General features: G+C 39.8%; 1 protein-coding gene across 1 annotated transcript; it reads right to left on the bottom strand.

Annotated features, from left to right (window-relative positions):
* Positions 1–1,273: 1,273 nt before the first annotated feature.
* Positions 1,274–25,518, bottom strand: LOC307002378 (uncharacterized protein; the record flags this gene model as incomplete). Its single annotated transcript, XM_079619959.1, has 4 exons — positions 25,160–25,518; positions 4,471–4,641; positions 1,470–1,505; positions 1,274–1,359 (listed from the first exon to the last, which is right to left on the bottom strand). The coding sequence occupies exons 1-4, from the start codon at positions 25,218–25,220 to the stop codon at positions 1,274–1,276; spliced, it is 354 nt and encodes a 117-aa protein (XP_079476085.1). The 5' UTR covers positions 25,221–25,518.
* Between the last annotated feature and the right edge of the window lie 36,499 nt (positions 25,519–62,017).

Here is a 62,017-nt window from a genome sequence, read left to right as displayed (position 1 = left end):
ATGAGATCACATTACAGTGGATAATTTAAATGTCACACAAGACTTGTTCGGCGCTGTTTGTTCACCTCTGCCTGTTCAGCTTTGCGTTCAGACACATGTTCAGTAAGTGTATCAGTAGTACAAATGTGATTGCATTTTCCCGGCAATGTGGTCAGAGCTGGAGTTTGACTCCCAACGCATGGACAATATGACTGTAACAATTTAATATGTATATCAACAACATGTGGAGCGAGCATGAGAGTTATTTCTATGTGGAATGCCGCGGTGAGTTTAACAACACTCGTAACACAAAGCACAGTTCATATCTGAAAAACGTGATATTTGAAAAACGTGATCAGGAACGTGATGACAATTAATTATTCTGATACAAATCGAAATTCTGATGAAAATTAGTGAATTAGTGAAAGTGAATTAGGACACTGAGTGTGCCGTAAAGTGGCCCATAGAAAAAGCCGGTAATGAGTCAAGTATATATATCGTGTATACGTGAACTGAACATATATATATATATATATATATATATATATATATATATATATATATATATATATATATATATATATATATGGTTGAGAGTTCATTAGTTGTACACAGCATTATGGGATTGAATGAGTGCATGCCCACTAGAATGTGATAATGTCCACTATGGTTTCAGACAACACTACAAATGGCTGTCCCCTCAAATAGTGCCCTATTTAAGGGTATAGGTGGCAATTTCTGACACAGCCAATAATGTAGACCGAAAATTCAAAGAATGGACAAATAAGTAACTATGCCTTTATTCTTTCTGTGTTAAACTGATGTGTGTCATTTGTTCAGAGATTGTAGTGCTTGTAAACAGAATAAGACATTTTAAATGTTCTTCCTCATTTTCCATATAGACCTGTATAGTTCTATAAAGTTATAATGCTGATTTGTTGATATTTTGACCTATAAATACTAACACTTACTATTATATCTATAAAAAAACACCTTTGTGTACTGTGCTAGACTAACTGGGACTAGTCACAGCACTTATGCACTTGCATATTTTTGCCCTATTGATGGTTTGATTGCTTCTATTGATTTTCCCGTTTGTAAGCCACTTTGGATAAAAGCTAAATGATTAAATGTAAATGTATTTCAAGAATGAACAAAACATTTGATTTGTTCATGACAGTTGTTAGTAGTCTCTAATGATAAGATTTTTGTGAGTTTGGTAGGGTTAGGGTTATATATTTGTTTAAATACATCTTTTGACTGTATAATGAGTGTGTTATATGTCTGTGTTTTATTAGTTGTTGTCTCCCCTCTTCCCACCTTCTTTCCACACCCATTTTTTTTTGTCTTTTTTCAAATCTGAGATGTGAACGAGCAGTGCTAAAACAGAGGGTTTCATGACACAGTAATAAACGTGCAAGAAAGGCTATTAGTCAACTTTTTGACATTACAAGATCAATTCTTATTAGTATGTTGTAAAATATCTTTACCTGACTGTGTGCAGTCAGCGGTTATACAGACTCCATCTACAAAGAAAGAAAAGCACAAGGGGTCAGAGGTCAGGAGAAAGTTAACACCATTAATCATTTATTTAATAATAAATAAAACATCTATTTAACAATCTTTTTCTGTGGTATGTTCAATTATATCTTCACAAAAAATTATCTCTGTACTTTTATATCTGTACATAGACATACGGTATTATTTATGAGAATCTCTCACTGAACCAAGATTAATCTAGGTTTCCACCCTCTGACCATATTCCATACAGCCCTGCCCTCCCATCCAGACCCCCGTGGCTGAGAGGAAAAGCGTGTGGAGATCATCTCTGTATTCAGCATTCTGTCTGCCTTTGTTGTTTAAACATTTATCCAGCACATTAATGGCAAATGATCAGGGTATGAGAGGCAGGCTGCAGTGAGTCTCTATAAGCTCCATCTGCTGCTCAGAGGCCTAATGAGGTGGGGACAGGGGCTTACATGGGTAGTCAGCCATATTATGGGGAAGCACCGGCATGTGCCAGCTTGATTCAATACTGCCCTTGGAAAATAACTACAGAACCAATGTGGATGTACTAATATGCATTAATTTGTGCTTAAATAATGCACAGATAATCATGAGTTAATATATGACTCATGAAGAACTAATCCATTCATTAATCATAACCATATTAGGAGTTTTTCTGATGAATAGATTTGTTAATTACCGATGAACCAGTGCATCCAGTGCCGTTTAAAGTTGTTTAAAAGTTTTAAACTAACATCTGTCATAATTAACATCTGTTTAAAGTTTGAGGATTCAAAGGTGGGATACTGAGCATGCGACCGGGCACTGCTATTTCATAACTCTGTGTCTACACCGGACAAAAGCGTAATCAGTGATTACACTGGATGCGGCGTGACGCTACGTGACCCAACAAATCCCAGACAGTAAACTGATGCCTTGTTCTATTGCTGACATACTCCAAGCACTTGTGCTACTTCTGATACTAAGGGCAAATGGTTTTGCAATGGTCTGTCACGTGCAGTGTAGACAGCTGCGGTGCAACATGAAAACGGTCATGTCTTGTTTAGACACCGTGTAACAGCAGTCAGTAGTGCACTAATATTTGTGTGCAGCTCAACTTACCCATCATTAAAACACATTCTCTGACTTTAAATTCTCTGTGCAACCGTCCCACAGACCTCAAACTTTAGTGCTGATGTCAAAACCCATAACCATGACATATTACTTAACAAAGAGTTAATAGTCATGGAAGTGGAAGTGAATCAATCAAAAAAACTTACTTTAGCTGGACAATAACTTTTCCCTAGAGCTGCTGTAAAACCAAACCAATCTCTGTTCCATTAATTTCCTATTATCACTGTAAAGCTGCTTTGAAACAATCTGTGTTGTTAAAAGTGCTATATAAATGAAGGTCATTTGACATGTGCCTTAACAAGTAAAGTCAAAACATAATATCTTTGTTAATCATTAGCTAATGATTAATTAAAGCAGACAACTGGAACTACATAGCTTTTACCCATTGTGGTAATTAACTCTTTCCCCCACCATTGATGGAAATTTCCGTCATTTGTAAGACAACAGAAATTTCTGGCTTTCTTTTTCACTGTTATATGGTAGGGTGTGCTATTATGCATCTTCCAAACGAGTACTGAATCTCCTGATCAAAACATAGGCGAAGAAGAAGCAGAAACAAGCGATAGCATATGTAAGCTTATGCATATTTAAAATAACACGATCATCAATATTAAACAGCATATAAATCAAAACTGCCTAATGTTACAGAATAAAATGTTGACCCACTACAAGCTATAGGACTGTTCAAATTGTTGCTTATTTTTTTAAATGTACCTACATTCAAGTGTTGATAAAAAAAGAATGCATTAAGCTAGAACAAAACGTTTTTTTACACACATTTAATTAGCTACTCATATATTACTTAATCGATTAATCAGACAGACTCTTTATTTGTTGCTGATGCAGTAATCATTAATGAATGGTTTAGTTATTCATCAGTCATTCATTAACTAATAAATATCTGTGTATTAGTTAAGCATGAAGTAATGCATATTAGTGCACACGTATTGTAAAGTGTTACCAAGTTTTCAATTAAACAATTGTCTGGTTAAAATAAAACTTTATTAGGGAAGCAGTTAGGCCATGGCAATGTATAGAATATTTACATTATAGAACTATTCACTAGGATTTTTTTAGCAAACTAGAACAAATGTGTGAAAATTCAAATTATTTTTAATGTACTTTTTTATTTGGTGAATACATTTCATTAAAAAAAAACTATCTAGGTTTGTATCTATCTAGGACACCTCCTTGTGTTAATATGTGTGAGAGCTATGATGAAAGTAGCAAAATAGAGTAGCCTGATTCATTCCGTTTGTTCGTTTCATTGAATCGTTTGTTCTAAACTGCTGCTTCAGTTAATCATTTTAAAACAATTTATTTGATTCCTTTGCACTTTAAGTCTCTGCATGATATGTTTTATGATTAATTATAACTCTGTATTGTTATACTGGTACATATAAATGTAATGTTTTCTTGGGAAAAAAAGTGGTGTTTGTATTTCAATTATTGCATTAAACATTTAAAATCGACTTTCTCTGAGTAAAATATATCCATGTTATTTTGTTTATATGTTATACTCATTTTAGAGCAAACATACATATATTTATATCACATATTATGTAAAGAGTTATATTTGAACATTTATATTTACAATATTGTCCAGCTTTTCCATCAAGAATAGACTATTGTACTGTATGAGTTAGACTTGTGCTTGTGTAAAATGACTCCAGCATATATGTCTCATAAAATATTCGTTCACTGAGCATTTTAATAGAAAAAAAATCAGTTTGGGTATTTTAGCTTTTGCAATAAGTTCTGGATCAACCTCTATGGAAAAATCAGCTCAAAAGCAGCTAGCGCTGCCAGTAATTTAGACACTCAACAACACAATGAATCTCATGCACTTACTTTTGCCACTCTGTGTGATGAAGAGGAGGATTAGGGCCACAATAATGACAAATAGTAAAGATACAATTGTCAGGAGACCTATCTCCAGTGACGTCCAGCTGGGCTTTTTTTTCTGAGTGTTGTTGTCAGCCATGGTCTGCTGTCCCTCTGGGGCAGCCTGTAGAAACTCACCTGAAAAGAGTAAGAGAGAGTTTAAGTTAAGATTCAGTGCTGAAATTCCATGTGCAGATAACTTCACAGTGAGTTTCTTTGCAGAGTTTTCTCTCTCTTAACACATGCCTTCTGTCATTCGTCACAGAACTTACCTGTTTTTTGTTTTTTTCAGATTTAAAAAATGCACAGTCTACACTTTGAGCTGTTATTTATTGCAACAGGGAATTAATCACTGATCCCGCTCTGCCAAACACACACTCACGATTCACAGATCACAAAGACTCTTGTCATACATACTTTGAAGCATTCAGCTGCACAAATACACACAGACACACACAGAGTTACAAGCCGAGGCAGAGACCTGATGTGTTCTGGCTGAGAGGACCGAGACCAGGGGACAAAGTCTTAAAATCTTCCTTTGAAGGAAGCTGACACTCTCTAACACACAATAACAAATACACAACACAGGGAAAATACGCACAAACCTAAACTCACATTCTTACTGAGGTACTTTACACACACAGACTCTTGTCTCTTTCAATTTCAGTTGTATTTACGGATAATAAAAGTAAAGTCTATTTAGCAACAGGGGGCTGGTTTACTTTGGGGAAAATGTCAGGGCTAATTTGGCTAATGAGTCACTTTTGGCTAAATTGTACTTACAAGGGGCAGTGGCTCTCATCTAAGTCACATCGCAGCATCTGCCTGGGTTAGATCCGGACGATTAATCTTGTTGACTTTTAGAGGAAAAAGTGTGACTGGTGTAACTATTTGAGACAGGGGCTGGTTTAATAATTGCACTGCAGTTAATTATACATACGCATGAATAATAAACAACTTGTAACAATGTAAGTTGTAGACAGACACACTTTAAATCACACACTTGATCAGTGCACATGCCATGCACCATCTGAAGAAACAGATCTTCTTTCATGTGTAAGCATTTGCATTTGCAGATAACCCTGTAATGGCTAGTTACCATTACTTGACAAGTTTGAATCTCTTCTTAAAATCCCTGCAGTTATGTGATTTCATGAGTATTTGCATGCTTCTTACATAAAATGTGGTTCTACTACACATACATTCACACACGTTTTCATGGACACTAAAACATACAATACTGATATATTGACAGCATCTAAAACATAATTATGTATGAATAACATTACAGATGAACAAATGTTTACAAATCCTTATTTAATCATCTATGAATATTTAATTAATGGAATTAATCGGAATTGATTCTATTGAATTTATGATCAATGAGATTATGTTTTCAATTCCATTTATTAAAAGCAATTGAAATTCAAACATTTTATTGTGTTCTTTGTGACTTCTGGTGCGAGCTCGTTTCAAAGGATTACATAATTAGAAAAAAAAAATGTAACTCTTAAAAGGAATAAGATCATTCAATTTCAGTAATTTCAGTAGCCGTCACTTAGGCTATGTTATAGTGATTTTGTTTTAAAGGGATAGTTCACTTTAAAATTAAAATTCTGTCATCATTTACTCACCCTCAAGTTGTGTTAAACCTGTATTAATTTATTTCTTCTGCTGAACACAAAGAAAGATATTTTGAAGAATGTCAGTAACCAAACAGTAGTCTGTACCCATTGACTTCCATAGTATTTTTTTTTCCTACTATGGAAGTCAATGGGTACAGACTACTGTTTGGTTACTGACATTCTCAGTAAAAAGTTCACCCAAAAAAATTAAATTCTGTCATTATTTACTTACCCTCAAGTTGTTCCAAACCTGTATGAATTTCTTCTGAACACGAAAGAAGATATTTTGAAGAATGTCAGTAATCAAACAGTGGATGGGCCCATAGACTTCCATAGTACTTTTTTTTTGTTTTGTTTTTACATACTATGGAAGTCAATGGGATTGGTCAACTGCTTTTTTTTTTTAAAAGAGTAAATGATTGCACACTTTTCATTTTTTAGGTGAACTATCCCTAAGGGATCTAAAATACATCTATAAAATGGTAAAATGTAACCACTGTATATATAAATATATACACTGATGATCACGTTGAGCATCTCCTAACAAGGTAACGTATTAAGGTCTGAGTAGATTAGATGGTAAGCAAACAATCAGTTCTCGTAATCAACGTGTTGGATGCATGAGAAATGGGCTGATATAAAGATCCTTTGACAAGGAACAAATTGTTATGGCAAGACAAATGGGTCAAAGTATCTTTGAAACCGCAAGGCTTGTGGGTTGCTCCCGGGTTAGCAGTGGTAAGAATTTACCAACAGTGGTCCGAGGAGGAACAAATCACAGACCGGTGACAGGGTATTGGGAACCCAAGACTCATCAATGCACGAGTGCAACAAAGGCTATCCCATCTGGTCCAGGCCAACAGAAGGTGTATTGGGGCACAAATCACTTAAAAAAAATGAATGGGAGGACTGTGTCACAACACACAGTGCATCACACATTAATTTTTAACCCTTTACTGCATCCGACCGGAACCCACAAAATCAAAAAGTTATATAGAAAGTGACATAACATTTGAAGTAAACAACATACAGAGACAAATTAACACATTTTCAGATACAATTCTGACCCCAGGAATTTAATGGAATGGTTATTTTTGACATTTGACAACATACTGACCTGACCTATTTTCTGGACAAAAATATCAAAAAATGGCCAAAGATGTGTAGAGGATCAACTACTTTTTCGTTTTCTCAAGCGCATAGGGTGATTTTTTTTTCCCACAACCTGTTATTTCTTTATCGATCAAGTGTCTATTTTAAGATTAAATTAGGTACTTAGTGTATATTAAAATGGTTTACATCGTTCGAATCACAAGAGTCTAAGCTTTCCAAATATATAAGACATGTTTAGCTTTTAATTTGTTCGTTTTTGTATATCGCGAAGATATTGCGCAATAATGCGTGACGTACCGATGACGACCCGTCGGACCGCATAGCATACAGTTAAAATACACAACAGCTGAGAAGTTACATGTATAGTAATTAGACAATTAAACTATAGGCATATATTCAACATCAAATTAAAATTAATGGGCTACAGAAGAGAGAACACTTAGATGATGTTAAAAGCTAAGGAGAATAGATGGGTTTTCAGTAGGGATTTAAAAACTGGTAGCGAATGAGCTGTTCTAATTTGTATTGGCAGGTTGTTCCATAATCTAGGTCCCACTACTGAAAAGGCTCTATCTCCTCTGCGCTTCAACCTTGTGCAAGGAACAGCAAGTATATTAAGATTACTGGATCTTAAGACGCGGGACGGGCTGTATAGGTGTATGAGTTCTGATAGATAACTTGGAGCAAGGTGGTGCAGGCTTTTGAACACGAATAGGAGAATTTTGTATTCAATCCTATACTGGACTAGCCTGGCACCGCCCTCCTACGTACTTCTGCTCGGTTTCATTTCTCTTCAGTACTTAGTCTGGTCTCGCTGTATATTCTTAGGTTTCCAGAAGTTGTTTTTTGTTCGGGCCAATCAACGAACAGAGGGAGTGGCTGAGAACGATGACGTTGATGTAGAGCGCCAGTTTGAGTCGTAGTTCAGTAATGGCTGCGGAGATAGATGCGAGCGAAGCCATTAGGTCCGTTGTTGCAACACTGCCGAATATCCAGAAGTTAAAACCGGAGCAAGAACAGTGTTTGCTGAGTTTTGTTCTTGGCCATGATGTTGTGGCCCTCCTCCCCACGGGGTTCGGGAAAAGTTTGATTTTACAGCTCACTCCGCTAGTGGTGAATGAGTTGGCTAAGGCGAAGGGTAGGGATGCTAAGCCTATAGTTGTTGTCGTGTCCCCTCTTGTTGCACTAATGGAGGACCAAGTGAAAGAGGCAGAAAAGTTAGGAGTTCGTGCTGCTCAGCTCGGCGTTCACGGTGACCGTGATATTTTGGACGGAAACTTTAGCCTGGTGTTCGGAAGCCCCGAGTACTGGCTGCTAAACAACAAATGGCTTTGATTTCCTTTTGTAGGAACATGGTTGTTCTGTCAGTTTTACATGTTGTAAATGTTTAAAAATTGTGTTTTAATAAACTATAAATGTCAAATAAAACTGTGCAAACTCCTTTTTATAAATAAGAAATAAGACGTAATAAGAAAAAGTGCCGTTTATTATACACCTGCACACAGAGTAAGATTATTGATTGCTAATTATAATCGATAAAGTAACATTATATACAGGGACACTTAGTGTATAGACATTGTTTAAATATTTACACTTTGTACATAAATAATTAAACATGTACATCAACATTCAAAGTTACAAAATATGCAAGGAAGTAGTTAAAGTGCTACAGCTCTCCAGTCTTTCAGCCGGGCACGCATCCATTGCCATAAGTCCTTAAAGTTGACCTTGGACAGAATGTTTCTGTTGAAGTTAGGGAATGAAGTGAAATGTCTTCCCGGTTGGTGTTTGAAAACTTCGTTCTTGTTTCCGGCCAGTTCCGTCGCATGCCATACGTCACGACCACACGCTAGCGATTGGTTGTGACAGATCCAGAGTGACTCAGGGCAGATCCAATAGTTTTGAACTTCAAAAGAGTACCCGCCTACCAGGAAGTTAACGTTTCTCTCTTGAGAGAGGCCAGACTAAGTACTGAAGAGAAATGAAATCGAGCGGAAGTACGTAGGAGGGCGGTGCCAGGCTAATACTGGACAGGTAGCCAATGTAAAGCTCGCAGGGTAGTGTGACATGATCAAATATACGTGTTTTCGTAAGAAGTTTGGCCGCAGCATTTTGAACAAGTTGAAGGCGTGTAAGCTGGGCTTTTGAAATGCCACAATTAAGGGCGTTACAGTAATCTAAGCGAGAAGTTATGAACGCATGAATGGCTGTCTCAAGGGAACTTTCAGGAATAAAATGTTTGATTTTGGCAAGAAGGCGGAGTTGATAAAAGCCAGACGCAACAACAGAGCACACCTGTTTCTCTAAAGTTAAGCGACTGTCAAGGAAAACTCCCAGATTTCGTACGCAGCTTGTATTAAAAACCGACAAGTTACCCAAAATGCTGCTGTCAAACTCAAATTTGTCAGATGGACCGAAAACTATAACCTCCGTATTGAGTCGTTTAATGTTAAGAAGTTATTTGCAAGCCAGAGCTTTACCTCATCAAGACAGTTCATTAGAGATTTAAGTGCAGAGGGGTCATTTCTTTTAATCGGCAAATAGATCTGTGTCGTCCGCGTAGAAATGAAAGGAGACACCGAAAGGAGTCTTCTTAAAATCGCGCCCAGAGGAAGCAAATATAAAGAAAAAAGTGTGGGGGATAAAATAGAGCCCTGAGGCAGACCAGTTTCAAGGAGGGCAGCAGAAGAGTTGTAATTGCCAATCTTGACTGCAACATATCTATCGGTTAGATAGGAATTAAACCATTTTAAGACTGAGCCTTTCAGTCCCAAATGTTCTAATCGGGATAAGAGCAGTGAATGATTGACAGTATCGAAGGCTGCAGTTAAGTCTAATAATACTAAAACCACAGGGTTTCCAGCATCTGTTGCAATTAAAATGTCGTTTAACACTCTCAGCAGAACAGATTCGGTGCTGTGAAAAGACTTAAAACCAGACTGGAAAGTTTCTACCGTTTTTGACATATTTAGGAATGACTGAAGTTGATACAACACAGTCTTTTCCAGAATCTTTGAAATAAAAGGAAGTACAGAGATAGGTCGATACTTATTTAGAACTGAAGTGTCTAAGGAAGGCTTCTTGAGTATCGGAGAGACAAAAGCCATTTTTAGGCATGAAGGAACCGAAGCGGTGGATAAACATTTGTTTATAAGAGATAACAGGCCAGGGCCAATAGACTCTGTTAGCATTATAAAGAAGCGAGAATGTATATCATCAGAAGGGCAAAAGGAGGGTTTGATTTTAGCAACGGTTTCCGTAAGTAATTGAAGAGTAATAGGGTTAAAAGTGCCCCATGATGTTTCCGGCATGCTCAGATCACCGTGATCACCATATGGAACTAATTTCTGAGGCCTTAATTTAGCAATTTTGTCAATGAAGAAACTCAAGAAGCTTTCACATAGTGCATTTGAGGGGTTTGGAAAAGTATTTACAGGTGGATTTAAGGCAGCATGTATAACGGAGAACAGAATCTTAGGTCTATGATGGTTGTTAGAAATCATGTTCGAGAAATAAGCAGCTTTTGCGGCTATTGCAGCTGACTGGTAGGCCAGTAGGCTATCCTTCAGTAATTTAAATGATGACTGAAGTCTGTCCTTTTTCCATTTCCGCTCCGCTTTTCTACATGCTTGTCTTAAAGTACGGGTCTCTGGGGTATGCCACGGATCTGTTCTAGTTCTTTGATTTTGTTTAAAAACTTTCAGAGGGGCAATTTTGTTTGGCACCTCCAACCATGCGTCCTTAAGTAGATCCAGATGTTGGTCAACATTAAGATCAGAAAAAGGAAGAATCCAGCGCAATTTGTGAACTCAGTTTGTTAAAAAGTATGTTAAAATTCACATGAAACTGAGGTGGAAAGTGCCGAGCAAGAATTTCTACCTTTGCCGGTGCATAAAGCAGATCAGGGAGAGAGATATTCAATGTGATAGGGTTATGGTCAGATATCAGTGTATCCGATATTACAATTTCAGAAACGGGGAAACCATGGGTAAGCACTAAGTCCAGGGTGTGGCCATGGATGTGGGTAGGAGAAGTTATCCACTGTTTTAAGTTGAAGGACTCAATAAGATATAAAAATTCCTTCGAAAGGTTATTTGAAGGACAACACACGTGAATATTAAAATCACCTACAATTAAAAAGCGATCAAAGTTAGTAGTAATGTCCCCCATTAGTTCTGTAAATTCAAGAATAAAATCCTTTACAAGCTGAGGAGGGCGGTACAAGACTGCTAGCAGAATAGGGCCATTCCACTCAAGCCTTAATAACTGCACTTCAAAACTGGAGAAGACCTTTGCAGAAATCATTTTACAGTGGGCGAGAAAGGATTGTTTTAAGACAGTCACCAAGCCACCCCGTCCATCTTGACGAGGTGAATTAAAAAAGGAGCAGTCATTTGGAACCAGTTCAGTAAAACTTAAATCTCCCACCTGTGTCCAAGATTCCGTGATAAACAAGAAGTCCAACTCATTCGAGGAGAAAAAATCGTTCAGTAAGAACGTCTTATTCACCAAAGACCGAGCATTAATCAAAGCCATTTTTGGTGAGGTGATGACGTTGAGTGTGCGAGCTCTGTTCAATGGGCGAAGATTCGAATGAATCACCCCTCCGTGACGCGCATGAAGAACGCGGATGTTGACAGAGTCGGATCAAACAATCAACAGCGGCCTTTTTTCCCGCAGGAATAGAGGTACGAATGTTCAGTAACGTTTGACGATCATACGTCAAAAGTGCATAGCAAGTTGGAAGAAAGTTTAGTAAAAGGATGAGTGACAGACGGCAAGCCAACCACAGCGGCGCCATCTTGTCCAGTAAGATGATATAAGATAATATGATATAAAGTGGCATAACTTTTGATGTAACCAACTTACAGAGACAAATGGAAACATTTGTCTATACAATTCTGACCCAGGGAAATTGTTATTTGTTATATTTTACAACATCTTGACCATCTATGGTCAAAAACAGCCAAAAAAGCTAATTTGACAACGTTTTTATTATACTGATAGTAGCCTGAATGGGGTTTATTTTAACCTTTTTACTGCACCTATCCTGAACCTGAAGAAATTGAAAATAGCTTTACATTTGAAGTAAACAAAACAAAGCAAATAAACAAAAAAATAAATAAAATAAAAACTACAGAAAAAATTACAAAAAGGTCTTTGCAGTTGGTTTGCCATCAGTTGGTACCTGCAGATCACCATCTCCCACTGCTCTCTCTCTTTTGGAACAATTTCAATAAGTATTTGAAACGTCTCAGGTTACGTATGTAACCCTGGTTCGAGACGTTGTGCAAAGATGCGGTGGGAGACACGCCCCTGCGTGATTGTGTCGTGAAGCATGTGTATAATCAGTCCAATGGAAAGACGAGACATCATAGGCGGGTGACGTCACCGACCAGGAAACTATAAAGCACACCTGAAAACAGACCACGCCAGCTTCTGATAGGCCGAAGCAAGTTGATCACAGGCATGCAGGGAGTATGGCAGGGCGACGCAGCATCTCGTTCCCTCTCAGGGAACCAGGGTTACATACTTAACCTGAGACGTTCCCTTTCAAGGGAACTCAAGCTGCATCGAGACGCGGTGGGAACACCATACATATGACGCCATAATAGCAAATGCCTGTTCTGTGTGAAGTCATTGCGCACACTAAGAAGCAAGCACACTAGACCCTGGAGTGGAGCCACGATCCAAATCATAAAATCGAACAAATATATGCGGTGAGGACCAGCCTGCCGCATCACAGATGTCATGGAGGGAAACCCTTGATAATAAAGCCTTGGAGGCAGCCATACTCCTAGTAGAATGGGCACGGACAGCCAAAGGTGAAGCCTGAACAGCCGCTTCATAAGCAAGTGAGATAGCCTCGACCACCCACTTGCTCATTATCTGCTTGGAAGCAGGGTAACCTTTTCTTGGTGACCCGAAAAAGACAAATAGTTTATCTGAATTATGCCACAGGGCAGCTCTGTGTGCATAAGCATCCAAAGCCCGAACAGACCACAGCAGATTAAGTTTTTCCTGATCTGGTGTAATAAAAGTTGGAGGACAGAAGGCATGCAGCAGGATTGGGCCCAACACATTTGTAGGGACCTTAGGAATATAACCCGGCCTAGGGTGAAGAAAGGCTTTCACCATACCCGGTGCAAATTCCAAGCACTGCAGAAGGCTTGAAAATCTCCAATTCTCTTGATAAAAGAAATAGCAATGAGAAATAATGTTTTTAGTGTAAGGAACTTCAATGGGCTAGAAGGGAGTCAAAGCCAGGCCCTCCAGTATGACGGCCAAATCCCAAGCCGGTGCTCTATTGTGCAGTAGAGGCCTCAGCCTCAGGGTGCCATGAAGAAAACAAGTAATGAGAGGATCTCTCCCCAATGATGCACCACCCAGAGGAGTGTTGTAAGCAGATATAGCTGACACATACACTTTCAAGGTGGAAGGAGATAACCCCGCAGAAAAACGTTCTTGCAGATAATCAAGTACTGTACCAACGGGGCAGATAACAGGATTCAGTTGGCGTTCTCCATTTTCCATTTCAAAGCATACATTCTTCTCATGGAGGGAGCTCTAGATTGGAGTATGGTCTCCACGACCTCAGACGAGAGACCTGATTCTACGAACTGGGCCCCCTCAGGGGAAAAGCCCACAACTACGGGCGAGGGTGATAAATCGTACCCCTGCTTGGGACAGCAGGTCCCTCCTGATTGGAATCTCCATCGGAGAGCGTCTAGAAGGGACACCAGGTCCGAAAACCAAACTCGGACCGGCCAGTACGGGGCTACTAGAAATAGACGGGCCCCTTCCCAGCTAACCCTCTCCAGAACTCCTGGAAGCAAAGATATCGGGGGGAAAACGTACAGGTGTAGCCTCGGCCACACCTGAACCATCGCATCCATCCCGAGAGGAGCTGGGTGCGTGAGGGAGAACCCAATGGGACAATGCATTGTATGGTTTATATAAGTCTGTGCGGACAAGCACATGGTGACCTCTCAGGTCTGGCAGGAAGTGCTTGAGAGCTTGAAACACCGCCATCATTTCTAGCCGATTTATATACCAAGAAAGTAGATCGCCCCCCAACCTGTGAGGGAAGCATCCGTCGATAGCGACAAGAAGCCCCCAGCTCAGGGCCTTGGGTGAGGAACCAAGGTTTGTTCCACATGACTAAGGCAAGTAGGCATCGACGTGTGACCTTGATCATGCGAAACGGATTTCCCCTCGGAGAAAACCACTTGGTCCTGAGCCACCACTGCAGGGGTCTCATGTACAGGAGGCCAAAAGTTATTACATTGGACGCAGCTGCCATGAGACCCAACAGTCTCTGAAACTGTTTCACAGAGTGCCTAGTTTTACCCCATTTACGGCCGAGAGAATCGAAGTAATATGTGTTGGTGACAATTGTGCCCACATCGTTGTCGAATCCCATACCACACCAAGAGAAGTGGTCCTCTGAGACGGTAAGAGCACACTCTTCTTGGCGTTGAGCCTCAACCCCAGCATCTTCATGTGAGACAGAATGACATCTCGATGCCGAACTGCCATCTGCTCGGACTGAGCTAAAATCAACCAATCGTCGATGTAATTCAACACGCGGATACCTGGGAGTCTAAGGGGAGCCAGAGCTGCATCCATACATTTTGTGAAAGTGCGGGGTGATAAACCTAGGCCGAACGGGAGAACCCGATAATGGTACGCTTCGCCCCCGAAAGCAAACCTCAAGAACTTCCTGTGATGAGGATGGATGGATACATGGAAGTAAGCGTCCTTCAAGTCTATCGTGACAAACCAGTCCTCGGGCTGAATCTGTGACACGATCTGTTTGAGTGTTAGCATCTTGAACTTGAGTTTCTGAACCCTGCGGTTTAGTTGGTGCAGATCTAGAGTAGGAAGCAACCCACCATCCTTTTTTTGGAACAATGAAGTACCGGCTGTAAAACCCTGACTCCCTGATGGGAGGAGGAACCCTTTCTATAGGCCACTTTTTTAGAAGAGTCTGCACTTCCTGCTCCATAACCAGAGCCTGCTCAGGGTCCACCACTGTAGGGAGGACCCCTTGAAATCTGGGTGGAAGAGAACTGAACCGAATTCTGTAATTATATGCAGGACCCAATGAGAAATATTTGGCAGTAGCTTCCACGCTGCCAGAAAATTTACTAAGGAAACCAGTCTCTCGAGACTGGCCTCTAGATTTGGTTGAACAGTCACTTTGGTGCCCTGAAGCAACGAACCGACAGGGAACAACCAAACTGACTGTTCTACGACCCTCCTCGGAGGATCGTTGAGATGTGCAGGCACCTTTATTTATATAGCGCTTTTTACAATACAGATTGTATCAAAGCAGCTTCACAGTGATTACATGAAAATAATACAAAAAACAATTTCATCATCGTCCACCTTTAAGGCAGATCTATAATATTGTTGAATATTAAATGTCCCCAACTAAGCAAGCGAGAAGGCAAGGCAACAGCAGCAAGGAACCAAAACTCCATCAGGTGACAGAATGGAGAAAAAAACCTTGGGAGAACCCAGGCTCAGTCGGGGGCCAGTTCTCCTCTGGCCAGTGAGTGAACAGTGTATGAAGTTCAGAATGAATCAGAGTATTTGTCCAGTTCCGGTTGGTTGTAGTCGGAGTGGAGAGGAGGAGAGACCGGTTGACACTTCAGGTCAGCGGCGTCGTCGTGTCCTGGCACTGGTCCTTCATCAGATCTGGATACGGCCTGATTCCGGTGGACAGCGGTAAACCTCGGGATAGACAGAGAGACTAATATTAGCGTAGACGCCATCCTTCTTATGATGTACCAAGTACATCAGGATTTACAGGAAGTGTTCCCGGTCCCGGCTGTTCTAAACTATGCAGCCTAATTATAGAAGTCTATAATGTGTTATGTGTATGCTAGGCCGAAGAGATGTGTTTTTAGTCTAGATTTGAACTGACTGAGTGTGTCTGCTTCCCGGACAATGGTAGGAAGACTGTTCCAAAGTTTTGGTGCTAAGTAGGAAAAGGATCTACCGCCAGCAGTCGATTTTGATATTCTAGGTATTATTAACTGGCCGGAATTTTGAGATCGCAGTAGACGTGAAGGACTATAATGCGTTAAGAGCTCGCTCAAGTACTGCGGAGCTAAACCATTTAGTGCTTTGTAAGTGATCAGCAATATTTTTAAATTTATACGATGTTTAATAGGCAGCCAATGCAGTGTTGACAGAACGGGGCTAATATGGTCATACTTCCTGGTTCTAGTAAGAACTCGAGCTGCTGCGTTTTGAACTAGCTGTAGTTTGTTTATTAAGCGTGCAGGGCAACCACCCAGTAGAGCATTACAATAATCTAGCCTTGAGGTCATAAACGTATGAACTAATTGTTCTGCATTATTCATTGAGAGCATATGACGTAATTTAGATATATTTTTTAGATGGAAGAAAGCGGTTTTACAGATACTAGACACAAAAGCAGCCATCAAGTGTTAGACAGTACTCTAGGTTATTACGTGTGGAAGTTTTTTGTCCAATAATTAGAATCTCTGTTTTTTCTGAATTTAGTAGTAGGAAATTACTAGTCATCCAATTTTTTATATCAGCTATGCATTCCGTTAATTTTGTGAATTGGTAGGTTTCGTTAGGTTTTGAAGAAATATACAGCTGAGTATCGTCGGCATTACAGTGAAAGCTAATTCCATGTTTCCTAATGATATCTCCTAATGGTAGCATATACAGAGTGAACAGCAGCGGTCCTAGTACTGAGCCTTGTGGTACGCCATACTGAAATTGTGATTGATAAGACATCTCTTCATTTACTGCTACAAACTGATAACGGTCAGATAAGTATGATTTAAACCATGCTAGTGCAATTCCACTAATGCCAACATAATGTTCGAGTCTATTTAAAAGGATGTTGTGGTCAATGGTGTCAAATGCAGCACTAAGATCAAGTAATACTAATAGAGAGATACAACCACGATCGGATGATAAGAGCAAATCATTTGTGACTCTAACGAGAGCTGTCTCGGTACTATGGTACGGTCTAAATCCGGACTGAAAATCCTCGCAGATATCATTTCTTTCAAGAAAGGAACACAGTTGTGAGGATACTGCTTTTTCTAATATCTTTGACAGAAATGGCAGATTAGAGATCGGCCTGTAATTGACTAGTTTTGTAGGATCAAGTTGCTGTTTTTTAACAAGCGGTTTAATCATAGCTAGCTTAAAGGTAAACAACCGAACTGGCAGCGTTGCAAGCCTCCCCAGAGAGTCACCCCCAGAGGGGTGTCTATACACTTGTAGACACCCTCAGAAGCCTGATAGCATCTGCGTCAGGACTACTTCTTTGTCGAAGCCTTCTTAGAGACGATGACAGTCCTTAGATCTTTCCTGGCTCTAACCGGCTTCGACTGCGATCGATTGTGGAGGAGCCCGAGTGGCGATGCTTTGTTTCTGGTGCACCCTGTGCTGCAAGGAACTCGTAGACGGCCGAGACTGCTCCCGTTTAATCCCAGCAGTCTCGGGGACATTAGATCGGCGAGGAAGAATCTTCTGGAGCACCGCTGATTGTTTCTTCGCCTCCTGAAAACTTTCGACGACAGTGCTTACAGCGTCGCCAAATAGACCCAAAAGGTCTATTTCTCCTTGTGTTTCCAACTCTGAAACTTTGTAAGCTCTTCAGTCTTGCCCTTGATCTTGGATTTTGCTTTTTCACAGAAAATGCACTGATTGGGAAACAAGAAAGAACACCTTCTTGGAGCTCCTTCAGATTGAATTGACAGAGATTTGACATGGTGCAGAGAGTCCTTTGTGTAGATATTGTGATACTGTGTAGATATGATAGCTTCTGGCTTCTGGTTTGGTCCAAAGGGTTAAAAATAAAGCATTTTGGACATTATTTTAGCTAGGTACCCAGTTTTTTGATAAAGAAATAACAGGTTGTGAAAAAAAGAAATCACCGTATGCGCTTGAGAAACCGAAAAAATTGTTGATCCTCTACACATCTTTGGGCATTTTTTGCAATTTTTTTCCAGAAATAGGGTCAGTATGTTGTCAAATGTCAAAAATAACCATTCCATTAAATTCCTGGGGTCAGAATTGTATGGCAAAATGTGTTAATTTGTCTCTGTATGTTGTTTACTTCAAATGTTAAGCCACTTTCTATATAATTTTTAGATTTTTCGGGTTCCGGTCGGGTGCAGCAAAGGGTTAAAAAAGAAGCCTTTGGGACATTATTTCAGCTTGGTACCTGGCAGATTCTGAAAATAGACACTTTAAGGATTTCAAAAAATCAGGAGGCATCTAGACTATGAACTATTGCATGGTTACTTTTTGGTAAACATATATTATAGGTGATAATGTATAAATCAATATTGCAAACATTAAATAAAGTTAGAGGTGATGTATTTTTTATTATTATTGTATTATACTAACTTTAGGTGTACAGAACATGACCGTGGCTGAAATGCCTAGTGTAGATGCTCTCAGACTGTAGTTACTTCCACATGTGCTAATAGGCCATTAACGAAACTGAGAGTGATGTACTCTGAGCTGGATAATTGAGAGGCTTAAATAGCCACAGACTTGCTCCAGGGCTTCCCACTAAATAGCAGTTGTTTTCATTTAGAGATATAGCATTTAGAGCTGATACAGAGAACATACCTTTTTTTAAATACTAGGTTCATAATTTTTTGGTTGCTTAAAGAAGGGTTTCCAACAAGGAGTTCTCAATAGCACTGCAGGGAGTTTGTGAGATTGTGACAGAGATAATTAGGCTTTTATTTGTACTCATAACATTAACTATCTAGGCCAAGGAAATGCGTAGTGGCTGCTTTGTCCGACGAAGCTTCTTTCTAAGGGTTTTGGCTGCTTTATTTTGTAGTAAACACCAGATGGTGCTGTATTCGACACTCTCGAAGCTTTTAATCTATTCCCGGAAAAATCAGGGGAAAGCCTCAGTGCTTCATAAGGCTTTATTTTACCCATCCCTAACGCAAAGGCTGATGATCTAAACGCAGTAGTTTTTTAAAGGTTAATCCAAAAATGTAATCCAAAACAGGCAAAAGGTCAAAACACAGGCAAACAATCCACCAGATACTAATGATGGCAATACTCATGGCAAACACTGCTTCATGAAGCTTCGAAACCTTTATGAATCTTTGGTTCTGAATCAATGGTTTGGAGAGTGTATCAGTGCCAGAGTCATGTGATTTCAGTAAACGAGGCTTTATTACGTCATAACTGTTTCGAAACGTTTCGAACACTTTGAATTTTCAATGGTTCATTGCTGGGGGGCGATGATCACTGTCAACCCATGAACCATGAGGAGTTACTGAGAACCAATGAACAAATGTCTGTGGGTTTTACCATTTTTACCTGATCTCAGATCCGTTTATACACTTGTAGACATTTTAATTAGACATTAGTATAATTAAAATGAATAATGGTAGTTGATAGACTCTTATGACTCTTATAGGCCTGTTTAGCTGAGCCATTCAAAGAACAAACAAAACAAACCCTGACAATTGATAACAAAACATATAGACAGTTGATAATCTTATTAGGTGATTAGATAATTGCATTTTACTTTCAATAAAAAAATATTTTTATAGATTTGTAAAAGGTGTTTTTATGCAAGTTTGGCCTGTGTTTTTGTTGAATTTACACTGTTCTGACCACTAGGGGTCACCGTGGAAACAGGTGACGAATTGTTTAGAAGCCTCGACACAATACAGCACATTTGCTTCAAGTTTTCCACAAAGCCTTAATCTGCCCACCACTACCAGATACCAGGGCAGGAACAGGGTAATCCAAGAGACAGGCAAGCAGGGCAAATCCAGAAAACAGGATCAAAACCATGGAACAGATAATCAAAGGACATATACAAGACTTAGCAATGAATAACTGAATAAACCGGGCTTATATATAGGTAGAGTTAACAAGGTTATTGATACACCGCTGACAGCCATAAGGGATGATGAGTCCGGGCAGAGAGTTCTGGGAAATGTAGTCCATGTTGGAATGACAATGAACAAGAGGAAAGTACCCTCTGGTGGATATCAAGGGCACTCCAGCTGGTGATTGTGACATGTGTAAAATATTTCACACTGCAGTTTTGGTCAGATATACCTTCCCTGAGGCCCAGACATCACTATTCTGACTTGTGAAAAATTTCACAGATAATTTTAATAATAATCATAATTCATTACATTTATATTTATCGGCACTCAAAGTGCTTTACATGGAAGGGGGGAATTTCCTCAACCACCACCACCAATGTGCAGCATCCACCTAGATGATGCAACGGCAGCCATATTGCGCCAGAACGCCCACTACACACCAGCTTATTGGTGGAGAGGAGACAAAGTGATGAAGACAATGAGTATATATGGGGATGATTAGAAGGCCATGATGGACAGAGGCCACTGGACAAATTTGGCCAGGATGCCGGGGTTACACCCCTACTCGGTTAAAAAGACATCCTGGGATTTTTTGTGACCACAGAGAGTCAGGACCTCGGTCTAACGTCTCATCCAAAAGACGGTGCTCTTTGACAGTATAGTGTTCCCATCACTTATCACCATACTGGGGCGTTAGGACCCATACAGACCACAGGGTGAGCGCCCCCTACTGGCCTCACTAACACCTCTTCCAGAAGCAACCTGGTTTTCCCAGAAGGTCTCCCATCCAGGTACTAACCAGGCTCAACCCTGCTTAGCTTCAGTGGGCAACCAGTCTTGGGCTACAGGGTGATATAGCTGGCGTTTTGGTCAGTTAATTCTTCACTGAGTCCTAACCATTCTAATTTGTGAAATCTTTCACATTGTAGTTTTCTCGAGTTAACCCTTCACTGGGTTTTTAACCATTCTGATTTGTGACATCTTTCGTCACCAGATTTCACAAATCATGAAAAATTACATGCAATATTATTTGCATATCTACGACAGCGTACTGCGGATTTATAGCCAAACAAAATCTGAATTGCGAGATATAAACTCGCAATTGCGAGTTTATATCTCGCAATTCAGATTTTGTTATATAAACTCAAGATATAAATATTTGTTCTGTGGTGGAAAAAAGCTTCCATATGAAAAACATGAACAAAAGATGACAAGCAGCTAATTTTATTTTCCATCTTTTTTATGTCTATTCTTCATCTGTTCTTGCAACTGCTGTGAAACTAATACCTGAAATGCGACATCTCATTATGTCAACATAATTATCTTATTTACTTCTTTATATTTTAAGGGAGATATTACCTTCCCTTTATTGATATTATAAGACTAACTTAAACGCATCTAGAGCTTATCTGGTGGGTAACATTTTTACAAATTTTAGATAACATAAGGGACATCTGCAGATGTACAAAGACATTTATCTCTCCCAGCCCTGGTCCCTGATATTAGCCTAAGTGGCTATGTGACAGCTTATCTATGTCCTCTGACTCCCCACTGAGGACATGATCAGAGCTCAAGGCAGAACTGTTTCTCGTTACTGCGACAGGTCTGGAGAAAATCAGAAAAAAGGGCGTCTTCGCCAGCTTTGACTTTCCAAATTCATCTAGGACACTCAGGCAGATAGTAAAGTTAGATTATTGTAAAAGGGGAGGAAGCGGGCAAGAGATAGTGACAGATACATCACTTGCCACACCAGGCATAATCCTGACACACATGGAGAGTCCCAGGACCCCCTTGATCGGATATCGTCTGACGTATGTGGATCGGCAGGGAACCAACCCGCCTTAGCGGGGGTTCTGCATCTCCCTGAAGGACTTAGAAACAGGAAGACCTTTCAGGCTAATCTCTTCCAGCACAGCCATGCTGATGTATTCACACACCAAACTTATAGCCTACTAAATTTAAGAAATCATATTTTTAATACAGGAAGTTACAGCAGCTAAACAGCCTGTGTAATTAAAGGAGATATTTGTCATATTTATGTTAAAATACCTTCTCATGTCCCAGATTAAAATGCAGACTACTCTACTAATTCAAAAACCAATGGGGTGAGTTATATAGTAAATATAAATATAGTATGAGTTTCCATCATCACTTCAGTGCTGCTTTTACTGTAAGAGCTTCTGTTTGATTCCTTTTTGGCACTGTTATGGTGAAACACAGCGCTGGCTATAATATCTGCCGTCTGCTTCGCTCCTGGCACAGCAATGTTGAATCCTCTAAGCATGTCTTTTAAGACAAAACACATCCTCATACCCTCCACATGGCTTCTGTAATCCGTATAACAGCCCTCAAAAACTGTTATGTTTGTACAGCTAAACTACACAGTTTACACTTCCATCTTAAATGTATCTGATCAGGCAGCTTAACTTCAATGCTGTTACACCAAAATAGCCCAAATGCTTATGCTAGGCTTTTAATACTTTATAGACACAATAATTTTATCCACATACCTTTTGTTATTGTTAAAAATAAAAACACACAGAAAGACCTTTTCTGTGGTTTTGCACTCTGGCTGAAGTTTGACAGGGATACAGTACATGATAAGACATCCGCGATTACATCTCTAACATCTACATCTACAACTCTTCCATATGCATCATTCTCCACTGCCATAGTCTCAATTTGTTTCCATGCTTGCTTGTGCTGCATTTTCAAACCTTTCATACATACTATTGTATAAGGGAAATTGTTGCACAAAACATCTTAAGGACTGGTACAAAATTGTTAGCTCATGGCATGATGTGTGCATGGCTGCATGCTATGAAATGCATTCCAGGAATGTGTCACATATTGCATTTGTATTAGAACTAACCCAAACCACCAACCGTAACCTCAGCAATAAACTCTTTGAAAGCAACATCAAAACATGCTCTGTTGAAACAAATTGCTAGTTATCTTGCTTGTTCACTAAGCAACATTAAACCTGAGTAAATGGAATTGGATTTTTAACAAAATTATTTTAAATTGATTCTTACATGTTTACATTGCTTCTTACATGTTTTCTTCTTCAAAGTGAAATGTTCAGTGAGGTGCTATAAGCACATTCAGTTTGATCAGAAACAGATGGACTTCTACTTCTAATTTAGCTTCCTTCTACAAGTGTTTGTGCTCTTTCATTGTGACTCTATTTGCAATGCTCTATTTACAATGTTGTAGCAGGTGAGCTACCCAGCAAGTTTGATATGTCAGAAAAGCCATACATATGGAGCTGGTGATGTGATGTAAACATCACAATGTATTCATTTACAAATTATGCACTATGGTAAAAGTGTTTTGAGGTCATACTGTGCAAGGAACCATGTGAAAACAAGACTTTATTAATAACAATAATCTGCCCATGTATTCATAATTTGTGTGAAAGGAATAAAAGTTGTTGGTGTTTAACTTTTTACTTTTTTTGTGGTGTGACTAATTTTATTTTATTTTTTTTATTTTTTTTTAGAATAAATTAATTGGTACCATGTGCAAGGGGGTATGCAAAGGGGGATCTAGATGATTTTAACAAGGCCACAGATATGGCCATCTGACCTAAACATAATTTAGGTTTAGGACGCACAGAGTTGGACTGAGTTTGTCAGGCCTCTTTTAACACTTTTGAACATCTCTAAAATACATTTTTAACTGAATAGAAGAACTATGATATATTGTTTTCTGTGGTTTTATAAACTATAAGGACAAAATGAGGACTGCAGGCTTCATTTTAAGTGGAACATGACAGAGAGCAATATAATTCAGGAACATGACAGTGATTCAGTGCTGGATCTTTGAACTCTGTAATGAGTCTGTTGCATTCAGTTCATTTCACATATTTCAAACAAATTAAATCTTGTGTTAAACAGCTATCAGATAAACATCTGATAGTGCTGATTCTTGATTCTTCTGTCATGGAGTTTTCCATTCTTTGATGTTTTGGAAAAACTGTTTATAAAAGTCTATAAAGATGGGTTGAGCATAATGTTCTGATCTGAGGAGAAACACTAATGATCACATGACTTATCAAGGTTCAGTGAGAACAGTCACCACTGCTCTATCTTAGTCATGTACTTTTCTCCATCTCTATGTCCTCACAAACAGTATGTTGCTTTACATTTTATAATTTATCGGGGACAACCTATGCATGATATCACATCCATGTTATATATGTATGTAAGTCGCTTTGGATAAATAAAAGCGTCTGCCAAATGCATAAATGTAAATGTAAATATGGTCTCCAGATATATATGCAAACATGACTGATGACTAATTTTTACAATTTACATTTACATTAATTAATGATAATTCATCAGTAGATAATCATTCGGGCCGAGTTGTAAAACCACCACTTTACTAAATGAAATGAGCTACAGGTGTATAAAACAAGGTATAAATATCATGACTGATGATCAAATGTAAATCTTTAACGATTCCAATATACTTCTAAAGACTTCACACAATGAGAAAATCTCTAACAAAAACAGTTTTTAGGGTCATTAGCCAGCTTAATTTTACTTTATGCTTCTATGGGGAATGTTTATACAGTATGTGTTGCACTATGGGGTAGTTTGTACTGTATCAACAGTACTCTTGGTGCTTCACATTTAATTTTGCGATGTGTTATACATTTCTGAAAAGTAAAAAAACAAACAAAAAAAAGCTGAGTAACAGATGTATAATATAGATGACAGGTATTAACAAAAATGTCACATGAATGAAATAAGTTAAATTGCCAAGGAACATGCTGCAGTTATAGTAATTATGCATTTAATTTTAGATTTACTATATTTTTTTCATATATCTGAGATGCTATTTAAAGGCAGTAAATTACTTAAAAGCATTCAATATGCTGTCGATACATTTAGAGCAGTGCGCAACTTAATATATTATAAGGACATGACAACAACTGTGAATAACAACTTTTATCATTTCCCAAACAGTGCATTAATGAAAAATCTAAGTCAGCACACCATGTTTCAAAGCCATGTGCAGCATGCTTAACAGACTCACCAGGTGTCTCTGGAAATTTGCGGTCGATTGTGTAAATGGGCATCACCAACCGATCAAACATCCATCAAATCCGTGAGAAAGATACCCTCCTTCCAGATCGATGACTTTCAAGAGTATTCTGGGTTTCTTGGATATCAATAACAAATCAATCAGCGCTGTCAATTCCCTTTGGCTACCTATTAACGTCGCGACAGCGGGGCGTCCTTGTGTCACACAGGTTTTATTTGGTGCGTATAAGAAAACACCTTGAAAATGTGTAGGATTCATTCAGCGAGACGAACGATGTGAGACATCAACGAAGTACTTAAGTTCTCCCGGTGTCTAATGTTGCCTCCCACGAAAGGCGGTGTTTAGGAGTGACTGAGGCTGGTAGCAATGCCAGCGCGGAGTCGAGTGCGCAACTGTGCGATGATCTTGAAACAGTGGAGGATCAGTGAGCGCGCAATGCGCTCCGCTCAGATGCTTGAATTTCATGGATAAACACTTTTTCTAGAATTGGTACAGTTAACCTTGGCTTGAGAGTTATACAAAGACTTTAAGGGTCATTCCACGAAACCGGTGCCTTTTCAACTTTAAAAATTGTAAAAACATAATTGTTTTTAAACTGATTTGTTTCAATGTCCATTAAATTAAGACAACTTAGCATTCCACCTCAAGCTATGCCATTTATTATTTTATGACTGTTTATTTATTTCATGTTTTGATATTTTCCTCAGTCCTGTTACTGACTAAAGTGTTACTATATATACTTATTATATCCAATTACAAATATGCACATATTTGCACATATATAAGTAGTATTTTGGTTCCTCTTTTCATTCAAATGGTGTCATATTTAAAACAATTCTGTTTTATATCATGATTGCCATTCAGATTACTGAAAATGTCCTATTTCAGGGACGACATCAAAATTTAAATTTAAATTAAGAAATATGTATACTTTGACAAGACATTTATTTTAAAAAGGGGCTTAACCGAAATGCAATATAGTGCAGGTTATGGTGAGATCTGTTTGACTTTCAAATGTAATTTTTCTTTTAAAATATCAAATTAATGACAGTAACAGGACTGAGCTTTCAATATCCGAGAGGGTCTTTGGTCAGCTATTGTGTGTCATTGCTGTTAATTGCATGCATTATGGACAAGAGTTATGAACTTATTTACTTCCATATACGTACTAGTTACCTATGGAACATTAGGCCATGGCAATCTGCTTATATATGGGAGGTCATCTAGAATTATATAGAAAAATACAATCATAGAGGAAAACATATATCTTTATTAAAACATATCATCTTTGGATAATAAAAAACAACTGGCAATACAACTACAAAAAAAAAATTATCCACAGGACATAACAAAGGTATAAGAACTTTTAAAAACTGATTGTTTCTGGTAAGTATGGCATTTTTGTAGTACATAAATCCTGAGAACAGTCATACAAACGTCATGTAATGTAAAGTTAAAAATCTCAGCAAAGGAAAGGAATTTCTTCAAAGGAAATTAGATGTAAAAACTTCCAACTTAATCATTCACTTAGTAGTATGTAACATGTAAAAACTCTTTGCTAAAAACAATTTGATGTATATTGTGACAGTTAAAGAAACAGCTGCCATTCAAAAAAAAAGAGCAAACAGTATGACTGAAAAACAACATGGAATAGAAAATGGAAGTGGTGACAGATCAAATTACTTCCGCCAAATGTTCTTACTTCTAAGGCAATTTCATTCAACAGAAAAACCTCTCTGATCTAAGATAATAACAGAGCTACTTCTCATTTTACTTTGTAAGCTCTAACCATACATCTCTTCTGTATCTCCACATGGTGGGCACTGACTGGCAAAGACGGAGTACATCATCTAATAGATACCAAAGTACATCATCTCGAATAGGCCAAGAGAATCTGTTCGGACCTCTGCTGTGCATGCATTTCACCTGGACGTAAGAATCATCTGTTGCCATCACAGTCCCGGGGTAAAGGTCATCTCCATATTTAACCACACACACCACTTTCCAATGACCTCAGAATTGGTCCAGTCAACTGTGTTGTCTTGTATTGGAGTTTGGTTGTCACGCAGGAAACTGAAGGCCTGAGATCCAGGGCATTGGCACTGAAGCCTCTTCATAGCTACGCATGTACAACTTACATCACGGCAGATAAGGGAACCTTTTTCTAAGGTCACAACTTGATGAAGGCGCATAGTTGAGGGAACTGTTGGAATGTTCTGAGGCATAGCCTGCACTGCCCGTTCTATATCGTCCTCATCCACATAGAACAGCTTGATGGTGGTGTGTGCTCTGATCAGCGCTGAGTACAGAGACCTTGCATCAGTGATGTCTTGGCCTTTGATGTCAAGGCCATCATCTTGTCTCTTCAGTGCACCTCCTACTCCATCAGGAGCCCCCCTCCCATGACTGGCCTCAAAATAGTTCCATGTGCCTTGTGTGAAGCCCCATTTGTAGAGGAAGAAGAGGAAAAAGTTACCGCGCTGCCGGTATTGTGAGCAGGGTCCATCACTCAGAAAATGTAGCACCTTCACAGTAGGATGCTTCTGCTTGACGTATGTCAGCACTGGCCTAAGATGCTTGAGGAAGTCACCGTACAGAAACAGGTGGGTGTGGCATTGTGGGTGTGGCATTGGGGCCATGTATAGCACACCTGTATGCAAGATGGCCTGTTGGTGTGACCCCCCAAATTGCGCGGCCTGGATCTCGGAGAACCACTTACATGCATAGTTCTCTGAAAAATCAATATGAATTATACATTCATTACCGGAGAGCCCTGCCTTCAGGGCTCTGACGAAGGCAAATTGCTTGCTGATGTTGAAGTTATGCCGTTTGAACTTTACAAGCTGGTCATTAAATTTTTCAACAAGGTCACCCAGAGTGCTCTTCATTACCTTTTTTTACAGTGATTTTGAATGCTACACTTTCACCTCCTTCAAACCTCTGTCACTCCTCCATTCCCCACTGAACGTAGGAGACCATGGTTTCTGGTGTGTAAGGGGCCTTCATTGGAAAGTTGGTGAGTTTGCATGTCTCACACTCACCATACATGCACTCTTTTCTTTGTGAGTCACACACGATTTATTTCACTAGCTCTTCGAGGTTGCAGTATGAGACAAGCTTGTGTTGGTGGAGCTTATTCACTATGAAGGTAAGATTCTCGTGTGTCTTACACAGACACGTCTCCCTATCTGCCAGACTTGGACTGACCACCCAAAAAGTTTGCAGGTGACAAAACAAAGAATATTAAATTATTCTCTCGGGGTATTCGGCCAAGAATTTCCTGTGAGCATTCCGCATCGTGTCAAGGAGGAATCGTTTTTGCTGATTCAATTTACTTTTTTCCAGTTGTCAATCGGCTCACATTATCACGTTCGAAACATTGCCTCACACAGGTCTTAATTGTCTCTCCAATTTGTGCGTTTCCTTTGCGTTGAAATGCCAGGGGTTCTTTGTTAGACATTCTTTGTTAGACACCTTTTTTTGGAGAAACCCAATGCTGCCTCTGCATACTTCCTCAGTCTGTACTTCCGGATAATTTTACCCCCGGCACATATTTTCGCAATCATCTGCCTTTCCTTTTCGCCAGTGGCATTTGGTAGCGTGCTCTGAGGTCATTGGTGAGGGCCGCATGAAAAAGGAGACGTTTCCTTACCACTATAGGTGAACTTCGCAGCTCGTGGTTTATCTTTGACCTTGGGGATATTTGTCGTTTCTTCAGCCATTGGCATCTTTTCTTAAATTCCTCCTTCTGTTTGCGTTCCTTTTTCAGCTCTTTTTCCAGCCGTAACAGCAGGGAAGTTTTTTACCGTTTCCTTCCCTCTCGACGTTGTCTGAAATGTAAACATAACAAAAAATTACTCCAATATTGCTTGTCAGTCTCTTTAGAAATTGTGCAGACTTTACATATCTTTTTACAATTCTAACCTGGTTCTTGGCAATCTACTTCTTGGTGATCAGACTCAGGACTCCCTGGAGGTGTGGAAAAGCTGTTGACTGCAACTGCAGTAGCTTTTTTTTGCTGCACTGGTCTTTACCTGTCTGCTCTCCATCTCCTTCACCTCAACACCTTTTCTACCTCATTGCATTCTTCTATGCTTTTTTCTTTCCTTGTTCTCGGTCTCTCTTATCCTTCTTTTTTTCCCATAGAACATACCGTTCCCTCCTCTCTGGATCCTGGTCTCTTTGAGCGCGATAGCGCCGTTGCTTCTCGGCTGCAGTTAATGACATGTTACTAACAACTGTAAAAGTGTATAGCAAATTAAAAGTGATTTCAAATATATGCAGCATTATAAGACAGCAAAGTAAGGAGCAATAAAAAACAGATGCATAAACAAACAATAGTAACTAAGCGTTTGCTCGATGCTCATATGCTGCTGACTCATGTGTCGCTGGTTTTAGCTCAATAACACACAAAATAACCTTTATAAATGTCCATGGCCCTGAGTTGTTGTCCTAATCCTTAAATTCCATTTGAATGTTTTCTATGTTTCTACTTGATGTTTTACACCATCTATGACTGCGATATGCAGCTGGGCTAGAATGTATATGCTCCCTATTGCTCTGGGATAGTAACAGGACTGATGGTAACAGGACTGATGATTTGATGCTAGTATGCTAATTCCTAGCTAATTCTAAGGCCGCGCGATCCAATTTGGTTCAGAAAAAAAACATTAACAATGAAAACAAATGTTTATTAATGCTGTAATATATGTGTCCCATAGCCTACAACAAGGCCTCTTAAACAAGGCTCTTGGACTATGAGGGCTCCCTGGAACTTACTGTTGGGCCCTATGTGAATACGAAGGCACCAAAACCTCTTATAGAACTATTGTCCCATCCTGTTTAAAATTATATTTATTAGAACCACTCTTTGAGCTTATTTTTGTCCGTGAAAGGTATTGGAAATATAACTATTTATTATTACAGTATAACTGCCTATTTCCCCTAAGTTGAAGTGAGACTAAATTTTTTAACATTGCCTAATTTTTTATTTGCCTCATTTGCATACTTTTTTGTTGCCTAATTATAAATGCTCCAACAAAATGGGCCTACAGAGAGCAATAAAGTATGTTTTAGCATAGTTATTATTTAACTGTAAAAAGTAAAACCGTACACCCTTCACTCTACAGTTGTTTGAATGACTGTAAAAGATGCAGCTTCAAATAAAAAAGGCAATTAAGCAGAGTGTATATTGGAAATTAACAGCTTTTCTTTTTTTACTGGTCAAACCTAATTTTAGTAGCCACAGCACTCGAAAACAACTGGTCCAATCAGATTGTACCTATTACCACTAGACTAGTGACGTCAAAATGATCCACAGGATTTTGTGAGACTATGAGGGGTGGACCTCTGTTCTTCTAGATCAAGGGGCAAGCAAAGTTTCTACATTTTAAAGTTGAATGCATAAATCTGAACTTTGAGAGCTCAAACCCATGCAGCAGGCAGCCTATGAATATAAATCATTAGAAAGGATTGTAAAAGAAAAAAAAAACTTGCATCACAATAAGTGTATTGTGATTCTCAAAACATCTGCTGCCCAAACAGAATTACATTAAGTTTAGTAACAATGTTAACATCAATTAATTTGGATAAATATCAGGTACTGTATAGCTACATGTAAATTTTTCTCAAGGAAAAATCTCTCTCTAATGCTGTAAACATACCAATCGGTATTATTAAAGGTTCAAATTAACAACTCAAATATAATGCGGTTTTTATAATAATAATGTTATAATATTTGTAATGATATGAGTAACATAATAATATGTAGTGCATATATTTTGCAAAAATACTCCTCTCTATAGGCCTAGTTAATTTTTCTAGCTATATGCTGTGGTCATTAATGGCTTTTCTGAGGTAAATGTTACGTTACGTGACATATTGTTCTCCAGTTGTTTTATTGACCAATTTCCGTGGTTGAAGCACTGATTGAGTGATTATATGATACATTTCAGCAAGTTGTAGGCTACTGTATCGTCCAACATAGTTCACGAGCCGCTTGAACTGAGGTGCTACAGCGATCTATCGCGTCATTTTAGGAGCGCCAAACTGTTATTTATTGTTTGAATTTCATAATAAAATTGGAAAGCTGAGACTTTGTTTCATATCAGAAGTAACCTGCCTTGTCTTGTCTATCGGTATCAGTGGCCTCTTTGCTTTCGGATTTTTCATTGCGTGAAAGAAAGATGTGTGAGATTTGGCAGCCCTGTCTTCACCAACATTGTGCATATATAAAAAAACGGAAAAAAAATTGCAGCACCTGCGAGATTTTATAATCACACTGAGAGATAGAGATTAGAGATAACTGGCCCCGGGGCCTTTACAAGTCATAATCCGTCCCTGCCTATGGACTAAACACGTGATTTTTGTGACCCGTTTTTCGTGGGTTTACGTTTTTGAGGTTTGCGCAGAGAACTTTTTTTGTCTTGCACCTTGGAAGAACTTTTTTTTTTTTCAAGTCTTGAACCATGGAATCAATTTCAGGGTTTGCATTCTTGAGCTACCTGGCACTGTTTTGTGCGGATGAGGTGGCCGGAGTGCGTTGAGTGTTTTCTGTTAGAACGGTGTCATGTTAGCGGCCCCCAAGTTAATAACTAATGATCTTTGCAACGGAAGTGAATAAATCAAAACTAACTTTAGCTGGACAATAACTTTGTTCTAGAGCTGCTATAAAGCCAAAACTATACAGTCATGGCCAAAATTGTTGGCACCCCTGACATTTTTCCAGAAAATGAAGTATTTCTCACAGAAAAGTATTGAAATTACACATGTTTTGCTATGCACATGTTTATTTCCTTTGTGTGTATTGGAATAACACAAAAAAAAAAACAGGAAAAAAGCAAATTTGACATAATTTCACACAAAACTCAAAAAATGGGCCGGACAAAATTATTGGCACCCTTAACTTAATATTTGGTTGCACACCCTTTGGAAAAAATAACTGAAATCAGTCGCTTCCTATAACCATCAATAAGCTTCTTACACCTCTCACCCGGAATTTTGGACCACTCTTCTTTTGCAAACTGCTCCAGGTCTCTCATATTGGATGGGTGCCTTTTCCCAACAGCAATTTTAAGATCTCTCCACAGGTGTTCAATGGGATTAAGATCTGGACTCATTGCTGGCCACTTCAGAACTCTCCAGCGCTTTGTTGCCATCCATTTCTGGGTGCTTTTTGAAGTATGTTTGGGGTCATTGTCCTGCTGGAAGCTCTATCTAAGTCTCATCTGTCCATAAGACGTTCTCCCAGAAGGAATTTGGCTTACTCATGTACATTTTGGCAAACTGTAGTCTTGCTTTTTTATGTCTCTGTGTCAGCAGTGGAGTCCTCCTGGGTCTCCTGCCATAGCGTTTCATTTCATTCAAATTTCGACGTATAGTTCGCGCTGACACTGATGCACCCTGAGCCTGCAGGACAGCTTGAATTTCTTTGGAACTTGTTTGGGGCTGCTTATCCACCATCCGGACTATCCTGCGTTGCAACCTTTCATCAATTTTTCTCTTCCGTCCACGTCCAGGGAGATTAGCTACAGTGCCATGGGTTGCAAACTTCTTGATCATGTTGCGCACTGTGGACAAAGGAACATCTAGATCTCTGGAGATGGACTTGTAACCTTGAGATTGTTGATATTTTTCCACAATTTTGGTTCTCAAGTCCTCAGACAGTTCTCTTTTCCTCTTTCTGTTCTCCATGCTTAGTGTGGCACACACAGACACACAATGCAAAGACTGAGTCAACTTCTCTCCTTTTTATCTGCTTTCAGGTGTGATTTTTAGATTGCCCACACCTGTTACTTGCCCCAGGTGAGTTTAAAGGAGCATCACATGCTTGAAACAAACTTATTTATCCACAATTTTTAAAGGGTGCCAATAATTTTGTCCGGCCCATTTTTTGAGTTTTGTGTGAAATTATGTCAAATTTGCTTTTTTCCTGTTTTTTTTTTGGTGTTATTCCAATACACACAAAGGAAATAAACATGTGCATAGCAAAACATGTGTAATTTCAATACTTTTCTGTGAGAAATACTTCATTTTCTGGAAAAATGTCAGGGGTGCCAACAATTTTGGCTATGACTGTATATTTTACTGTAATTTCCTATTATGACTGTAAAGCTGCTTTGAAACAATATATTGTTAAAAGCGCTATATAAATAAAGGTGACTTGACTATGTCTAAGCTATCAGAATTTTGGGTAACACTTTACAGTAAGGTTTCATTAGTTAATATTAGTTAACTACTTTAGTTAACATGAAATAAGAATGTGCAAAACCTACTTCTACAGGATTTGTTAATCTTAGTTAAATGTTAATTTCAACATTTACTAATACATTATTAAAATCAATTGTTGCATTTGTTAACATTAGTTAATGAACAATGACATAACATGAACTAACTATGAACAGCTGGATTTTTTATTAACTAACATTAATAAAGATGAAAAAGTACTGTAACTAATGTGATGTTCTATTGAACTATTAACTGTAATAAACCCTTGTATATTGCAAAATAATACGTCTACTAACTATACTAACTATTCAGTAGCCGCGCCATACACACATTTCACTTCCATAAACTCTTCCCTCCAAACACATAATCTGTTACGTCATACACTCAGACATAACTAATCATCATTATATTACATCTCCCCCCCTTTTACAAATCTATTGTTTGCTTTATAACAAATGCTTCATTGTTACTTCAAGTATACACGTAACTTTTAGGCATAACATTTCCTTCCATATGTAGAACATACACAGTCTCAAATTAACCAGTATTAACTTGGGTTTACTTTTTTATTTATTTTTATTTTTATATCAGAAGGAACTCAGTGTAGTGTGAACTGCATTTAACATCTCCTAACATTCCTCAAAGTAACCATACTATGCGTTTCTGTCCCTTATCTTTCTTTTCTCATTTATAGGTCCAGGACTTGTGGTGGTCTGCCAATCCTGCTAGACCTGGTTCGTATCAGTCCGTCAGGAGACTTTGGATTTGTTCCATATTGTTCTGGAATATATGGTGTTTTGACAGCACTCACTGTTGTTGGTAGTGTGGTCTCATGCTGTGGGGTGTTTACAGATATTGTTATTGGTGCTTCCCCCACTGGTACTTCCTGTAGGTGGCGTCTGTTTCAGCGTAACACACCCCTTACTCTGTCTCCAACAGATAAGATCGCGGTGTGACACTCCCCTTCATCATAGTTGCCTTTGTCAGCCAGGATTTTTGAGTGTCCACTTTGGTGAGGACCTGATTTCCTATAGGAGAGGTAGGGTTTTCACACCATGACGCTGGATGTAGTAGTAAGCTTGTTCCTTTTTCTTGGCTGCATCATTTCTCTCGATGACTTTTGTGTTTGGCCATTTAGGTAACAGATTACTGTCACGGGTGGGTTAACATCAATTACCATGTCTATGTTGTCCAAATTTTTTTGACCCATCAAGAGTTCTGCTGGACTGGCACCTGTACTACTGCATGGAGTGGATCTGTAACACATAAGCGCCAGAAAGGTTTTTTTTTGCTTTAGGATTATTTTGGCTATTTGTACGGCTCTTTCAGCATGCCCATTCCCTTGTGGGTGATGTGGGCTGGAGGTTATAATAATAATAATAATAATAATAATGATAATTTGTTACATTTATATAGCGCTTTTTCTGGGACCTCAAAGCGCTTCACATATGGGAGGGGGGAATATCCTCAACCTGTGTACTGGTAGTTGTGGGCATGTGTAGTACCCCTATAAAACGTAAGTAGTAGTCTGAAATGACTAGGTAGGTCTGTTTGTTGTGTTCGCACAGATAAATTCTGATCCTCTTCCATGGTCTTTCGGGAATTGCCGTGGAAATTAGTGGTTCTCTGGGCTGAGCTCTTCTCATTTCTTGGCAGGACTGGCACGACGAGACTTTGAGTTTAATTTGGGACAATATATCGGCCCACCACACCAACATTTGCTCATACCCTGGTGCCCGTCGTGTATACGATCTATGATCTCAGCCCTCAGTTTTCCAGGTATAATCCTTCTGTTGCCACTGGTGACAATTCAATCCAGAGTTCACAGTTAATTTATCACGGGGAAAAAGTCTCTGGTCATCGGGTGCATATCTGGTTTCAGCTTCGCTCAGTCGTCTGAAGCAATAAGCCATTGGTCTCCAGTCCTTGTCATGTTGCTGCATCAGTACGCCGCCAATTCCATAGCTGCTTGCGTCTGCTGACAGCATGGTTGGTTTTCATAAAATGCTAATGTAGGTGAGGACAAGAGGAGTCATTTTATCTCCTGCAAAGCTGCTTTTTGGGCTGGACCCCATGTCTATGTTGATATGACTTTCAGCAGATCGTAGAGCAACAGATCAACAAATCCTTGTCTTCAACATCTGGCCAGCTGATTGTAATCGTTCCATCACTGACTGTAGTCATTGGTCATGCTCCACTACATCCCTTCCATGGATGACAGCAGCCATATCACCCTGTAGCCCAAGACTGGTTGCCCACTGAAGCTAAGCAGGGCTGAGCCTGGTTAGTACCTGGATGGGAGACCTCCTGGGAAAAACCAGGTTGCTGCTTGTGTTAGTGAGGCCAGCAGGGGGCGCTCACCCTGTGGTCTGTGTGGGTCCTAACACCCCCAGTATACTGACGGGGAGTCGGGACACTATACTGTCAAAGAGCACCCTCCTTCGGATGAGACGTAAAACCGAGGTCCTGACTCTCTGTGGTCACAAAAAATCCCAAATTTGCCCAGTGGCCTCTGTCCACCATGGCTTCCTAATCATCCCCATATATATATATATATATATATATACTAATTGGCTTCATCACTTTGTCTCCTCTCCACCAATAAGCTGGTGTGTGGTGGGCTTTCTGGCGCAATATGGCTGCCGTCGCATCATCCAGGTGGCACAAAAAGCACAAAGCCTTTCTTTAAAGTGGATTTCGTTTTGTTTTAATTGTATCTTAATTTTAATCAATGTTTCATCAACCAATTGCCTGGATTTAATAAATAATAAGTAAAGCAAATATATCTATATCGCGCTCGTCGTCTCCTAATTAGCAGCTGAAGTACGTAAATGTTAAATCTGATAAAAAATAATAATAAAAAAAGCAATGGTAAGAGGGTGGCTGTTATGCGCATCGTGGAACGGCGGCGGGAATCGTCTTGTGCACTGATTGTGCGTAACTGCGCATGTCTAAAACGATCAAATCAGATGTAAAGCTTGTGACATGTAAACGCGCACATCAACCCGATTACTTTATTTGTCGTCCATGTAAACACCTTGTTCGGATCTTTAATCGGATTGATTTCATTCGGATTGAGCCATGTAAACGCAGCTAGTGTCTCCTCTCCACCAGTAAGCTGGTGTGTGGTGGGCGTTCTGGCGCAATATGGCTGCCGTCGCATCATCCAGGTAGATGCTACACATTGGTGGTGGTTGAGGAGATTCCCCCTTCTATGTAAAGCGCTTTGAGTGCAGAGAAAAGCGCTATATAAATGTAATTAATGATTAATATCATGACAATGTCATCCATGTAAACGTCCACTCCCTCCAGGCCTTCTAGAGTTTCCATCATTTTCCTTTGGAAAATTTCAGTAGCGCTGGAAATTCCAAAGGGAAGGCGTTTGAAATAGTACCTGGCGAAAGAAGTAATGAAGGTTGTCAGTCTTTGACTGTCTTTATCCCGATGTATTTGCCAGAACCCTGCAGCTGTATCCAGTGTGGAGAACACACTTGCGCCGTTCAGCTTTGCTGTGATCTTCTCTGCAGTAGGTAAAACAAACCTTTCTCTCTTGACAATTTTTATTTAACTTCCTGAGGTCGAAACATATATACGCACCTGTCCGGATTTTTTAGGAGCTGGCACTATCATTGCACACCACTCTGTGTGCTCTCACTGCTCTGTTACTTTCTCTATGATGCCCTCAGCTTAGCTTCAGTGGGCAACCAGTCTTGGGTTACAGGGTGATATGGCTGCTGTCATCCATGGAAGGGACGTGGTGGAGCATGACCAACGACTACAGTCGGTGATGGAACGATTACAATCGGCTGGCCTGAGGTTTCATGAGGGGTTCACCAATAGATTCAGTAAAAGTTCAAAGAACAGAATCAAGAATGGACATTGTATTTGTGGCGAGCAGGACGAGGTCGAGGGATGTGAGAGAGCGGAGCGAGACCGGTGGCGTGATTACTGATGAGCGACACCTGCGCGACGCACCGGTCTTGTATCTCTCACGGAGGAGTGGAAGCATAAAAGGAGGAGCGACGACAGTGGAGATCGAGACCGGTGTGTCGCGCAGGTGTCGCTCATCAGTAATCACGCCACCGGTCTCGCTCCGCTCTCTCACATCCCTCGACCTCGTCCTGCTCGCCACAAATACAATGTCCAGTCTTGATTCTGTTCTTTGAACTTTTACTGAATCTATTGCTGAACTCGTTATAATATTCAGTAGCAGTATACACACATTTCACTTACAAAAACTGTTCCCTCCATACACGTCATCTGTCACGTCATACACTCAGACATATTCTATTACATTAACAAATGAGACCTTATTGTAAAGTGAAAGTAATTTAGTTTATTTCAATATTGAAAATTGCAAGGTTTTATAATTGCAGCCATGTGACAAATTAAATATTACATTTGCAGTCAATGTAGAAATAACTTGATCAGGCTGAAAATATTACTGTAAAATAGCTAAATGGATCTTTCTTTGTATATTTTTGTGATGGCTTTACATGTTGGAAAGACATTTTCGCCCTTTTACAGACCTTGTTGGTTACATGGTATAACCATTTAACAGCAGATGGTATCAATACAGCACAAACCTGTGAGGTCAGTGAGATGCCACCGGTTTAACACGGTAGTGAAACTATAGGGCAATTTGACACCATTATACTCTCTATGCAGCAGACTATAGTCACACTGCGTTTTAAACATGTTTTAGGCCTATGTGAGATTATATAATTTTATAACATTATGAATATTATGCTTCAAATGTTTTATTTAAAGTGAATATTATTTTTAAATTATATTATATTATATTATTCAAATATATTAAAATGTGTTTCATACAATGGTATGTAGCCTATATGATTTGTTACAACAGAGATCACCTGAAACAGTTCTACAGTGCTAAATAGTTTTTATTTAAATTGTTTTCCAAGTCCTCTGTGTTTTATGTTTTTAGATTTCACTCTAAATCAATTAGTGCTACTCAAAATAAAAAATTGGAATTGCTGTGTTTCGCTATTTCATTTAAACAAAGGGACTTAACAAAACAATCTGTTCCACTGCAGCACAGTTCATATTACCATATTCAGGCACTCTGTTGTATTGTGTAATCAGGGGTTCATCGATAAAACAAACTTTTCTTCCACCGTCATGAGAGCCCAGTGCACTTAATATAATGACACACTCCAGGACAGGATGTCTTTGGTGACTCCAGAGGTTATTTGAGATCTGAAACATTGAAGTGGTGTAATGCATTTATTAGGAGTAATGAGGACCACTCTTGTGTGGTTTGTTATATGACTGTCCAAGGGGAGTATAAAAGAGAGCAGCTCGGTTGGAAGGTAGTAAGCCAATAATTTCCCTTCAGCTCTCATGAGATATATTTCATTTCCTGTAGAATATTTGTTTCTTTTTCTCTTTCACCACATCCACCATTCGCTTGAACTTTATCTACTCCTTGTTTTCTTTTATGATATCTATCCATCTGTTTTGTGCACAATGAAATGTTATCTCCTGGAGATTCTGTTACTCTGACAGTGAATTCTTTATTTAGGGAGTTCTGGGATCATGTCATTGGCAGGATCTTCCCCTTCATTCCTGTGCCTTTATTTAGATGGTAAGTTTGGTATTGCTGGCATTAGCAAATCATTTCTCAGCATTTTTCCATTCACCTGAAATCTCTTTTGCCATTTACTAAAATCCATGCCAATACCAAATAAATGCTGTACCCTTTACAACAATTAAATCTTTCAGCTGAAAACCACAATTACATGGGTTGGATCACAGACTTATACAGACATAACTGTGTTTCATAAAATAGTTACAGTTAGGACAACTATTATTAGAAAGAATTGTTTGTGTTAACTCTCTGGTATTGTTCATTTGGGAGTCACACTTGTTGTTCGCAGTCAAAAGTTTTGATTATTTTCAGTTAAATCAAGTAATATGTTTTTGTTTAATAATATTTTGTTCTTTTTTTTGTATCTTGAGATAATTTTATGTTACCAATTAATATTCATGCAATAATTACGGTAATTTTTCCTCATTTAAAATAATCAATAAAAAAATATTTCTAATGTTTTACAATTATTTTTCAATTAAAGATGTATTTCATGTTAAAATAGAAACAATGCCTTTTAATTTCTATTTTTGAAGGCAGATTAGTGTAATCTGGTGGGATTAAAAAAAGAAAAACATCTGCAATGCCATTGTGTAACCACTAGTTCCCTTTGCTGCATACTCATATGCATTGGGAAAACATCTTTGTTTGACCGGTTGTGAAGCATGTGCAAACACGCCAAGAACTTGGCTTAAATAACCTCTGAAGATGACGTAAACGGAATGTGCGCTCGTGAGAGGCTACAAATAGACATGAAATAGCGCACCGTTTAGGGATAGGGGCAGTGTAAGGGGATAGAATATACAATTTGTACAGTATAAAAACCATTACGCCTATGGAATGTCCTCACAAGTATAGCTAAACAAACTGTGTGTGTGTGAGTGTGTGTGTGTGTGTGTGTGTGTGTGTGTGTGTGTGTGTGTGTGTGTGTGTGTGTGTGTGTTACCTCCCTGTCTGTCCACTTTGTTAGGAGTTAGAGTTCCAGTTGTCAGTGTACAGAATTTTCTGAGAGTAAAAAGAGAAAAGTAAAGAGTAAAAGAGAATGTTGCAAACAATCAGGAGCTGTGTTAGCTGTGTTAACCATCAGGAGCTGTGGGTCCCATCCCTGATTACGATTTGAGTACGACAGGCCATCTTTTGGTAAGTCACATGGGCCACAGGCCATCTTTTGATGAGTCACATGGACCACCGGCCATCTTTTGATTTGACACGTGGACCACAGGCCGTCTCTGATTTGTCACAAGGACCACAGGCCATCTTTTGGTTCTGTCATATGGACCACTGTCCATTATATTGTTACGGTCACGTGGGCCACAGCCACCTTTGGATCTGTCACATGGGCTACAGGCCATCTTTTGTTCTGTCACGTGGGTCTCAGCCACTTTTGGATCTGTTGCATGGATCACAGCCATTTAATTTGCCACGTGGCCACTGGCCGTCTTTAAGTTCAGTCGATGGACCACGGCCATCATAATACATGCAAAGCCACTTTGGCCAAACACCACAACCAGTGTTTAAATAGAAATTTACCTGGACCGGTACTGGAGAGCTTGCTGAGCTTCGAGGATAGTTTTTAAATCTGGTCTTATGTAGGACTCAAATGCAGAGGACCATCTGCCCAGGATCTTGATGGCTGGAGTAGGAACGATCCTGAAGGAATGCAGCTTTTGAGGACAGCAACTAGATTAGTCCTGAACCAGCTTAAGAAAGAGGTGCTCCGTGATAAATAGGGGGGAGTGATTTGAGAATCTAGGCAGATTTTGAGGGAATTAATCATAGATGAGAAGGAACAGAATTTATTGCTAATTTTAGAAATTGTAATGTAATACCAGAAACTTGAGGGTCATTCTTAAATGCTTAAGAAAAAGAGTAAATAAATTAGGTAAGAACGTGAATCAGGAAAAGAAAACCACAGGCGAGATCGGAGTGTTTAGATTCTGAAATAAATTCCTGATTCATGAGCCATGAAGGCTGTTAAAACACAGCTACAATCTGAATATGAAATAGGAAGAGAAAAGACCATTGTGGACGGGAGGTAATTAAAGGAATGGTTGAATGGATTTCACTTTTCTGTAATGATGCTGTTTAAGCATAAACAACATCTGCAAAGCCACAACGTCCAAAGTTTCGTCTTAGAGATTGCTTTTAAGGACTACAACAAACGCTGAGAGGGACTGCGTGGCATTTCTCCCGGGTTAGTGGCATCACAAACCCTAAAGCTAGACGAATCTAGCCCCCGGAATGAGTCCCACAGAACATCGGGACAGAATGAGCTAATCAATGACCAGAAGATAACTAGGCATGAGCTACATAATTCATCAACCAACCATCCGGAATGGGGTCTACATGTTGGCACCTCTTGAGTCTCTCCATCCTTGTCTGACTCCAGCCCAAACACAAAGCCGAAAGTTTAGAAATTTTGTATGTGAGAGGTAATCGAAGCTGCGACGAGCTGATGAAACAGCCCACTGCCGGGAGCGCCAGACAAAAACTATGTGCTTTACTCCCCCTCGAATGACAATTCCAGCATACTATACGAAAATATCCGTGGGGCATTCCGAGCCAAACCCCTCACACACCCAGGGGACACCGGAGACCCACCACACATAGATTTTTGTAATTGTAGACAAGGAACAACCGGCCGTGATTAGGATGGTATTGGAGGAATCTGAAAAGAAAATCAGTTTATAGTTTAAAAATATAGTTTATATATTTTTCCACTTGGCCAACTCTTGAGGTCTCTTGATCTCGATTTTCATTTATATGCTGATGACACCCAGATATACATTCACTCAAAGCCTGATGTAAATGTCGCTGTTGCTCACCTTTCTAACTGTATTGCAGAAATCAAAAATTGGATGTCTGTTAATTATCTATGTCTAAATAGCGATAAAACTGAAGTGATGCTTATGGGTTCGTCTCACCAGTTACGTAGTGTGAAATCTGTAGCTATAAATGTGGACGGCTCTGATATACAGTTCCAATCTAAATTAAAAAACTTGGGAGTAATTTTTGATTCTAATTTAACATTTGACCTGCATGTACGTAATACTGTTAAAGTCTAATTTTTTCATCTTAGAAATATATCTAAATTACGGTCCATGCTGCCTTTCTCTGTAGCAGAAAAATGTATTAATACTCTGGTTTTTTCAAGGATTGATTATTGTAATGCCTTGTTGGCGGGAGCATCGAAATCTATTCTGCACAGACTTCAGTGGGTACAAAATTCTGCTGCACGTATTCTGACCAGGACCAGACAAAGAGATCACATAAAACCTGTCTTAGAGACATTGCATTGGCTGCCTGTTAAATTTCATGTTGATTTTAAAATTCTTATGTTGACCTACAAGGCGTTAAATGGACTTGCTCCGCAATATCTTTCTGATCTTTTAGTACCCTACATTCCGACACGTAATCTTCGCTCAGCTGATGCCGGTGTTTTAGTTGTTCCAGTAACGCGCGTTACGCGCCTAAAAACAATGGGTGATAGGGCGTTTTCTTCGGTTGCCCCACAGGTATGGAATTCACTGCCCTCACAAATTAGAAGTGCTCCATCTCTGAAATTGTTTAAGTCATCCCTTAAAACTTATTATTTTAAAGAAGCTTTTGGGTGAAACGTGATTGTTGTGGTTCTCCATGTAATATATTTTATGGTTTTGTTATAATTTATGTTTTGTTTATTGATTTTAAATTGTTTTTAGATTATAATATTTTTGTATGCATGCACTGAAATAGTTTGTATTTCATGCTTATTTTATCTATTGTCTATGTAAAGCGCTCTGAGAATTGACTTTTAAAAGCGCTATACAAAATAAAGTTATTATTATTATTAAAAGCGAAACATAACAATACTACATGTGGCATGAAGAGAAGTTACTAAAGATCTAATGTACTGACTACGCCACCTGGGAATTCTCCACCCAGGAAAATCAACCTAATAAATAGGCTGCACAGATTTATTCCCCCAATAGGACAGGAGACGTGGATGAAAAAAAGAATTATTTTTATTAAATGACACAAAGGTAGTAAATATAATTCAAGTCAAAGACAATACAAGGAAAAATTTTTCAAAATAATACTACGCCAAATAGCGCAAACATCACAACATCCATACCAAATAAATACACTTAATCACAGGGCAACACAAAACAAAAAAAATATATATATACCCCGGTGCCTTTAGGGTTCCTGTGCACAACGGGCAATAACGTAACTCTGCTTTGACTGTCCAGAAGAAGTCTGCTTTAGAGCCTGCATCAGTGTGGGTTCTGCAAAAGTGCGCATCGGGGGCACATATCAATCACAAAGTATGCGTGAGCACCCTTCTGATACCTAAAATGAAAAATTAGACACCCTACAGTCTCATGGACTTAACGGACACATGAAATCAGCAGCCATTGTAAGTACACAAGACCAAAAATTCATATGAAGTGTGGTGTGTGTTTACATTATACAGATGAAGTTCGAAGCAAATGGGGTAAAAATAAGGGCGAATTCAAAGCATTTTGAAAGTGACACACTTCCTGCTTCCAGTTGGTGGCGCTATAACTTTGACTCACAATAGTCACATCCATGTGATCGGAGTATTTTAAATTCCATTGAATGCGTTTTTCCAACTACCCCAAATAGTGTGTGTGTGTCTCTGTGTGTGTCTCTGTGTGTGTGTGTGTGTGTGTGTGTGTGTACTTGGTATACATTACATTGTGGGAACCATAATGTGTGTGTGTGTGTGTGTGTGTGTGTGTGTGTGTGTGTGTGTGTGTGTGTGAGGCGCGGGCGTACGTGGAAACATAAAAAAATAGGTTACTCCGTCCCTTTTGTTCATACAGGACATATAAACACATTGCAGTTTGAACTATGTATGTTCACTCGCAATAAAACACAACATTGTGCTTTTGTAAAGAAACATTCAAGCAATCCAATCCCCGAAATGGCGCTTTTTTAAAAATGAAACTAAATGCTCACGGCTGCACTGGCAATAACGCGTTCACGGCGAGGAACGAGCAGAACAGAGTGAATGTGTTTTAGTTGAACTAAATTAGTTAATTCCTACTGGACGTCCAGTAGGCCTACTTACTTTGGCTTTTAAGTTAGCGATTTAAAAGCCCCCGCCGGTGTCACACGTCGATTAACCCGTAGGAAAATATTCTCACAGTCACTAATATACCGGTATTTATACACGGGTTTCTGTGCAACGTCATCACATAGATGCGCGCGCATCTAAGAGGCAGAAAGCAACACTCTTTACGGCTATATCTAGCAGAAGCAGAGATGACACGGAGCTGTTGTGCTGTAAACTAACCTAAATAAATAGAGTATGTCAGGTTTTTATGATTCGCAAACTTAGTTGGACAATTTCATACTAGTCAACTAACTAACGTTTTACATAATGTTATATTAATATGCAAATGAAACACAAGCAAACAGATCCAACTCTGAAATTGCAGTTTATTATTGAGTCAACAAGAATTTACAAACAATGCGAAATCTACGTTAATTACAATGTTCTTTTACAGAACTCGGCATAACATATAGCGGTCTTGCCTCTAGGATGCGCGCGCATCCGGTATTGTTTGTATACAAGAAACCTGTATGTAGAGACAATATACAATGGGCCTACCTGATTTAGAACACAAGAGGGCAGTATTGCCCTATGTATGACTTATTTTTTTACTAAATAGCGCATTCTGGCTGTTTTTTAACTTATACATAATTATTAAATTGAAAAAAAAGAACAAAATGGGTTCAGTTCTGATATTTGTATACTTTTATATAGAAATAAATGGTGTATAATTACATTTTTAGAAGATATGAGGCTTTTAGTGTTTCCTTTTGGACATTACTTTAATCCCTCGCCATAGCAAAACCATTTGAGATATTTCATATCCGTTCACAATTTAGCATCTTTAATGTATTTTCATCATGTTGAAAAAGTTTGGTGTGAATAAAATAAACCACTGCTAAAAACTCGGAGTCTAAAATATACCAAAAATAACATTCAAACCAAAATATCTGACTTCCTGTTGGTCGGAGCTAATGACTGTAAATTAGAAAGTTGTCCGGATCGAAGAGAAGAATATACGTACCGAGTTTGGTTACTGTAGATAAAACTAATACCCCATTTATGACTAAATGTGGCGCTACTGAGCCCCTCCACCGCGCCAGTTTCTGAAACTTCGCACATGTCTATTAGACAATAAATGTGATATGCATGTTGAGTTTCATGCAATTTGAAGCATGTTAAGAGCCTCAAATGCATCCAAAAAGAATATAAAAGTTTAAAGCGTTGCCATGGTGACAGTATTAAAGATATCAATAATCCTTTCACAGGTCTACATCTGCCGTGTGTTTACATTATGCAGATGAAGTTTTAAGCAAATCGGGTAAAAATAAGAGGGTGAATTCAAAGCATTTTGAAAGTGACACACTTCCTGCTGCCAGTTGGTGGCGCTATAACTTTGACTCACAATAGTCACATCCATGTGATTGGCCTCTTACAGTGAACACACTGCTGAAATTTAATCAATATCAATTAATGTATGAGGATGTTATAACACACTTCCTGTTTCCAATATTCGCCATAAATTCGTTTCCTCGCCACGGCCAAACCATTCGAGATATCAAAAATCCCCTGGCAATTTTTCATCCTCAATGTCTTGACTTCATGCACACCGAGTTTCGTGGCGATTGGTTGAATCGTCTAGGAGGAGTATTTTAAATTCCATTGAATGCGTTTTTCTAACTACCCCAAATAGCCGACTTCCTGTTGGGCTGGGGTAAAAAGTCAGAGCATGTAGGATATATGAACCGGTGAGATCTATAAGTGTACCGAGTTTCATATTATTTCATGCAAGCGTGTTTGATTTATGGACCAAGTTTTCAAACACCGTTCCAGGGGGCGCTGTCGAGCCCCCCTGCCACGCCCGGGTACCAGCTTCAGTCCGGCTCTAATGGCCGCGGGTTCTGACCCGTGTGCAAAGTTTCAAGAGTTTTTGAGCACGTTAAGGCCCCCAAAAGTGGCAAAAACCTTGAAAAAAAATTATTATAAAGAAGAAGAATAACAAAATATATATATATATATATATATATATATATATATATATATATATATATATATATAATAAATATAGCTGCAAGCAGCGATGGAGGGCCCAAGGCGGTGGCAGCGCCAGCCTGGTGCCTTTAGTGTAACTAAAGGCACCAGGGTGGCGGTGCCACCGGCTTGGGCCCGTAATTATATATATATATATATTTTATATATATAAAAAGCCGCCACCCCATTGTCTTTCGGGTTCCTGTGCACGACAGGCAATAACGTAACCCCGCTTTGACTGTCGAGAAGAAGTCTGCTTTAGAGCTTGTATCAGTGTGAGTCTTTCTGCTCCCCTCCAAACACACACAGAAAAGGGGGGGGGACTCACATTAGTTACATCCATGTGATCGCTCTCTTACAACAAACACGCTACTGAAGTTTCATCAAGATCAATTAATGTATGAAGACGTTATAACACATCGTGTTTCTCTTTTCTCGCCATAATTTCGTTTCCTCGCCACGGCCAAACTGTTCGAGATATCAAAAATCCGTCAGCAATTTAGTATCCTCAATGTCTTGACGTCATGCTGACCGAGTTTGGTTGCGATTGAATGAATTTTCTAGAAAGAGTGTTTCAAATGCCAGAACATGCGTTTTCATACCACCCACAATAGCCGACTTCCTGTTGGGCTGGCGTAAAACTTAGAGCACGAAAGTTGTTCGGCCCGATGAGATCTAAATGTGTACCGAGTTTCATATTATTACATGCAAGCGTGTTTGATATACGGACAAGTGTTTGAATCCCATTCCAGGGGGCGCTGTCGAGCCCCCCTGCCACGCCCGGGTACCAGCTTCAGCGGGTTCTGACCTGTGTGCAAAATTTCAAGAGTTTTCGAGCACGTTAAGGGCCCCAAAAGTGCCCGAGATTTTGCACACAGCAGAGAAAGGGTTAAACTAAACTAGCCCCCCTCCTCACACACACACATACACACACACATACACAGATCCCCCCCTCCCCTCCCCACCCAGTTTTCGAGCACGTTAAGGGCCCCAAAAGTGCCCGAGATTTTGCACACAGCAGAGAAAGGGTTAAACTAAACTACCGGTAGCCCCCCTCCTCACACACACACACACACATACACAGATCCCCCCTCCCCACCCAGTTTTCGAGCACGTTAAGGGCCCCAAAAGTGCCCGAGATTTTGCACACAGCAGAGAAAGGGTTAAACTAAACTAGCCCCCCTCCTCACACACACACACACATACACAGATCCCCCCCTCCCCTCCCCACCCCACACAGACAGACACACAGAATGGCAGAGAGACAGAGAGAGACACAATTCACATTCAAACCACAATATCTGACTTTCTGTTGGTCGGAGCTAATGACTGTAAATTAGAAAGTTGTTCGGCTTGATAAGATCAAAATACACGCTGAGTTTTGTAACTGTAGGTAAAACTATAACTAAGTTATAACACACTTTATGCATCCTTTTTTAATCATAAATTCGTTTCCTCGCCACGGCCAAACCGTTCGAGATATCAAAAATCCGTCCGCAATTTAGCATCCTCCATGTCTTGACTTCATGCACACCGAGTTTCGTGGTCATCGGATGAATTCTCTGGGAGAAGTGTTTCAAATGCCAGAACATGCGTTTCCATACAGCCCATAATAGCCGACTTCCTGTTGGACTGGCGTAAAACTTAGAGCACGAAAGTTGTTCGGCCCGATGAGATCTATATGTGTACCGAGTTTCATATTATTACATGCAAGCGTGTTTGATATATGGACATGTTTTTGAATCCCATTCCAGGGGGCGCTGCCGAGCCCCCCTGCCACGCCCGGGTCCCAGCTTCAGCGCGGTCCTAATGGCCGCGGGTTCTGACATTTGTGCAAAGTTTCAAGAGTTTTTGAGCACGTTAAGGCCCCCAAAAGTGACCAAAAGGTAGTAATATAATAATAAATATATATATATATATATATATATATATATATATATATATATATATATATATATAAATAAATATAGCTGCAAGCAGCGATTACGGGCCCAAGCCGGTGGCACCGCCACCCCGGTGCCTTTAGTTGCACTAAAGGCACCAAGGTGGCGGTGCCACCGGCTTGGGCCCTCCATCGCTGCTTGCAGCTATATTTATTTATATATATATATATATATATATATATATATATATATATATAAAACCGCCACCCCGGTGCGTTTAGGGTTCCTGTGCACGACGGGCAATAACGTAACACCGCTTTGACTGTCGAGAAGAAGTCTGCTTTAGAGCTTGCATCAGTGTGGGTTCTGCAAAAGTGCGCATCGAGGGCACATATCAACCACAAAGTATGAGTGAACACCCTTCTGAAACCTAAAATGAAAAATTAGACACCCTACAGTCTCATGGACTTAACGGACACATGAAATCAGCAGCCATTGTAAGTACACAACACCGAAAATTCCTATGAAGTGTGGTATATATATTCATTGAAATTACTGTACTTTAAAACACTTGTTTAAAAGAAAAAACACATGTATACATAGTATAAAACACTAGATGGCACAATATACCTATTTTTAATAGAGTCTTTCTGCCCCCCTCCCCACACACACAGACAGGGGGGGGCTGTCTGTGTGTGTGCCCTCCCTCCCCTCTCCACACAGACACACACACAGACACACACACACACACACACACACACACACACACACACACACACACACACACACACACACACACACACACACACACAGACACACACACACACACACACACACACACACACACACACACTGGCAGGGGGAACTCTGTCAGAGAGAGGCAGAGAGAGACAAAACCACATTCAAACCAAAATATCTGACTTCCTGTTGGTCGGAGCTAATGACTGTAAATCAGAAAGTTGTCCGGCTCGATGTGCACAATATACATACCAAGTTTTGTGACTGTAGGTAAAACTAACCTTTTAGTTTACTAAAGTTTGTCAAAAGTAACACACTTCCTGCTGCCAGTTGGTGGCGCTATAACTTTGACTCACATTAGTTACATCCATGTGATCGCCCTCTTACAACAAACACGCTACTGAAGTTTCATCAAGATCAATTAATGTATGAAGACGTTATAACACATCGTGTTTCTCTTTTCTCGCCATAATTTCGTTTCCTCGCCACGGCCAAACTGTTCGAGATATCAAAAATCCGTCAGCAATTTAGTATCCTCTATGTCTTGACGTCATGCTGACTGAGTTTGGTTGCGATTGAATGAATTTTCTAGAAAGAGTATTTCAAATGCCAGAACATGCGTTTTCATACCACCCACAATAGCCGACTTCCTGTTGGGCTGGCGTAAAACTTAGAGCACGAAAGTTGTTCGGCCCGATGAGATCTAAATGTGTACCTAGTTTCATATTATTACATGCAAGCGTGTTTGATATACGGACAAGTGTTTGAATCCCATTCCAGGGGGCGCTGTCGAGCCCCCCTGCCACGCCCGGGTACCAGCTTCAGCGGGTTCTGACCTGTGTGCAAAATTTCAAGAGTTTTCGAGCACGTTAAGGGCCCCAAAAGTGCCCGAGATTTTGCACACAGCAGAGAAAGGGTTAAACTAAACTACCGGTAGCCCCCCTCCTCACACACACACACACACACACACACATACACAGATCCCCCCCTCCCCTCCCCACCCAGTTTTCGAGCACGTTAAGGGCCCCAAAAGTGCCCGAGATTTTGCACACAGCAGAGAAAGGGTTAAACTAAACTAGCCCCCCTCCTCACACACACACACACACACACAGATCCCCCCTCCCCACCCCACACAGACAGACACACACACACAAACAGAATGGCAGAGAGACAGAGAGAGACACAATTCACATTCAAACCACAATATCTGACTTTCTGTTGGTCGGAGCTAATGACTGTAAATTAGAAAGTTGTTCGGCTTGATAAGATCAAAATACACGCTGAGTTTTGTAACTGTAGGTAAAACTATAACTAAGTTATAACACACTTTATGCATCCTTTTTTAATCATAAATTAGTTTCCTCGCCACGGCCAAACCGTTCGAGATATCAAAAATCCCCTCGCAATTTATCATCCTCCATGTCTTGGCTTCATGCACACCGAGTTTCGTGGTCATCCGATGAATTCTCTAGGACAAGTGTTTCAAATGCCAGAACATGCGTTTCCATACAGCCCATAATAACCGACTTCCTGTTGGACTGGCGTAAAACTTAGAGCACGAAAGTTGTTCGGCCCGATGAGATCTATACGTGTACCGAGTTTCATATTATTACATGCAAGCGTGTTTGAGATATGGACATGTTTTTGAATCCCATTCCAGGGGGCGCTGGCGAGCCCCCCTGCCACGCCCGGGTCCCAGCTTCAGTCGGGCCCTAATGGCCGCGGGTTCTGACATTTGTGCAAAGTTTCAAGAGTTTTTGAGCACGTTAAGGCCCTCAAAAGTGCCCAAAAGGTAGTAAAATAATAATAATAATAATAATAATAATAAAATATATATATATAAATAAATATAGCTGCAAGCAGCGATTACGGGCCCAAGCCGGTGGCACCGCCACCCTGGTGCCTTTAGTTACACTAAAGGCACCGGGCTGGCGCTGCCACCGGCTTGGGCCCTCCATCGCTGCTTGCAGCTATATTTATTTATATATATATATATATATATATATATATATATATATATATATATATATATATATAAAAAGCCGCCACCCCCGTTGCCTTTCGGGTTCCTGTGCACGACGGGCAATAACGTAACCCCGCTTTGACTTTCGAGAAGAAGTCTGCTTTAGAGCTTGTATCAGTGTGAGTCTTTCTGCTCCCCTACAAACACACACAGAAAAGGGGGGGGGGGGGCTGTCTGTGTGTGTGCCCTCCCTCCCCCCCCCCCCCCCCCCCCCCCTCCTCCTCCAGTATCTCACTGGACTAACACACACACACACACACACACAGAGAGAATGGCAGGGGAACTCTGTCAGAGAGAGACAAAACCACATTCAAACCAAAATATCTGACTTCCTGTTGGTCGGAGCTAATGACTGTAAATGAGAAAGATGTCCGGATCGATAAGCACAATATACAGACCGAGTTTTGTGACTGTAGGTAAAAATAACCCCCCCACTTTAGTCAAAAGTATCTTGAAAGTAACACACTTCCTGCTGCCAGTTGGTGGCGCTATAACTTTGACTCACAATAGCCACATCCATGTGATCGCCCTCTTACAACAAACACACTGCTGAAGTTTCATCAAGATCAATAAATGTATGAAGACGTTATAACACATTGTGTTTTTCTTTTCTCGCCATAACTTTGTTTCCTCGCCACGGCCAAACCGTTCGAGATATCAAAAATCCGTCCGCAATTTAGCGTCCTCAATGTCTTTACTTCATGCTGACTGAGTTTGGTGGCGATAGGATAATTTTTCTTGGAGGAGTATATCAAATTCCAGGGGCATGCGTTTTCATACAACCCATAATAGCCGACTTCCTGTTGGACTGGCGTAAAACTTAGAGCACGAAAGTTGTTCGGCCCGATGATATCTAAATGTGTACCGAGTTTCATATTATTACATGCAAACGTGTTTGATATATGGACCAAGTTTTTCAGACCACGTTCAAGGGGGCGCTGTTGAGCTCCCCTGCCACGCCCGGGTACCAGCTTCAGTCCGGCTCTAATGGCCGCAGGTTCTGACCTGTGTGCAAAGTTTCAAGAGTTTTCGAGCACGTTAAGGGCCCCAAAAGTGCCCGAGAAGTCCCACACAGCAGAGAAAGGGTTAAAATAAAGCCCCCCTCCTCTCTCACACACACAGACACTGAGAGAGACTGGCAAAATTCCCATCAAATCACATTCAAACCAAAATATCTGACTTCCTGTTGGTCGGAGCTAATGACTGTAAATTAGAAAGTTGTCCGGCTCGGGGAGATAAATATAAATACCGATTTTTGTTACTGTAGGTAAAACTAATACCCCATTTTTGACTAAAGGTGGCGCTACTGAGCCCCTCCACCGCGCCCGTTTCTGAAACTTCACACATGCCTAGTACCTAATAAATCTGATATGCATGTTGAGTTTCATGCAATTTGAAGCATGTTAAGAGCCTCAAATGCACCCAAAAAGAATATTAAAGTTTGATGCGTTGCCATGGCAACAGTATTTAAGATATCAATAATCCTTTCACAGGTCTACATCTGCCGTGTGTTTACATTATACAGATGAAGTTTGAAGCAAATCGGGTAAAAATAAGAGGGTGATTTCAAAGCATTTTGAAAGTGACACACTTCCTGCTGCCAGTTGGTGGCGCTATAACTTTGACTCACAATAGTCACATCCATGTGATCGGCCTCTTACAACAAACACACTGCTGAAGTTTCATCAAGATCAGTTAATGTATGAGGATGTTATAACACACTTCCTGTTTCCAATATTCGCCATAAATTCGTTTCCTCGCCACGGCCAAACCGTTCGAGATATCAAAAATCCCCTCGCAATTTAGCATCCTCCATGTCTTGACTTCATGCACACCGAGTTTCGTGGTCATCCGATGAATTCTCTAGGACAAGTGTTTCAAATGCCAGAACATGCGTTTCCATCCAGCCCATAATAGTCGACTTCCTGTTGGACTGGCGTAAAACTTAGAGCACGAAAGTTGTTCGGCCCGATGAGATCTATATGTGTACCGAGTTTCATATTATTACATGCAAGCGTGTTTGAGATATGGACATGTTTTTGAATCCCATTCCAGGGGGCGCTGGCGAGCCCCCCTGCCACGCCCGGGTCCCAGCTTCAGTCGGGCCCTGATGGCCGCAGGTTCTGACATTTGTGCAAAGTTTCAAGAGTTTTTGAGCACGTTAAGGCCCCCAAAAGTGCCCAAAAGGTAGTAAAATAATAATAATAATAATAATAATAATAAATAAATATAAATATAGCTGCAAGCAGCGATTACGGGCCCAAGCCGGTGGCACCGCCACCCTGGTGCCTTTAGTTACACTAAAGGCACCGGGCTGGCGCTGCCACCGGCTTGGGCCCTCCATCGCTGCTTGCAGCTATATTTATATATATTTATATATATATATATATATATATATATATATATAAAAAGCCGCCACCCCGTTGCCTTTCGGGTTCCTGTGCACGACGGGCAATAACGTAACCCCGCTTTGACTGTCGAGAAGAAGTCTGCTTTAGAGCTTGCATCAGTGTGAGTCTTTCTGCTTCCCTCCAAACACACACAGAAAAGGGGGGGGGGCTGTCTGTGTGTGTGCCCTCCCTCCCTCCCTCCCTCCCCCCACACACACACACACACACACACACACACAGAGAATGGCAGGGGGAACTCTGTCAGAGAGAGACAAAACCACATTCAAACCAAAATATCTGACTTCCTGTTGGTCGGAGCTTATGACTGTAAATGAGAAAGTTGTCCGGATCGATAAGCACAATATAGAGACCGAGTTTTGTGACTGTAGGTAAAAATAACCCACCCACTTTAGTCAAAAGTATCTTGAAAGTAACACACTTCCTGCTGCCAGTTGGTGGCGCTATAACTTTGACTCACAATAGTCACATCCATGTGATCGCCCTCTTACAACAAACACACTGCTGAAGTTTCATCAAGATCAATAAATGTATGAAGACGTTATAACACATTGTGTTTTTCTTTTCTCGCCATAACTTCGTTTCCTCGCCACGGCCAAACCGTTCGAGATATCAAAAATCTGTCCGCAATTTAGCGTCCTCAATGTCTTGACTTCATGCTGACCGAGTTTGGTGGCGATAGGATAATTTTTCTTGGAGGAGTATATCAAATTCCAGGGGGCATGCATTTTCATACAGCCCATAATAGCCGACTTCCTGTTGGACTGGCGTAAAACTTAGAGCACGAAAGTTGTTCGGCCCGATTAAATCTATATGTGTACCGAGTTTCATATTATTACATGCAAACGTGTTTGATATATGGACCAAGTTTTTCGGACCACGTTCAAGGGGGCGCTGTTGAGCTCCCCTGCCACGCCCGGGTACCAGCTTCAGGCCGGCCCTGATGGCCGCAGGTTCTGACCTGTGTGCAAAGTTTCCAGAGTTTTCGAGCACGTTAAGGGCCCCAAAAGTGCCCGAGAAGTCCCACACAGCAGAGAAAGGGTTAAAATAAAGCCCCCCTCCTCTCTCACACACACAGACACTGAGAGAGACTGGCAAAATTCCCATCAAATCACATTCAAACCAAAATATCTGACTTCCTGTTGGTCGGAGCTAATGACTGTAAATTAGAAAGTTGTCCGGCTCGGGGAGATAAATATAAATACCGATTTTTGTTACTGTAGGTAAAACTAATACCCCATTTTTGACTAAAGGTGGCGCTACTGAGCCCCTTACCACGTCCGTTTCTGAAACTTCACACATGCCTAGTACCTAATAAATCTGATATGCATGTTGAGTTTCATGCAATTTGAAGCATGTTAAGAGCCTCAAATGCACCCAAAAAGAATATAAAAGTTTAAAGCGTTGCCATGGCAACATTATTTAAGATATCAATAATTCTTTCACAGGTCTACATCTGCCGTGTGTTTACATTATACAGATGAAGTTTGAAGCAAATCGGGTAAAAATAAGAGGGTGATTTCAAAGCATTTTGAAAGTGACACACTTCCTGCTGCCAGTTGGTGGCGCTATAACTTTGACTCACAATAGTCACATCCATGTGATCGGCCTCTTACATCGAACACACTGCTGAAGTTTCATCAAGATCAATTAATGTATGAGGATGTTATAACACACTTCCTGTTTCCAATATTCGCCATAAATTCGTTTCCTCGCCACGGCCAAACCGTTCGAGATATCAAAAATCCCCTCGCAATTTATCATCCTTCATGTCTTGACTTCATGCACACCGAGTTTCGTGGTCATCCGATGAATTCTCTAGGACAAGTGTTTCAAATGCCAGAACATGCGTTTCCATACAGCCCATAATAACCGACTTCCTGTTGGACTGGCGTAAAACTTAGAGCACGAAAGTTGTTCGGCCCGATGAGATCTATACGTGTACCGAGTTTCATATTATTACATGCAAGCGTGTTTGAGATATGGACATGTTTTTGAATCCCATTCCAGGGGGCGCTGGCGAGCCCCCCTGCCACGCCCGGGTCCCAGCTTCAGTCGGGCCCTAATGGCCGCAGGTTCTGACATTTGTGCAAAGTTTCAAGAGTTTTTGAGCACGTTAAGGCCCCCAAAAGTGCCCAAAAGGTAGTAATATAATAATAATAAAGAAGAAGAATAAATAATAATCCCATGGAAAACAATAGGGCCTTCGCCTTTTCAAGGCTTGGGCCCTAAATATAGCTGCAAGCAGCGATTACGGGCCCAAGCCGGTGGCACCGCCACCCCGGTGCCTTTAGTTGCACTAAAGGCACCGAGGTGGCGGTGCCACCGGCTTGGGCCCTCCATCGCTGCTTGCAGCTATATTTATATATATATATATATATATATATATATATATATATATATATATATATAAAAAACCCGCCACCCCGGTGCCTTTAGGGTTCCTGTGCACAACAGGCAATAACGTAACTCCGCTTTGACTGTCGAGAAGAAGTCTGCTTTAGAGCTTGCATCAGTGTGGGATCTGCAAAAGTACACATCGAGGGCACATATCAACCACAAAGTATGAGTGAGCACCCTTCTGAAACCTAAAATGAAAAATTAGACACCCTACAGTCTCATGGACTTAACGGACACATGAAATCAGCAGCCATTGTAAGTACACAACACCGAAAATTCCTATGAAGTGTGGTATATATATTCATTGAAATTACTGTACTTTAAAACACTTGTTTAAAAGAAAAAAACACATATACATAGTATAAAACACTAGATGGCACAATATACCTATTTTTAATAGAGTCTTTCTGCCCCCCTCCCCACACACACAGACAGGGGGGGCTGTCTGTGTGTGTGCCCTCCCTCCCCTCACCACACAGACACACACAATGGGGGGGGGGGCTGTCTGTGTGTGTGCCCTCCCCTCTCCACACACACACACACACACACTCACTCACACACACAGAATGGCAGGGGGAACTCTGTCAGAGAGAGACAAAACCACATTCAAACCAAAATATCTGACTTCCTGTTGGTCGGAGCTAATGACTGTAAATTAGAAAGTTGTCCGGCTCGATGTGCACAATATACATGCCAAGTTGTGTTACTGTAGGTAAAACTAACCCCCCACTTTTGTCAAAAGCATCTTGAAAGTAACACACTTCTTGCTGCCAGTTGGTGGCGCTATAACTTTGACTCACATTAGTTACATCCATGTGATGGGCCTCTTACAGCGAGCACAATGCTGAAGTTTCATCAAGATCAATTAATGTATGAAGACGTTATAACACATCGTGTTTCTCTTTTCTCGCCATAAATTTGTTTCCTCGCCACAGCCAAACCGTTCGAGATATCAAAAAGCCATCCGCAATTTAGCATCCTCAATGTCTTGACTTCATGCTGACCGAGTTTGGTGAAGATCAAATTAAATTTCTTGGAGGAGTATATAAAATTCCAGGGGCGTGCGTTTTCATACAACCCATAATAGCCGACTTCCTGTAGGGCTGGCGTAAAACTTAGAGCACGAAAGTTGTTCGGCCCGATGAGATCTATATGTGTACCGAGTTTCATACTAATTCATGCAATATTCAGTTTGATATATGGACCAAGTTTTCGGACCCCGTTAAAGGGGGCGCTGTTGAGCCCCCCTGCCACGCCCGGGTACCAGCTCCCAGCCCGGCCCAGGTTCTGACCTGTGTGCAAAGTTTCAAGAGTTTTCGAGCACGTTAAGGGCCCCAAAAGTGCCCGAGATTTTGCACACAGCAGAGAAAGGGTTAAAATAAAGCCCCCCCCCCCCCTCCTCTCTCACACACACAGACACTGAGAGAGACTGGCAAAATTCCCATCAAATCACATTCAAACCAAAATATCTGACTTCCTGTTGGTCGGAGCTAATGACTGTAAATTTGAAAGTTGTCCGGCTCGGGGAGATAAATATAAATACCGATTTTTGTTACTGTAGGTAAAACTAATACCCCATTTTTGACTAAAGGTGGCGCTACTGAGCCCCTTACCACGCCCGTTTCTGAAACTTTGCACAAGTGCTGTCCTATCTATCATATGTTGCTGCCTCATTAAACCGCTGTGCTATAAATTTAAAACATGTCTCAATTTTATAGTAGGCCTAGGCTATATATAAAATAATTAATCTTTTTGATTTTTGTTATCTTGTTTTTCATGAATGTATTTTACAACAATACAAAGAGCAATGTGTAACGTTTTACCAAATTTAGTGTTACACTTATTGTCTCATATTTGTTCCCCACTAAATGTTTTTTTCATGTTCAGATTTAATACAATTATTGTGCACTTGTGATTTTTTTTTTGGCTAAATTTTACTGCTGAATTATCCACTAATCTAGTTTATAATAGCATTTTTGTCACAGATTATGATCATATTTTTTTTTATTTGTTGTTTTTCTTTATAATGAAGTTGTCTGTATTAAGTAGATTGTGTTTAACACAAAATAGTGACTATCAGTTCAACACACAGAGTTATAGAAATTCTACTTGATTAAAAATAAAAAACTGTGCTGGTATCGGATTGGTATCGGTATCGGTCGATACTCAGAATGTTTGGTATCGGATCGGATCGATTCTGAAAAAATGGTATCGTTGCATCCCTAAAGTGCCCGAGATTTTGCACACAGCAGAGACAGGGTTAAACTAAACTAGCCCCCCTCCTCACACACACACACATACACAGATCCCCCCCTCCCCTCCCCACCCCACCCCACACAGACAGACACACACACACAGAATGCCAGAGAGACAGAGAGAGACACAATTCACATTGAAACCACAATATCTGACTTTCTGTTGGTCGGAGCTAATGACTGTAAATTAGAAAGTTGTTTGGCTTGATAAGATCAATACACACGCTGAGTTTTGTAACTGTAGGTAAAACTATAACTAAGTTATAACACACTTTATGCATCCTTTTTTAATCATAAATTCGTTTCCTCGCCACGGCCAAACCGTTCGAGATATCAAAAATCCGTCCGCAATTTAGCATCCTCCATGTCTTGACTTCATGCACACCGAGTTTCGTGGTCATCGGATGAATTCTCTGGGAGAAGTGTTTCAAATGCCAGAACATGCGTTTCCATACAGCCCATAATAGCCGACTTCCTGTTGGACTGGCGTAAAACTTAGAGCAGGAAAGTGGTTCGGCCCGATGAGATCTATATGTGTACCGAGTTTCATATTATTACATGCAAGCGTGTTTGAGATATGGACATGTTTTTGAATCCCATTCCAGGGGGCGCTGCCGAGCCCCCCTGCCACGCCCGGGTCCCAGCTTCAGCGCGGCTCTAATGGCCGCGGGTTCTGACATTTGTGTAAAGTTTCAAGAGTTTTTGAGCACGATAAGGCCCCCAAAAGTGCCCAAAAGGTAGTAAAATAATAATAAAGAAGAAGAAGAAGAAGAAGAATAAATAATAATCCTAAGAAAAACAATAGGGCCTTCGCCTTTTCAAGGCTTGGGCCCTAAATATAGCTGCAAGCAGCGATTACGGGCCCAAGCCGGTGGCACCGCCACCCTGGTGCCTTTAGTTACACTAAAGGCACCGGGCTGGCGCTGCCACCGGCTTGGGCCCTCCATCGCTGCTTGCAGCTATATTTATTTATATATATATATATATATATATATATATAAAAAACCGCCACCCCGGTGCCTTTAGGGTTCATGTGCACGACGGGCAATAACGTAACTCCGCTTTGACTGTCGAGAAGAAGTCTGCTTTAGAGCTTGCATCAGTGTGGGTTCTGCAAAAGTGCGCATAAAAAATTATATATATATATATATACCGGTATGTGTGTATATCCCCCCCCCCCTCCCCTATTTTTAACATGTATATTATTATTCTATATATATATATATATATATATATATATATATATATATATATATATCCAGAAGCACAGTATTTATCTGGAGGTTTTTGTACAGGTTTATTAATCTAATTATATTTTATGCTTATGTGTTTCTATGATATGCAATGGAAGTAAATTTTCATTTTTACATGGGTGTATTCACAACACATAGGATACAAAATAATATTTTTAGATTATTCATCATTATGTTAAGTACATCATTATTAAGCAAGTAAATGTATTTATATATATTTTTAGTAGCTAATATAACAAGCAAGTACACTGCAGGGAATCGAACCCCACCCAAGTGGTTAACCTGGAGTACCATTACCAGTGTATTTTTGCTTTTTGTAAGTATTTTGGCTATAAGGAAAAGCAAAAACTTGTATTAGCAACAGCATAATGTGACTATGTTGATTTTGGTACGTTAGCATGAGATTAAGGGAAACATTAAGTATAGTATGTATTTTATGTGATTTTTAGTTGGAATGTTTACATTTTTTAAGAGACTTTTTGAAATCACAATATTGCAAGAACAGTTATGTACTGTATTGTTTGTAATAATTTTTGTATACAGTATAAGTTAATTTAAATGTAATATAATTTTAAATGTGTATGTGAATGTATTTGTATTGTAAAACGCTTTTAATATTTAATCAGTAAGCTATAACAAACTATGGGTATCGGCATGTTTATTTATGGTGTAATATAGTGAAGTTGTCTGAATTTGTCAGATTTACATATGAAGTAGAACTATAGATATTGTTGTGTTATTCACATGCTGTTGCAATGCAAGAAAAACAAAACCTTTTTTGTTAAATTATGTTAATAAAAAAAACTAATGTATTTGTTTAGAAATGGTTAATTTTACATACGTTTAGAAATGGAATAATTGTGTAGAATATTTTTTTGAAGGATTAATTAATGTGTACATGCTAAAGCTTTAAAGTTATACATAAATGTATATAAGTAAATTAAGAAGAGCATAATAATGGTTTAACATATGAGTGTAATTAGGTACGCTCATTAACAGTACTTATTTGAACTGTGTGTTGTGTAAATGTAATAATGGATGGTTTGTACAGCACACTCACCCAGTGAAAGTAGCAGACTCATTATTGCACATAGGAATAAAATACCAAAACACTGCAATTAATTATGGACAATAATAAAACACAGATCAGAACTGTGCGTTTGTGTAAATGTAATAATGGATGGTTTGTACAGCACACTCACCCAGTGAAAGTAGCAGACTCATTATTGCACATAGGAATAAAATACCAAAACACTGCAATTAATTATGGACAATAATAAAACACAGATCAGAACTGTGCGTTTGTGTAAATCTAATAATGGATGGTTTGTACAGCACACTCACCCAGTGAAAGTAGCAGACTCATTATTGCACATAGAAATAAAATACCAAAACACTGCAATTAATTATGGACAATAATAAAACACAGATCAGAACTGTGCGTTTGTGTAAATCTAATAATGGATGGTTTGTACAGCACACTCACCCAGTGAAAGTAGCAGACTCATTATTGCACATAGGAATAAAATACCAAAACACTGCAATTAATTATGGACAATAATAAAACACAGATCAGAACTGTGCGTTTGTGTAAATCTAATAATGGATGGTTTGTACAGCACACTCACCCAGTGAAAGTAGCAGACTCATTATTGCACATAGGAATAAAATACCAAAACACTGCAATTAATTATGGACAATAATAAAACACAGATCAGAACTGTGCGTTTGTGTAAATCTAATAATGGATGGTTTGTACAGCACACTCACCCAGTGAAAGTAGCAGACTCATTATTGCACATAGGAATAAAATACCAAAACACTGCAATTAATTATGGACAATAATAAAACACAGATCAGAACTGTGCGTTTGTGTAAATGTAATAATGGATGGTTTGTACAGCACACTCACCCAGTGAAAGTAGCAGACTCATTATTGCACATAGGAATAAAATACCAAAACACTGCAATTAATTATGGACAATAATAAAACACAGATCAGAACTGTGCGTTTGTGTAAATCTAATAATGGATGGTTTGTACAGCACACTCACCCAGTGAAAGTAGCAGACTCATTATTGCACATAGAAATAAAATACCAAAACACTGCAATTAATTATGGACAATAATAAAACACAGATCAGAACTGTGCGTTTGTGTAAATCTAATAATGGATGGTTTGTACAGCACACTCACCCAGTGAAAGTAGCAGACTCATTATTGCACATAGAAATAAAATACCAAAACACTGCAATTAATTATGGACAATAATAAAACACAGATCAGAACTGTGCGTTTGTGTAAATCTAATAATGGATGGTTTGTACAGCACACTCACCCAGTGAAAGTAGCAGACTCATTATTGCACATAGGAATAAAATACCAAAACACTGCAATTAATTATGGACAATAATAAAACACAGATCAGAACTGTGCGTTTGTGTAAATCTAATAATGGATGGTTTGTACAGCACACTCACCCAGTGAAAGTAGCAGACTCATTGCACATAGGAATAAAATACCAAAACACTGCAATTAATTATGGACAATAATAAAACACAGATCAGAACTGTGCGTTTGTGTAAATCTAATAATGGATGGTTTGTACAGCACACTCACCCAGTGAAAGTAGCAGACTCATTATTGCACATAGGAATAAAATACCAAAACACTGCAATTAATTATGCACAGAATAGAACAGCTAAATCCTGTGGTTTAACAAGGATCCAAAAGATAGAGCTAAGCTCTGTTCACGGGGTCCCTGTCTCCTTTACCATGTAATCAGATCTGTACATAACCAAATCTACCAAATCAAGGCTTTACCACTTATGGATCTGTGTAAAAGTATTATATTATCTATAAGCTATAGCTGTGGAACAAGTTGTCCAACACATTTAAACATGTAACTGTTGAAATGAACACAAAACTCCCTCATGTGTGCTAAAGTAAAGTGGTATAA

The sequence above is a fragment of the Phoxinus phoxinus genome, assembly GCF_949152265.1.
Source record: "Phoxinus phoxinus genome assembly, chromosome: 8".
Taxonomy (NCBI): Eukaryota; Metazoa; Chordata; class Actinopteri; order Cypriniformes; family Leuciscidae; genus Phoxinus; species Phoxinus phoxinus.
The sequence above is the reverse complement of the archived record's forward strand: the minus strand, read 5'-3'. Positions and strand labels throughout refer to the sequence as shown.